This window comes from Scyliorhinus torazame, chromosome 9 (genome assembly GCF_047496885.1).
Source record: "Scyliorhinus torazame isolate Kashiwa2021f chromosome 9, sScyTor2.1, whole genome shotgun sequence".
Classification (NCBI taxonomy): Eukaryota; Metazoa; Chordata; class Chondrichthyes; order Carcharhiniformes; family Scyliorhinidae; genus Scyliorhinus; species Scyliorhinus torazame.
Window position 1 is genome coordinate 263,352,601 of NC_092715.1, and position 71,694 is coordinate 263,424,294.

The 71,694-nt window shown below is 50.7% G+C and overlaps 1 protein-coding gene across 1 annotated transcript; it reads right to left on the reverse strand.

Annotated features, from left to right (window-relative positions):
• Window positions 1–7,187: 7,187 nt before the first annotated feature.
• Window positions 7,188–58,609, reverse strand: gda (guanine deaminase). The gene is made up of 14 exons (XM_072517371.1): window positions 58,224–58,609; window positions 53,632–53,720; window positions 52,126–52,300; window positions 46,952–47,039; window positions 45,320–45,425; window positions 41,000–41,027; window positions 34,023–34,130; window positions 27,339–27,446; window positions 19,950–20,047; window positions 17,017–17,084; window positions 14,534–14,680; window positions 11,547–11,665; window positions 11,415–11,442; window positions 7,188–9,743 (listed from the first exon to the last, which is right to left on the reverse strand). The coding sequence occupies exons 1-14, from the start codon at window positions 58,353–58,355 to the stop codon at window positions 9,676–9,678; spliced, it is 1,362 nt and encodes a 453-aa protein (XP_072373472.1). The 5' UTR covers window positions 58,356–58,609; the 3' UTR covers window positions 7,188–9,675.
• Between the last annotated feature and the right edge of the window lie 13,085 nt (window positions 58,610–71,694).

Below are 71,694 nucleotides of genomic sequence, written 5' to 3' on the forward strand. Positions count from 1 at the left end.
TCAGAGACGGAGGGGTGTGTGTGTGACAGTGAGTGAGGGTCAGTGAGTGAGGGTCAGTGAGTGAGGGTCAGTGTGAGTGAGGGTCAGTCAGTGAGGGTCAGAGACGGAGGGGTGTGTGTGTGACAGTGAGTGAGGGTCAGTCAGTGAGGGTCAGAGACGGAGGGGTGTGCGTGTGACAGTGAGTGAGGGTCAGTGAGTGAGGGTCAGTGAGTGAGTGTCAGTGTGAGTGAGGGTCAGTGAGTGAGGTCAGTGTGAGTGAGGGTCAGTGAGTGAGGGTCAGTCAGTGAGGGTCAGTCAGTGATGGTCAGAGACGGAGGGGTGTGTGTGTGACAGTGAGTGAGGGTCAGTGAGTGAGGGTCAGAGACGGAGGGGTGTGCGTGTGACAGTGAGTGAGGGTCAGTCAGTGAGGGTCAGAGACGGAGGGGTGTGTGTGTGACAGTGAGTGAGGGTCAGTGAGTGAGGGACAGTCAGTGAGGGTCAGTCAGTGATGGTGAGAGACGGAGGGGTGTGTGTGTGACAGTGAGTGAGGGTCAGTGAGTGATGGTCAGTGACGGAGGGGTGTGCGTGTGACAGTGAGTGAGGGTCAGTCAGTGAGGGTCAGAGACGGAGGGGTGTGTGTGTGACAGTGAGTGAGGGTCAGTCAGTGATGGTCAGAGACGGAGGGGTGTGTGTGTGACAGTGAGTGAGGGTCAGTCAGTGATGGTCAGTTACGGAGGGGTGTGTGTGTGACAGTGAGTGAGGGTCAGTTAGTGAGGGACAGTCAGTGAGGGTCAGAGACGGAGGGGTGTGTGTGTGACAGTGAGTGAGGGTCAGTGAGTGAGGGTCAGTGAGTGAGGGTCAGTGAGTGAGGGTCAGTGTGAGTGAGGGGCAGTCAGTGAGGGTCAGTCCGTGAGGGTCAGTGAGTGTGAGATAGTGAGTGAGGGTCAGTGAGTGAGGGTCAGTGAGTGAGGGTCAGTGAGTGAGGGTCAGTGAGTGAGGGTCAGTCAGTGATGGTCAGTCAGTGAGGGTCAGTGAGTGATGGTCAGTGACGGAGGGGTGTGTGTGTGACAGTGAGTGAGGGTCAGTGAGTGAGGGTCAGTCATTGAGGGTCAGTGAGTGTGAGATAGTGAGTGAGGGTCAGTGAGTGAGGGTCAGTCAGTGAGGGTCAGAGACGGAGGGGTGTGTGTGTGACAGTGAGTGAGGGTCAGTGAGTGAGGGTCAGTGAGTGAGGGTCAGTCAGTGAGGGTCAGTGAGTGTGAGACAGTGAGTGAGGGTCAGTGAGTGAGGGTCAGTGAGTGAGGGTTAGTCAGTGATGGTCAGTCAGTGAGGGTCAGTCAGTGATGGTCAGTGACGGAGGGGTGTGTGTGTGACAGTGAGTGAGGGTCAGTCAGTGAGGGTCAGTCAGTGAGGGTCAGAGACGGAGGGGTGTGTGTGTGACAGTGAGTGATGGTCAGTGAGTGAGGGTCAGTCAGTGAGGGTCAGAGACGGAGGGGTGTGTGTGTGACAGTGAGTGAGGGTCAGTCAGTGAGGGTCAGTGTGAGTGAGGGTCAGTGTGAGTGAGGGTCAGTGAGTGAGGGTCAGTCAGTGATGGTCAGTGAGTGAGGGTCAGTCAGTGATGGTCAGTGACAGAGGGGTGTGTGTGGACAGTGAGTGAGGGTCAGTCAGTGAGGGTCAGAGACGGAGGGGTGTGTGTGTGACAGTGAGTGAGGGTCAGTCAGTGAGGGTCAGAGACAGAGGGGTGTGTTTGTGACAGTGAGTGAGGGTCAGTCAGTGATGGTCAGTGAGTGAGGGTCAGTCAGTGATGGTCAGTGACGGAGGGGTGTGTGTGTGACAGTGAGTGAGGGTCAGTCAGTGAGGGTCAGTGACGGAGGGGTGTGTGTGTGACAGTGAGTGAGGGTCAGTGAGTGAGGGTCAGAGACGGAGGGGTGTGTGTGTGACAGTGAGTGAGGGTCAGTGAGTGAGGGTCAGAGACGGACGGGTGTGTGTGTGACAGTGAGTGAGGGTCAGTCAGTGAGGGTCAGTCAGTGAGGGTCAGAGACGGAGGGGTGTGTGTGTGACAGTGAGTGAGGGTCAGTGAGTGAGGGTCAGTCAGTGATGGTCAGTGACGGAGGGGTGTGTGTGTGACAGTGAGTGAGGGTCAGTCAGTGAGTGTCAGTGAGTGAGGGTCAGTCAGTGAGGGTCAGAGACGGAGGGGTGTGTGTGTGACAGTGAGTGAGGGTCAGTCAGTGAGGGTCCGTCAGTGAGGGTCTGAGAGTGAGGGTCAGTGTGAGTGAGGGTCAGTCAGTGAGGGTCAGTCAGTGAGGGTCAGAGACGGAGGGGTGTGTGTGTGACAGTGAGTGAGGGTCAGTGAGTGAGGGTCAGTCAGTGATGGTCAGAGACGGAGGGGTGTGTGTGTGACAGTGAGTGAGGGTCAGTCAGTGAGGGTCCGTCAGTGAGGGTCTGAGAGTGAGGGTCAGTGTGAGTGAGGGTCAGTGAGTGAGGGTCAGTCAGTGATGGTCAGTCAGTGAGGGTCAGTCAGTGATGGTCAGTGACGGAGGGGTGTGTGTGTGACAGAGTGAGGGTCAGTCAGTGAGGGTCAGAGACGGAGGGGTGTGTGTGTGACAGTCAGTGAGGGTCAGTGAGTGAGGGTCAGTTAGTGAGGGACAGTCAGTGAGGGTCAGAGACGGAGGGGTGTGTGTGTGACAGTGAGTGAGGGTCAGTGAGTGAGGGTCAGTGAGTGAGGGTCAGTGAGTGAGGGTCAGTCAGTGAGGGTCAGTCAGTGAGGGTCAGTCAGTGAGGGTCAGTGAGTGTGAGATAGTGAGTGAGGGTCAGTGAGTGAGGGTCAGTGAGTGAGGGTCAGTGAGTGAGGGTCAGTCAGTGAGGGTCAGTGAGTGAGGGTCAGTGAGTGAGGGTCAGTGAGTGAGGGTCAGTGAGTGAGGGTCAGTGAGTGAGGGTCAGTCAGTGATGGTCAGTCAGTGAGGGTCAGTGAGTGATGGTCAGTGACGGAGGGGTGTGTGTGTGACAGTGAGTGAGGGTCAGTGAGTGAGGGTCAGTCAGTGATGGTCAGTGACGGAGGGGTGTGTGTGTGACAGTGAGTGAGGGTCAGTGAGTGAGGGTCAGTCATTGAGGGTCAGTGAGTGTGAGATAGTGAGTGAGGGTCAGTGAGTGAGGGTCAGTGAGTGAGGGCCAGTCAGTGAGGGTCAGTCAGTGAGGGTCAGAGACGGAGGGGTGTGTGTGTGACAGTGAGTGAGGGTCAGTGAGTGAGGGTCAGTCAGTGAGGGTCAGTGAGTGTGAGACAGTGAGTGAGGGTCAGTGAGTGAGGGTCAGTGAGTGAGGGTCAGTCAGTGAAGGTCAGTCAGTGATGGTCAGTGACGGAGGGGTGTGTGTGTGACAGTGAGTGAGGGTCAGTCAGTGAGGGTCAGTCAGTGAGGGTCAGAGACGGAGGGGTGTGTGTGTGACAGTGAGTGAGGGTCAGTGAGTGAGGGTCAGTGAGTGAGGGTCAGAGACGGAGGGGTGTGTGTGTGACAGTGAGTGAGGGTCAGTCAGTGAGGGTCAGTGAGTGAGGGTCAGTGTGAGTGAGGGTCAGTGAGTGAGGGTCAGTCAGTGATGGTCAGTGAGTGAGGGTCAGTCAGTGATGGTCAGTGACAGAGGGGTGTGTGTGTGACAGTGAGTGAGGGTCAGTCAGTGAGGGTCAGAGACGGAGGGGTGTGTGTGTGACAGTGAGTGAGGGTCAGTCAGTGAGGGTCAGAGACGGAGGGGTGTGCGTGTGACCGTGAGTGAAGGTCAGTCAGTGAGGGTCAGAGATGGAGGGGTGTGTGTGTGACAGTGAGTGAGGGTCAGAGACGGAGGGGTGTGTGTGTGACAGTGAGTGAGGTTCAGTGAGTGAGGGTCAGTCAGTGAGGGTCAGTGAGTGAGGGTCAGTGAGTGAGGGTCAGAGACGGAGGGGTGTGTGTGTGACAGTGAGTGAGGGTCAGTCAGTGAGGGTCAGTGAGTGAGGGTCAGTCAGTGAGGGTCAGAGACGGAGGGGTGTGTGTGTGACAGTGAGTGAGGGTCAGTCAGTGAGGGTCCGTCAGTGAGGGTCTGAGAGTGAGGGTCAGTGTGAGGGTCAGTGAGTGAGGTCAGTGTGAGTGAGGGTCAGTGAGTGAGGGTCAGTCAGTGATGGTCAGTCAGTGAGGGTCAGTCAGTGATGGTCAGTGACGGAGGGGTGTGTGTGTGACAGTGAGTGAGGGTCAGAGACGGAGGGGTGTGTGTGTGACAGAGTGAGGGTCAGTGAGTGAGGGTCAGTGAGTGAGGGTCAGTGAGTGAGGGTCAGTCAGTGATGGTCAGTCAGTGAGGGTCAGTCAGTGAGGGTTAGTCAGTGAGGGTCAGTCAGTGAGGGTCAGAGACGGAGGGGTGTGTGTGTGACAGTGAGTGAGGGTCAGTCAGTGAGGGTCAGTGAGTGAGGGTCAGTCAGTGAGGGTCAGAGACGGAGGGGTGTGTGTGTGACAGTGAGTGAGGGTCAGAGACGGAGGGGTGTGTGTGTGACAGTGAGTGAGGGTCAGTCAGTGAGGGTCAGAGACGGAGGGGTGTGTGTGTGACAGTCAGTGAGGGTCAGTGAGTGAGGGTCAGTGAGTGAGGGTCAGTGAGTGAGGGTCAGTGAGTGAGGGTCAGTCAGTGAGGGTCAGTGAGTGAGGGTCAGTCAGTGAGGGTCAGAGACGGAGGGGTGTGTGTGTGACAGTGAGTGAGGGTCAGAGACGGAGGGGTGTGTGTGTGACAGTGAGTGAGGGTCAGTGAGTGAGGGTCAGTGAGTGAGGGTCAGTGAGTGAGGGTCAGTGAGCGAGGGTCAGTGACGGAGGGGTGTGTGTGTGACAGTGAGTGAGGGTCAGTGAGTGAGGGTCAGTCAGTGAGGGTCAGTGTGAGTGAGGGTCAGTGAGTGAGGGTCAGTGACGGAGGGGTGTGTGTGTGACAGTGAGTGAGGGTCAGTCAGTGAGGGTCAGAGACGGAGGGGTGTGTGTGTGACAGTGAGTGAGGGTCAGTCAGTGAGGGTCAGTCAGTGAGGGTCAGTGAGTGAGGGTCAGTCAGTGAGGGTCAGAGACGGAGGGGTGTGTGTGTGACAGTGAGTGAGGGTCAGTGAGTGAGGGTCAGTGAGTGAGGGTCAGAGACGGAGGGGTGTGTGTGTGACAGTGAGTGAGGGTCAGTCAGTGAGGGTCCGAGACGGAGGGGTGTGTGTGTGACAGTGAGTGAGGGTCAGTGAGTGAGGGTCAGTCAGTGAGGGTCAGTCAGTGAGGGTCAGTGAGTGAGGGTCAGTCAGTGAGGGTCCGAGACGGAGGGGTGTGTGTGTGACATGGATGAAGGGGGAAAATTCGGAATGTGACGACTGGTTCTTCACCCGCAGCTTGGGTTTACCCAGGTGTTCTCCTCCACACCTCGTCCTCGCGCTCCTGCACCTCCGCTCTTTGCTGTATTATTGGTGGCAGGGCTGGACCCTGATCATGGCGAGATTGTTACCACCTTGAATTAAATACCCGCTCGGCAGGACTACTCCGGAGTGCCGTCGATAGCAGCAGTGTTGTAGCAGCACGCCAATGGTTTGCTCTATCACATTTCCTGCTGTGCAGATGTGGGTTGCACATGAAGGCATCAGTCATGTGATGATATCCACATCAGCATATCATGGTGCAAGCACACACACACTGATGGACAGGTAGTTGGACCAACCAACACACACACAACATCGCAGCCAATCACCAGTGAGAGCACACACACTATAAAACAGGGAACACCACAGTTCCCGCTCATTCTACCAGGAGATAGCTCAGACCACAGAGCTCACAGCGCGCCACTCAGACATAGACCATGTGCTGAGTGCCTCACTAAGATAGTGATAGGGCTGGGTCCACAGGTTAGCTGGTGAAGCACGTACCCAAGCCAGCAGTTAGTTGTAACCGTTGTTAAGATAATAAAACAGAGTTGTACCATCTACAGCCGTGTTGGATCATTTGTGCAGCAGAACACCCAACACAAGTCATATAGACACTGGATAGATAGCCATTGATGCCTTTAGTTTGCGATGATGCTGAAACGTAACTGGCACTGCGGACTACCACAGATTACCGCTGTGACTGCTGCCTACTACTGCATGTGGTAAAAAAAAATATCTGCTTCAACGATCAAAAGGTGCTAATAACACGGGTAATCACTAGATTCGTTTTTATACAAGGTGATCAAAGTGTAGAAAAAATAACAGACCGGTGCGGAGCGTTAGGCATTCTGGAATTAGACTTCATCAACGCAGGATGTCTAAACGGAATTAGAAAATCTCATTGGAATCATTCAAAAACTCTCCAAAAGGAGAGAGGTTGTTACTCCGTTTAAAGTTTTATCTTCACTGCCACGTTCTGTTTTGAAAATGTAGAACTAACTTATGAAAGTAAAAGTTGTCCTTCCAGCATTCCAGGATTTCACAATGTTTTGAATGCAAAGGTTAAATTCTGTTGTGCCTGGGTGTTGACTTTTCTTTGTTTACCTTTGCTGGATTTTTCCGGCAGAGACCAAGGGTACAAACGTGGCTCGCCTCCACCGATAGAAATGATCCACTGATTTTGGGATTGATGTCTGAAGATTTTAATTTGGGGGCCTAAGATCTCCCTTGGCAGCCCCCAGGAGTTTGCGTCAGTCAGTTTAGGGGATGGGAGGCGGGTTTGTGTGATGGACTGGGCGGTGTTCACGACTCTCCGAAGGTTCTTGCAGTCTTGGGCCAAGCAGTTGCCATACCAGGCTGTGATGCAGCCAGATAGGATGCTTTCTATGGTGCATCTGTGAAAGTTGGTAAGTCAGTGTGGGCATGCCGAGTTTCCTTAGTTTCCTGAGGTATAGGTGCTGTTGTGCTTTCTTGGTGGTAGTCAACGTGGGCCAACCAGGACAGATTTTTGGTGATGTGAACACCTAGGAATTTGAAGCTGTCAACCATCTCCACCCCCTTCTATTGTCCTTCTATTCCTTTGTCCCTCATGTTCTTACCCAATTTCACCTTCAATGCATCTGCACTATTCACCTGAGCCACCCACGTATGGCAGCGAGCTTGACTGGGTAGTCGCTACCAAGTTCCTTACTTGACTTCTCAATTACCATTTTGTATTTACGACCCCCTACATTTGGTATGGCACAAGTGGAAACACTCGGGTATCATTTCTGTATTTTTCAAGGACCACTGAAAGTCACCTGAGCAAATAATGCAAAATGAGTCTTCGTGTTGTACAATTAACTCTTTATTTATTATATTAGCGACACGCAGGGAACTGCGATTACAAAAAGATCTGCCTTAAAACAAGCTAGTTTTTGAAGCTCCAAAACCTCATGGCTTGAGGTCAAATATTTTGTTAAAGGGTTAACTATTTAGTGATCTATTGTAAGTTCAGATACCTTTGCGAGCAAAGTACAGCGACAACGCTGTTTATTAAGGGGCAATTTACACCAGTAAATTGTCATCAAATTACTGGCATATTTATTTGACACAGGGCAGCGCGCAAAGCATCTGAAGTCCCCTAATAAATAAAAATCGAACACTTAGCATTTAAACATGACCGATTTGGTGCAACCCAAAGTATTTAACAGACACAAGTGCATATAAACGACTTATCTATTCATTGACACCAAAACGTTACATCAGAGTTAGACTCAGATTTGATTTTACATGCTTTAAATAATGATGATATTGTTTTGAATGTAACTATTCACATTAGCAGCGTTTTCCTTTTATATTCTACATTTATGCTTCATTCGAAAGCTGTTTATTTTGCGTGTGTATATATTCCAGGTAGCTGAGCAGTTATTGAAGTGCATTGATAAAGTGTCTACGTAATTCACCACACTGCTTACTTCACCAAAGCAATGCAGTTAATATTTTAATCACAGAACTGATAGCGTAATCCAGACTTCCCCCTGTGCAGATTGCTGCTAAACTTGCTTTTTTTTTCCCTCGCCCTATTTTATCTGTAGACGGACCCAGAACCGGACAACAATTAGCAAAAGGAGCAATGGAGAGACGGGGAAAAATGTTGTGATCATAGTGAGTGTGTTCGGAAGTGGACTGTGCGGCCAGAGTGTGTGGTAGAGGCAGGTTCAATCGAGACTTTCGAGAGGGAGTTTGATTATCAGCTGAGAAGGAACAGTGTGCAGGGTCACAGAGGGAGGGCGTGGGTGAGTGACACTGGATAAATTGCTCCTACGGTGAGACGGTGCATACATGAGGAGCTGAAATGTAGCCACACAGTCTATTCACCCACTAAAAACCATCAGGGAACCATCACTATTTCCACTTTGCCTGTCATTTTCTCGTAGACTGTGTGGGGCGTAAACCAGAGCAATGGGGGTACCATTAGAACCTTTAAAATCACAGCTTAGGTCTCAGCTGGAGTGTTGTGTCTAATTCTGGGCCCCACACTTTGAAGAAGGGGGCCAAAGTATAGAGTGTATTCATCTGTGTGTGTGTGCGCGCGTGTATCTGTGTGTGTGTGTGTGTGTGTGTGCGCGCGTGTATCTGTGCGTGTGTGCGCGCGTGTATCTCTGTGTGTGTCATTGTCTATATGTGTATCTCTCTGTATATGCATGTGTCTGTATGTGTTCATGTGTCTGTAGTAAGGGGGTGGAGTGCCCTGCCTGCAACAGTAGTGGACTCGCCAACACTAAGGACATTCAAATGGCCATTGGATAGACATATGGACGATAAGGGAATAGTGTAGATGGGCTTTAGAGTGGTTTCACAGGTCGGCGCAACATCGACGGCCGAAGAGCCTGTACTGCGCTGTAATGTTCTATGTGTGCCTATGTCTGTGTGTGTGTCCGTCCATGTCTATGTGTGTGCCTGTGTGTCTCTGTGTAAATGTGTGCGTCTCTGTCTGTGTGCGTCTCTGTCTGTGTGCATCTGTGTTTATGTGTGTGTGTGTCTCTGTCTGCGTATGTCTCTGGCTCTATGTGTCTGTCTTTGCTTATGTGTCTGTCTGCATGTGTGCATCACGCTGTGCGTCTGTGTCTCTGTCTGTCTGTGTCACTGTGTGTGTCTCTATCTGTGTGTCTGTGTGTGTCTCTGTCTATGTATGTGGCTGTGTGTGTCTGCGTGTGCATCTCTGTGTGTGTGTCTCTCTGTCGTGTTTGTGTATGCGTGTTTCTGTGTGTGTGTCTCTGTGTGTTTGTGTCTCTGTGTATATGTGTATGTGTCTCTGTGTGTGTCTCTGTGGGTATGTGTGTGTCTCTGTGAGTCTCTGCGTCTGTGTGTTTTTGTGTGTGTCAATGTGTGGCTGTGTCTGAGTGTGTGTGCTTGTGTGGCGATTGGGCATCAGACTGGCTCACAAGTAATGTCTCTGAAATGCCATCTAATACTTGGTTTTGCAAAGCAATGCTGGTAGGTGCCTGGGAGGGCGAGGGGCCCCTGTAGCCTTGACACAGCCACAGGAACCCAACTGGAGTAGAAAACGAGAGAAAAATAACGAGCGAGAAATACGAGGGTAGAGTTTACAAGTAAATGGACAACATTTTCAATCTCGGTGACATTCAAGCACCAAATAGCAATTGTTGCGTGGAGCTCTGTGTTACAGCACAGGATTTACCATACGCACTCTTGTTGCATGAAAATCAGCTGAAGAAACTACAGGAGGTGAACAGTAACCAAAGCCGCAAGCAGAAATCAGAGAATTAATCTTTGCTATTATGTAATGGCCGTGTTTTGGTGCCTTTGTTAGCCTAGGGTGCCAGGAAAGGCACCACTTTCCTGCCGGCAACGTACACTTCAATCATGTTCCGGTCATCGCCTGGAATGGCATAAATATTAAATTAATTCAATGCAATAATAAACTTTAAAAAGAAATGCTCTTTCCTCAAGCCAGTTTTCAACCTATTGATGACTCCCCGGTTTCCATGGATTCCCCTCACGATGATTGTCCACACCTTCGGGCGATTTATATAGACGGCCGCCTTCTTCCCCTCTGTACGCTTAAGCCCTGCAAGAGAGCTGGCATAGACCAGATGGGCTGAACGGCCCCCATCTCTGTCGTAATGGCTCATCCAAACGCTGCTGCTGCCTCACATGCTAACTCGCACCAAGTCCCCGTCACCCTTCACCTCTGTGCCCTCTGATGTACGCTGGCTACACGTGGCCCAGCCGTGCCTCAATTTTGGCATTTTCATCGTCCTCCCTATTTCTGTAATCTGAAACCCTCCAATTCTGACCTCTGGCCAATGCCCCATTTTAATCACTCCACCAATTCATAGGATCATAGATTTTACAGTGCAGAAGGAGGCAATTCGGCCCATCAGGTCTGCACCGGCCCTTGGCACGAGCACCCAACCAAGCCAAAACCCACACCTCCACCCTATCCTTGTAACCCAGTAACCCCACCCCATCTTTTTGGACAATAAGGGCAATTTAGCATAGCCAATCCACCTATCTTTGGACTGTGGGAGGAAACCGGAGCACCCGGAGGAAACCCACGCACACACGGGGGAGAACGTGCAGACTCCACGCAGACAGTGACCCAAGCCGGGAATTGAACCTGGGACCCTGGAGCTGTGAAGCAACAGTGCTAACCACTGTGCTACTCTGGAAATTTCCGGAAATTCAAGCTGCTTCCCAGCAAGTGGCCTGTTGGTGTTGGAAATCTCTGGTATTTGTAGACCTTTGACATTCTGCATTTGCTACGGAGCTAAATCTAGACCTTAGTGGTTCAAATGAAATCATGTACTCATGAGAAACTGAAAACTAAGCTAACCAACGTGTACCAATGTGTCACACCTATACTGATGGAGCTCCCACTATCCGTTTGATCCTTGTCTATAAACTAGGTTCAGAACTTGGAAATTGTTAGAAAGTGATATGTTGCCGTTTTGTGAGCTCAAGTTTGTTACGTGCCTCATGTACGCTTGTTGAAGTAACATCCATTCACTCACAGGGATTAATTTTCTGCAAACAAAAGGAGTATGTCCAAGCCTTGCTCCTTTTTTTTTAATTACCCGGGATCTCGGGGAGCCTCTAATTCCCCATTGTTTTTTCCACGGCAACTCCTCAGCCAATCAAATGTGACGTGCCCACCAATCAGCACCCTTTTATCCTGTAGTACGAATTGTAATTGTTTGAAATTTGGGCATTCTGATGAGTGCAAAATGAAAAGCTTCAGCAACGTGTCTCTTTTCTCAAACAATATTCAAGGTTGGTGCTTCTTAAATCAAACAACTTCCGCCCGCAGAGGGATTGCTCAATGCTAAACATTATGGGTTGGCTAAATTGCCCCTTCGTGTCCAGGGATGTGAAGGCTAGGTTGTGGGGTTGCAAGGATAGGGTGGGACATGGATCGGTGCAGACTCAATGGGCCAAATGGCCTCCTTCTGCACTGTAGGGATGCTATGATTCTATGATTAACACCTGGTCAATGTCTTTGAAACTGCGGAGAATCTTTGTGAGAATTGCAATAAAATTCTGAACTCACCCAAGAATAAGAACTTCTGGAAGATATCCTTGAAAATGAGAAGGAATAATGTCAGTGGCTTTCCAGAACAATGGGGCTACAGAAAAGGTACTTTCTAATCTGTGTTTTGAAGTCAGGGCAGAGTGTAATTACCTTCTGAGGATCATCGGGGAATACGTCAAAAGGACTATCCGGGACGTTGGTTTTGACAAGGACGGCATCAAAGTCCTTCCCCACCTCAAAGTTTCCAATCAGTTTATCGAGGCCCAAAGCTGCAGAAGGCAAAACAATTCTTTACAAATGTTCACATAGAACACGCCAGGGGTTACAGTTACATGGGATGGGTGGGAGAATTTGGGATTGTTCTCCTTAGAGCTGAGCTGGTGATGGGGAGATTTGGTTGAGAGGTTTAAAATCAAAAGGATTCGATTGAGTAAATGAGGAGTAGCCATTGCCAACAGCTGAAGGATTGCTAAACAAAGGACGCGGCAAAACAGCCAGAGGGCAAATGAGAGAAAAAAAAACTTTATTCAATGAGTGGTTGAGATTTGGGGTGGTTGGGATTTGGGTCGTTGGGATTTGGGTCGTTGGGATTTGGGTCGTTGGGAATTGGGAACGGGCAGTGGAAGCAGAATCAATCGGAAATTTCAAAAGGGAACCAGAGAAATAGACGGAGAAGGAAAAATGACAGGAATGTGGGTAAATAGTGGGGGAGTGGAGCTAATTGGGTTGTTCTTTGAGACGGCCAGCATGGAGGGATGGGCCGGATGGCCTCTATAATTCTATAACCAGGAGCTGCAACGCTGAGAACACTGGACACGCTGACTGCTTCTCGAGGGCGATTAATTGCACAAAGTGGTCATTCACCGTTTTTATATTGGGGACGAGGCCAAAGGGGATGGAGGTGCAGGGATGTTATTGAGAGGAACTGGGGAGGACTGAGGAGGTGCGTGGGCAGTACGTGCTCTTATAGTAGGGAAAGTGCAATAATATTATGCAGAACGCAGCAATAATGTGCAAGAACACAATGGGCGGGATTCTCCGAGTTTGGTTCTCCGATTTTGGGACTATGTCCGGAGGACCCGTGGTGTTTTGCGTGGGAAAAATCGGCAAGGCCCCAGCACCGATCCTCTGACTGGTGAGGGACTAGCACCCCATGCCACGTAAAATGCATGGCCTTCCCGATATAAACGCTGGGTGAATTGCTGGGTCCATGGCTGCGTATGCACACGGCAGCACAAGTGGGTAGCACGGTGGCTTCACAGCTCCAGGGTCCCAGGTTTGATTCCCCGTGGGGTCACTGTCTAAGCGGACGTTCTCCCCGTGTCTGCGTGGGTTTCCTCCGGGTGCTCCGGTTTCCTCCCACAGCCCAAAGACGTGCAGGTTAGGTAGATTGGCCATGAAAATGAAAATGAAAATCGCTTATTGTCACAAGTAGGCTTCAAATGAAGTTACTGTGAAAAGCCCCTAGTCGCCACATTCCGGCGCCTGTTCGGGGAGGCTGGTACGGGATAAATTGCCCTTAGTGACCAAAAAGGTTAGGAGTTATTGGGTAACAGGGATAGGGTGGAAGTGAGGGCTTAAGTGGGTCGGTGCAGACTCGATGGGCCGAATGTCCTCCTTCTGCTCTGTATGTTTTATGTTCTATGTGATGACCTGCAGCAGTCATGCCATACAATACGGATCCGACTTGCCAGATAGTGCCACCCTGGATACCACCTCGCCAACCACGGGCCTCCCCCACCAGGCCCCACAGACCACCCCCGGCCAGCAGCAAAGCCCCTGCCCGGCTGTTGGTGGCGCTCGACGCAGTCCGCAGCCGCCACAGCGGGTGCCCGACCAGTGAGACCACACGTCAACAGCGCCGTCGGGAACACTGCCCCTCGGGAGGGGAGCATCAGGGGGGAGGGCCTTCAGGTAACGTCCTGGGGCCGTCACAACGGCGTGTGGCGTGCTCCCCAACGCTGCCGTTTTGGAATGGGCAGAACATCCGAAAACAGGCGCCGCTGCCGATTCGGCCGTAAAAAGGGATTCACCGCCCGATCGCCGATTCGGAAATTGCCGTCGGCAAGCGGAGAATCCCGCCCAAGATGTCCCTTTGTGCTGGTGGGACTGTGTGCGTGTGACTCCTGCGGTCGCTCTTACTCGCTCGGTTTGCTGAATGAGTCTCGGTTGTCGGTGCCCGGCACCAGAAGATTGACTCGACTGATCACTGGGACGAGGATAGGCTGAGCAGGTGGAGATTATCTCTCCTGGCGTTCAGAGGAATGAGAGGTGATCATCGCCAAATAGCAGAGGAAGCCCGAAGGGGTGCATGACTTGCTCTTGCCCCCTGTGTTCACAGGAGGTCACCCAATCCCGGAGTTCAAAGGAATCAGTATATTGGCAAAGAAAACCGCACTGACCCTGACATCAACCTCTGCACTCAGAAATTCACCATTCAATACATCTTGTGTTCAAATAGAAGAGGACAAGTGCTTTCTTTTTTTTCTTTCGCTCAAGAAAAGAGCAGGCTGAGGCGTGATCTGATTGGGGTCTTCCAAACGACAGCCGAGATCTCCCAGTGCTCCCCCTCCCCCCACGGCTTGTTTTCCGTCAGCGAAGGAGCTCTCCGTCGGCGTGATCTTCCAGTCCCAGAAAGGTCCACGCCGCTTAGTGCGGTGTGCCCGACCCGGCGTGTCGCCCTTGGCGAGACATAGCGGTCCCGCTGGCGGGCAGGGCCGGGTGATCCCGCCCAATGAGCGGGTTCGCCAGGATGGAGGTAGATGTTCTGACCTCTTGGGTCAGAACCACAATGAGGGGGGTCATCAATATGAAGTCGTCGCTGATAAATCCAACAGGGAGTTCGGGATTGTACCCAGAGAGTGGTGAGAATGCAGACGTTGCTCCCACGCAGGGTGATTGAGTTGGATGGCGTGGATACATTTAAGGAGAAGTTGTAAAAACACATGAGGGAGAAAGGAATAGAGGGATAGGTCGATAGGGTGGAATGAAATAGGGTGAGAGGTGGCTGGAACATCAGCACCAGTATAGCCAACGGGCTGAATGTCTAATAAATACTAATGTGTAATTCTATTATAATTTTTGTCCATTGTTAAATTGCAGAAAGAGCTTTATGATGCTAATCAGTAGTTTCCTACCTTTGCTGCCACCGAGAGTGGCAAGTCTAAATACCTCCTGGTACGAAAGCTTTTCATAATTAGAAGATCTGAGGCTCAGTATTTTGGTTACATCAATTGCACTTCGCACGGCATTCAGCATAGACGGAGAGTAACCACCTGAGACATCTGGAATAGAGGTTAACACTTGATGATCATATCCCTGCGAGAAAGCTGATCCTCTCTGGGAGCGAATACCTTCAATATTTTGACTAAAAGCAACTCAGTTCAAACTGGCAAGGCCAAGGGTGGACGAGCACGGTAAGGGCAGCACTGTAGCCTTGTGGATAGCACAATTGCTTCACAGCTCCAGGGTCCCAGGTTCGATTCCAGCTTGGGTCACTGTCTGTGCGGAGTCTGCACATCCTCCCCATGTGTGCGTGGGTTTCCTCCGGGTGCTCCGGTTTCCTCCCACAGTCCAAAGATGTGCAGGTTAGGTGGATTGGCCATGATAAATTGTCCTTAGTGTCCAAAATTGCCCTTAGTGTTGGGTGGGGTTACTGGGTTACGGGGATAGGGTGGCGGTGTTGACCTTGGGTAGGGTGCTCTTTCCAAGAGCCGGTGCAGACTCGATGGGCCGAATGGCCTCCTTCTGCACTGTAAATTCTATGATTCTATGAGGGGGTATGGGAGTTATTCTCGCTCCTTTGCCTTCTCTCTCCCCATCTCTGGTTGGCTATATTTCTGAAATCTCCACGTTCCAATTTCCAATTCACATTCCTGCCTGGAGACTCCCCTTGTTCGGTACACCAACACCCAACGATGTGTGGAGTTTCCTCAAACAAGGAAGAAGCAAGGTTTCCTGTCACATGGTGACTGACATTCTTTTTTTTTAAAATATGTTTATTAAGAATTTTTTTACAGAATTTTCAACCATATAAACAACCCCCCCCCCCCCCCCCCCCGCCCCCATAACAAAAAAGAAGAAAAAACTCACATAGCAAGACATGAACATGGCAAATCAATATGATACAGAACTTTGTACATTGGATTCCTCCCGTACAGATCAGTTTTCCGGATCGTTTATGTTTTTCTTGCTCAGATGCCCCCCCCGGAGAACCCCCCCTTCCCTATCCCTCCCTCTTCCCCTCCCCCCCCCCCCCCCAGAAAGAGATGTCACTGGTTACATTCTGACATGAACTGCACTCCCCAAGTTCTGCTGGCTGTAAAGCATTTTGGGCTATCCTGGGGTCAGGGAGGTGCTGTAGAAAGACAAGAGCTTCCGTCCTCCATCTTCCCTGCCCCTTCACTTCCATTCCATCAGTCTCTCCTTGCTTTCTTCCTTCTTTCCCATAGCCTTCGTACCTCGTCTTCCTTTCCCTCCTCCTCCCCCACCCCCCACCCCCCAGTTTTCATCTTCACTCTTCTAACAACCTCCTTCCCCTCCCTTCCTGTGCCTTTCCTTCCTTTCGTCCACTCCTCTTCTATCCTTCCCAGGGCCCTGATGGGTATTTGTACTAGTAGGGGAACATTTTGGGTATTAGTCATTCCCGAAGCCACAACATTATATGAAGTAAGAAGCTAAACATTTTTCTCCATCTCCGGGTGATAACCCCAACCTGTGAAGCACCTCAGGGTGTTTTACTCTGTTAAAGGTTCTACATAATGACAAGGTCTTATATCAGCTGTATGCTTACACCTAATAATAATCATCTTTATTAGTGTCACAAGTAGGCTTACATTAACACTGCAATGAGGTTACTGTGAAAAGCCCCTAGTCGCCACATTCCGGTGCCTGTTCGGGTACACGGAGAGAGAATTCAGAATGTCCAATTCACCCAACAAGCACGTCTTTCAGGACTTGTGGGGGGAAACCGGAGCACCCGGAGGAAACCCACGCAGACACGGGGAGAATGTGCAGACTCCGCACGTCACCCAAGCTGGGAATCGAACCTGGGACCCTGGTGCTGTGAAGCAACAGTGCTAACCACAGTGCTCCCAACAAAAGAAACCCATCTCCAACACTCTGCCCTCAATAGTGACGGAGACTGTTCAAACACCAGAGTTCCTTTGCCCTCCCTCAATGTCATCCTCTTCACTACCCAGCTTCTCAATCCTGCCCAAAGAGAGTCAATCACAGGAGATGGAGAGGGGGTGGCAGGGTAAGGGGGGGGGGGGAGGCAAGAAACAATGGCGAGGGTAGAGGGTCCCAAGACAAACCTGGGTTGTCTTTCTGGTGAGGACTGTGGGCAGCTGCCCAGAGTGCCTTTGCGGGTTACGGATGAGAACAAACTCTTCAATCCTGCTTCCTCGCTGGGGCGTGGCGTTCGGATGTTGGGTGGAAGCACCGACACTAAAACCCAGGATGGATGGACAGGCTTCCTGCTAAACCCTGCGCCAATGCCTGGGTAAGTATTTGGAACCCCAAGGCTGCCATGGGCTTGAGGGGGAAAGAAAATAAGAGAGTGACAAAGTACAGCACCTCAGTTTAATTTATTGAGAAGCAAAATAGAGCTTTTACCTACCAGTTCCTAGTCCTATGTTCACTTTATGGTTCAAAGCATTTCGGGCATCAAATAAGCCACTGCAAAGTCTAAAAGATAAAACGAAAGAGAGGTGATGTCTCCATGCCCCTGATGAATAAGTTCAACTTACATGCTGTTTTGTATGTTACATGGACTTGTCTGTAAGCTTCACCTCTGCACATAGGAACATAGGAATTCGGAGCAGCAGTAGGCGAAACTTCGCTAGTCAATCAGATCATGGCTGATATCTTCCTGGTCTCAAATCCACCTCCCCACCTGTTGTCCATATCCCTTTAACCCATTTTTTAATCAAAAATATATCTATCTCTTGAAACCATTTATCTAAGCACTACAAACCTTTGTTGGTCAATGCTAAAGTTGCAGCCACAGTTGTATCTAAGTATAGAAGGAAAGGAAAGAATTGGGGGAAGGGAGGTACTTGATCATCACTAACATAATCTGGACCTCATTCACCCAATATCTCAAATTAAATCATCCTTCTGAACGCAAATATCTCTTGTTTCGTGATTCTCCCGGGATTCTCAATTTTTACTCTGGATCCAAATTTCCAGCTGTACGAATGGGTTTCACTTTGGCCTGCCCAAAAGTTAGAGTGTGTTTAACCGCAATGCTAGTCTCAAATAAATCCAATCGAGAATTCAGGAGGAACCTCTTCACCCAGAGAGTGGTGAGAATGTGGAACTCGCTCACACAGGGAGTTGTTGGTGCGAACAGCTTAGATGCGTTCAGGGGGAAGTTAGGTAAAGACCTGAGGAAGAAGCGAATCGGAGTATTTGCTAATCAATCGAGGTGAAGAAGGTGTTGGAGGAGAGGGAGCGAGGAGACAAGCGCTGGCTATTGTTCAGGGTCCCAACACAATATTGGATCACCTTCCTTGACTTGTGCCATGGACAGCTGCCTAAAGAGCCTGGGTACGGACGATTAGGTCAGTGATGGGCAATCTGCAACCCAGGAGGCTCATGGGACCTTGCCTGGGTTCTGAGTGCAACCCACCTGACATTTTGTTGACCACACGCAGGGCCGCCACATTCCGCTGATTCCTGTCCATGTAGTCTTTGTCTTCCCGGTTTGACTGAAGTGATTCACACGTAAAAAGAGGGCGAGTGAAGTGAGGTGCGTGTTGATTGCTCACGACAAAGAATAAAGAGCAAAGAAAAGTACAGCACAGGAACAGGCCCTTCTGCTGTCCAAGCCCGTGCCGGCCATGCTGCCCGTCTAAACTACAATCTTCTACACTTCCTGGGTCCGTATCCCTCTATTCCCATCCTATTCATGTATTTGTCGAGATGCCCCTTAAATGTCACTATCATCCCTGCTTCCACCACCTCCTCCGGCAGCGAGTTCCAGGCACCCACTACCCTCTGTGTAAAAAACTTGCCTCGTACATCTCCTCTAAACCTTGCCCCTCGCACCTTAAACCTATGCCCCCTAGTAATTGACCCCTCTGCCTTGGGGAAAAGCCAACATTGACTGTGAGAGCCGTGCACCCCCTCTGCTTCTGAAGCGTAAATATTTCTTCTGTTTTTACCATTTGAAGTTGATGGCAGTTCTATTAATACGTGGAGCCTTGTCTAGAACTCATGACAAAATATTCGGCATGCATTAAGTGTATTTGGGTCTTATCCATGGGGAACAAGCCCCGATTGAAATCTTGCGGCCCACTGAGATGAAGGAGGGACACATCTGACCCACTCACTGGCTCAGGTTGCCCATCACAAGACTAGACCAAGCTCCAGAAAGGTGGAGCATAAACACTGGCTTAGACAGGTTGGACCAAATGGCCTGTTTCTTTGCTGAAACGTCTGACATAAGTCGACGTAGAAAGGTAGCCACAATTTGCCAAAATGTAAAAACATTTTAGGATCCGGGCCTACATTCCCAGTTGGGATACCCAATCATTGGGAGTGACGGTGAGGGAGAAGGTACAGCCCCAGAAAGGGGGTGGGCGGGGATTCCCGGTCTGGCAGTCCACCCTGCCAAACATCTCTGGCTCCAGCCAGCATGAGACTGCATTTCAAACCGGGGCCCACAGGGGGAGCGGACAGGGCAAACCGGGACCCAGTCTATCCACCTCCAATTCTCAGCTTGCCCCCCACTTGCATTGTCATAGCATCTTTCACAACCTCAGAATGCTCCAAAGCGCTTCACCGTCAATGGAGTACTTTTCAAAGTGTCGTCACTCTTGTAGTGTAGGAAAGGCAGCAGGAAATGTCCACACACAGCAATGTGATGGTGACCTGTTTTAGTGATGCTCGTTGAAGGATAAATATTGGCCAGCACATCAGGGAGAACCCCCATGCTCCTCTTTGGAATGAGGGCCACCAACTCTTTTAGGCCTATCTCCGAGAGCTAAAGGGGCTTTGTTTAACACCTCACCTGAGAGACCGCACCCCGAGCTCTGCTGCCTCCGCTCGGGGCTGAGTTGGAAATTTTGAGCTGGGTATTTTGTTCTAACCTCCAGAGGGGGATCACTGAGGTAAGACTAACACCGGGATCAGTGTGGGTATTTGGCCCAGATATACTGATTTCAGTGATGTGGTGTTCTCTGTGTTTCTTGTTCTCAGGATGGGTGTTGTTGTGCTCACATGGACCACAGAAGCTAAGTTCATTAACAAAGCTAACATTTATTACACTACTTATTAAAGTTTGACCATTTACTCCTATAGTAAACAATAATCTAGTAATCTACAATCTACACTCTATTGACACAAGTCTCTACACTCTATCTATAACTGTACTCTGATCTCTCTCACTGCTCCTATGTTCTCCTCTCCAGCCTTCTCCCAGAAGCCTGTGAGTCAGTGCTTTATATAGTTCCACATCTAGCTCCATCTAATGGTTAATTATGATAGGACATTAACCCTTTGTATTCTGAACATTTCCCATAATGTCACAAGTGATTGCATACTTACGAGAAGTTTGAGTTGGGGCAGTGTGAAATGGCCGCTCCTTTTTTGCGGAAGAGTTCCAGCTCCTGATCGGAGAGGTACACTCCGTGTGCCATGATGGTCTGTGTGAAAAGATTGTTTGCGACAGCCGGTTAATGACAGAAGGCCAATTTGGAATACAGTCAGAGGCAGTGGGAAATATCCAGATGAAAGGGTTAGTAAAGGAACAGAGAGGACGATGAAAAGGATTGAGACGGCGGGAGCGACAAGGATGAGAGGAATTGTGTAAAGAGAGAAAGAAAGAGAAAGGACAGAGAGAGCGAGCGCGAGAGACAGACAGACGGACAGACTGAGAGAGAGACAGAAAGAGACAAAGAGAGAGAGAGAATGTGATGATTGTCCCTTTAAGGGTAACACAGCAGAGTATGGGTCACCCGGCCTGGGTGACCAATGGGGACTCAGAGTAGGGAATCACCCCGCTGCATGTTTTTCAGCAGGGGATGCGGCCCGTCAGCGGAATCTACCGGTCCTGCCGTTGTCAAGGGGACTTCCTGCTGACAGCACCCCTCTCCACCGGGAAACCCGTGCGCCGGTGTGGGACCGGAATTTCCCGCCAGCGTGATCAGCCAGTAAATCCCGCCTCCCCATCCCTTGATCACCCCCTTCAAAGTGAACTTAACCTTCTCAAGATGCAGAAACTCCATCAGGTCCCCCAGCCACACTGAGGCACAGGGTGGAGAGATTGACCTCCACCCCAACAGGACCCGCCTGCGAGCGATCAACGAGGCAAAGGTTAAAACATCTGCCCCCACCCCCATCTGCAGCTCCGGCAGGTCCAACACCCCAAACATTGCCTCCAGGGGGCTGGGCTCCAAGTCCATGTGCAAGATCACCAACATGGGGCTGAATAACCACCTCCAAAACTTCTTCATCTTTGGACAGGGCCAGAACGTATGTACCTGATTGGCCAGACCTCTCCCACACCGCTCGCAAGTGTCCTCCACCCTCTCGAACAACCGGCTCATCCTCGACCTCGTCAGGTGCGCCCTGTGCGCCACCTTTAACTGTATCAACCCCAGCCTCGCGCACGAGGTGGAGGCATTCACCCTCCGCAGCACCTCACACCACAACCCCTCCTGAAATGCCACCCCCAGCTCCTCCTCCCACGTGGCCTTAACCCCCTCCAATGATGCCCTATCCTCCTGCAGAATCCCCCCATAAATCGCCGAGATGACCCCCCCCTCCGACAACACCCCCTCCAACAACGAGGAGGGTGGTGTGACAAGAAACATCGGGAAAACCTTCCTTGCAAAGTCCCGCATCTCTGTCAACTCCTCGAAACTCACAAACCTGAAATAAGTCCTTCCTTCATTTCCATCATCCTCCTTCGCTCCTCCCACCCCTGAAACCTAGCATCCAATCTCGCTGGCTCAAACACATGATTCTCTCAGACCGACATCAGATTCGACCCCGCCCCTAACTTTAAGTGTTGCTAAAAATTGCCTCCATATCTTCAGCGTGGCTACCACCTCCGGACTCCTGGAGTACTTCCCTGCGGCAAACGGGAGTGGCGCCGTTGCCAGCACCCGCAACCCGGACCCCCTACAAGAGCCTGACTCCACCCTCACCCCCATTGCCTCCGGCTCCCTACCCCAGCCCCGCACCTGCTTGGGGTTCGCCCAATAATAAAACAACCCCCCCCCCCCAAAAAAACTCTTTCAGCACGAAGACCGGTAAACACTGGAATAAAAATAAAAACCGCGGCAAAACGTCCATCTTTACCGCCTGTAACCAGCCTGCCAATGACAGGGGAAGGCGGTCGCCCTCAACAAATCCGCCTTGACCCTGCCCGCTAGGCTCGTAAAATTCTTTTTACAGAGCCGGGCCCAATCTCCAGCCACCTGCACCCCCAGAAACCCCCAGAGAAGTCGCCACACAAAACGGCAAACCCCCCCAAGCCAGCTCCCATCCCCGGCGGGGAGACCACAAAACACTCGCTCTTCTCCGAATTCAATTTGTATCCCGAAACCCCCCGAAATCACCTGAGCGGCCCCATTATATCCCCCACCTTGGGAACCGGGTTGGAAATATACAACAAAAGGTCATCGGCGTACAGGGGCACCCTATACCCCACCCCGCTTCCCTCACTATTCCCCTCCACTTATCCAAGCTCCTCAGCGCAGTGATCAAGGGCACTATCGCCAGCGTAAATAAAAGGGGGGACATGGGACACCCCTGTCTCGTTCCCCTATGCAGCTGAAAATATCCAGAGTTCACCTAATTCATACGAATACTTGCCTTCGGTTCCTTCAGTAACAATTTAACCCACGCCACAAACGTAGGCCCAATCCCAAACCGCTCCAATACCGCAAACAAATAACTTCACTCTACTCGGTCAAATGCCTTCTCCACATCCAGTGCCACCACCACCTCCTGCTTCCCCCCACTTCTCATGCGGAGAGCACCACGTTTAACAAGCATATTCGGGGACAACTGCCTGCCCTTTATAAACCCCGTCTGATCCTCCCCAATCACCTGCGGAAGGAACTCTTCCAGCCTAAGCACCAACCCTTTGGTCAGAATGTTGGAATCCACATTTAGCAAAGTTATTGGCCAATGGGTCCTTATCCTTTATCAACAAATAGATGCCTGTTCCATCGTCTCCAGAAGCGCCCCTCCTAACTACCGCAACCTCAAACATCTCCACCAACGGCGGCGCCAGCCTGTCCGTAAACATCTTATAAAATTCCACTGGGAGCCCATCCGGCCCCGGTGCTTTACCCATTTGCATTTTCACATTCACCGTCCAAACCTCCTCAATTGGCTCCTGCAACTCCGCCCTATCCTCTTCTTCCACTGTGGGACTCTGCAGCCCCTCCAAAAACTCACTCCTATCTGACTCATCCCCCGGGGGCTCCGACCTATACAACCTCTTATAAAACTCCTCAAATGCCCCATTCACCTGCTCCACGGACCACAGTCACCAGCTCCCTCACCCAGTCCCGAACCTGAACAATCTCCTGGGAGTGACTGGCCTTCTCCCCGTACTCGTACAACACATTGTAGACTAGGAGGCGGGCTGGGAGATTCAGCGGATTGGAGAGGCTGAGGGACGGACACAGAAAGAATCTGAATCGGCCGGCAGGGTCAAAAGTTTAGAATCAATTGTACAGAGACAAAAACAAGAGACAATAACCCTGTGAAGCAAGAGCTGTAGTTTTAAGCTTGAAAAAGTAAAACTTGAGCAAAAGAAAGAGTTGCTACAAAGTTTTTTTTAAAAAAGAGCAGGCAGAAAGCAGTGCTTTAAGTTCAACAAAAAGGCCAAAATGAGTTGAAGCATAGGAAGATCAAGAGGCCGAATCGGAGTGCCAGGCTCCTGATGGGTAGGGTCATGGGGTAAGCCTGCTGGGTCCCGTGGCAGTAACCCTTGCACCGAAGAACTTCAATCAAGTTGAGCAATTCTCAACCTTTTTTTAAAAAAGGAATTTGGATAAAAGACAAAGAATTGCTACAGTTAAAAAAGTTCAAAAGTTTTTAAAAAACAAAGTGGTACTACGAAGCAGCGCTGCACCTTTAAGAATACACAAATAAAAAGAAACAGCTCCGAATACTCTGTACCTGCATTGATACATTTCTTGCTAAATACACCTACAAAGGGTGTATCCAACTGTATCAAAGCAACTACAGCCTGTGATGGAAAAAAGATTACTACGCAGTCTTAAAGCGGCAATACCATTAAAGAGGTGATATATTTAAAGTGGCAATGCACTTAAAGCAACAACACAAGCAGGAACAAACAGCCATGAGCAGAAAAATTAGAGAAGACCACAGATAGAGGGCAACTCTCTAAATAGGTCCACAGGCAGCAAAGACCTCAAAGAGCAGGTAACAAAGGCCTCAGCAGGCAATAGAAGACCCCAGAAGAAGGGCAATGAAAGACCCTACAAGGAGGACAATGAGGGAATTACAGAATGGAAACAAGTCAACACTTCATCGGAGACCGACCTGATCAACAGTGAAACCAAACGGGCTTGGCTGAAGTTAAGACAATTAGAAATGAAGGCGAAATGTACAAGAACATGATGGAAGAAGACGCAGAAATTAAAGACTTCAAAAGAATCCAGGAAACATAAAGGGAAATCACCAAAAAGAATGCAAGTTCTAGGGAAGACATAAAAAACAAGACGAAGGGCGGAATCTAACTGAATGGGAACAGCGTTCCATAGAGAGCGTGTTTAGTCAGATGTTTCCCCGCGATCGGAGCACGGGAAACACCACGCTATTGAACGTCCACTCGGGAAGGTACGGGGCCTCAGCAGGGAATGCCCCAATGAGGCTGCACTTTGTCCCATTTTCCGTGCTGGGGAACTCTGCTCGGCGGAACTCAGTGCCAAAGGAGATCGGGACACCATTCCTCGACCCCCACCCCCGATGTGACGCCCAAACCTCCCCAGAGCCCCAACTCACCTATAAGGGGGTCCTCAGGGAAAATACCAGCCTGGCACCCTGGCAGTGCCCCTGCCAGTTCCACCTGGGCACCTTGGCAGTGCCACCCTGCACAGAGGGTAACCACCTGGGGGCCTCCGATCCCCTGGGAAAACCCCCACAAGTGCCTTTCCTCCTGATTCCCATTTGTGGAGACCAGCACTGAACGGCACTCGCCCAAGGTCTCCAAGACCTGGGATTAGAGCCCAACAGCTTGGGTAGATCGTGTGCACATTAGAGTGGGACTAGCTGTCTCACTTTAATATGCACATTTGCTAAAACGTGATCCTGCCCACAATGGGCGGGATTCACATCGCGGCGTCTCTGAGATTGGGTGAGACCTTGCGAGTTATGGTGAGCCGGGTAGATCCCAGGAAAGGGATCACTTAGCATCTACCTGCGCTGCCTCTCGGGCACAATGTGGTCAGTAGATGGTGCCCGAAATGACTTTTGTTTAAAAAAAGTATTTTATTCCAAACATGTTCAACATAGAAACATAACCTTAACTTCCAACAGAGTTTCCAGTTTGTACATTTTTCCCCATTAACCCCCCCCCCCCCCCCCCCCCCCCCCCCGCTGTGACAAACAGCTCCTCCAATATTTTTATGAACAGCCTCCGCTGCACCTCGAATCCCTCCTCTGACCGCCTTAGGGTAAATTTGATTTTCTCCAGCCTGAGAAACCTGTTCAAATCCTCCAGCCAGGCCGCGACCCCCGGTGGTGTGGCCGACCTCCGATTCAAACGTATCTGTCGTCGGGTAATCAGAGAGGCCAAGGCCACGGCATCGGCCTCCTTCCCCTGCAGCAGCTCCGGCACCTCCGACACCCCAAAGATCGCCACCATGGGGTCCGGCTTCACCTCAAACCCTCTAATCCTCGATCGGTTCCCAAACACCGCCTCCCAGAAGTTCTCCAACTCCCCACACCCCCAGCACATATGGGCATGGTTCGCCGGCCCCCTCCCACACCTCTCGCACCCGTCCGCCACCTCTGGGAAAATCCCACTCATCCAGGCCCGAGTCATGTGGACTCTGTGCACCACCTCGAACTGTATCAGACTCATTCTCCTACAGGAGGAGGTTGAGTTCACGCGATGCATTACTTCGCACCAAAGCCCCCGTCCTATCTCCCTCCGCACCTTCTCCTCCCACTCCCACTTGATCCTTTTCACTAAGGCCGTACCCTACTCTCTCAACCACCCATATATGTCCCCTGTCGTGTTGGGTGTTCTGATGTACAAACGATCCAACACGGCTGGAGATGGTGTAACTCAATTTTATTAACTACTTAACTGTAACAGCACACTGCTAACTTGGGTACGTGCATTACCAGCTAATCTGTGGACCCTGTCCTATCACTATCTGGGTGAGGCACTCACACATGGTGAATGTCTGAGTGGCAGGCTGTGAGCTCTGTGCTCTGAGCTGGCTGCTGCTGGAATGAGCGGGAACTGTAGTGTTCCCTGTTTTATAGTGCGTGTGCTCTCACTGGTGATTGGCTGCGATGTTGTGTGTGTGTTGGTTGGTCCTACTGTATGTCCATCAGTGTGTGTGTGATTACACCATGATATGCTGATCTAAATATCATGACATCCCCAATCCTACCATCCTCACCCCCTTCATCCGGAAGCAACGTTTTCTCCGGTACCTGAAGGAATGAAGGTGGCTCCCTGGACACAACGTCCCGCACCTGCTAATATCTGAACTCACCCCCCCCCCCCCCCACCCCCCATGTTAGCTTGAGCATCTCCCGCTCCTCTAGCCCAGCAAACCTGCCCTCCACAAACATGTCCCTGACCCGCGCTAGCTATTCCTCCCTCCGTCTCCCTTACATCCCATCCATCCCCTCCCCGGCGCAAACCTACGATTCCCACACAGTGGAGTCATCACCCACCTGTGCCCCAGTTGAAAGTGCCTCCTCAGCTGGTTCCAAAATAAAGAAATTGCAAAAATAAAAGTTACAAAGTGAACTTAAGAAGGAGGAGAAGTTAATGAGACAATGAAGAATAAGCTGAACTCCATGAAAAAGCGACTAGAAAATAAGAAGAGGTCCAGTGAAGAATTGAATCGGGAGACTAAGAGCTTGACGGAGGGAAGCTCGGCACTGACGCGGTAAAGACCGTGCAATTGACAGTGTGAACCAGCAATTCAGATCCAGAAAGAAGCTGAGATTTTGCGGGGGCGGGGGGGGGGGGGGGGGGGGGGCTGGTGGAGTGTAATATACCCACACGAGAGGTCATTCACTCCTTGGGTGTGCCCCACACGGAGTTCTATCCTCCTCCACTCGAGGCCGGTGCTCCAGTGATAGAAAGTAAATAAAGACTTGTGTTTCCATAGCGCCTTTCACAACTGCAGGACATCCCGAAACACTTTGCAGCCAATAAAATACTCTTAAACTATAGTCACTGTTAAGGTGTAGGAAATGTGGTAGCCAATGTGCGCACAGCAAGATGCCAAAAACATCAGTCTGCTCTTCCATGGTGTTGGCTGAGGGATAAATGTTTGAGGACAACTCCCTTGATCTTCTCCATTGCCGCGGCCACAGGATTATTGAAACCCACCTGCGGTGGCGGGGAAGAGACAGGACTTTGTTTCAATGTCTTATCCACAAACTGTGACAGTGCAGCACTCCTTCAGTCCTGCACTGGGAGGGGGGGATCAACCCAGAACTTTGGTACTTGAGTGTTTGGAGATGGAGTTGAACCACTTTGAGTCAGAGGTACAAGTACCATCCACTGAGGTAAGACTGACACCCAAGCAGTAGAAATAACTGGGAGCAGTCGCGTCAGGCCTAATTCATTATTGGGGCCTGTTGTCAGGCTCCTATCCAATGTGTGGGCTGGGACTGTGCACGCTGTGAGGATCATGGATTTCAGGAACCGTTTTTTTTCGGCAGCATTTTGACAGAAGAGCAGTGTTGATCACTAACCTTATCAGTCAGGAGGCCGTGTCTATTGTAAATGTCGGAATAATTCTTGCAGGTCGGAAAGGTTTTCTTCACAACCTCCACCTCTTTGCGAGACTCACTTATGTGACTCTGTTTAGAAAAATAACAGGATTCATTTGCATTGCAACAAAAAGAAAGAGGAAAGGGGGGCGGAGAGGTTTAGGGCACGAATTCCAGGGCCCAGGCAACTGAAGACACGGCCGCCAATGGTGGAGGGATTAAAATCGGAGATGCACAAGAGGCCAGAATTGGAAGCACGGAGATCTCGAAGGGCTGTGGGGCTGGTGGAGGTTACGGAGACAGGCAGGGCATGAGGCCATTCAGAGGTGATAGAATCCCTACGTTGCAGAAGGAGGCCATTCGGCCATCGAGTTTACACCGACCCTCTGAAAGAGCACCCTACGTAGGCCCTTTCCCCCGCCCTATCCCCGCAACCCCATCTAACCTGCACAACCTTTGGACACTAAGGGGCAATTTAGCCTGGCCAATCCACCTAACCTGCACATCTTTGGACTGTGGGAGGAAACCGGAGCACCCGGAGGAAACCCACGCAGACAGGGGGAGAACGTGCAGACTCCGCACAGATAGTGACCCAGCGGGGAATCGAACCTGGGACCCCGGAGCTGTGAGGCAGCAGTGCTAACCACTGTGCCCCCGTGCCACCCATTTTTTAATTCCACCAGCTGCTGTGGTGGGATTCGAACCCTTAACGCCAGAGCAGCACCTTACGTCTCTGGGTCACCAGTCCAGTGGCCAACACCACTCCACTCCTGTCGCCATCTGTAAGAGGCATTTGTGAATCAGACGAACATTTGTTTTTGATTCCGTCACTAATATATTCCAAATTTATTCAAATTTTGCCTTCTGCAGTTGTGGGATTTGAGCCTCAGTATTGTTAGCCCAGTGACATTACCACCATGCCACCTGCTCCGCCGGAGAGAGGGACCTGCGCACGAGGAGGAGTATCTTACAATTAAGGTGTCGGCGAACAAATGTAGGTCAGCAAACGGAGGGATGGCGGGCGAACGGGGCTGGGCGCAAATTCGAATGCAGGCCCCAGGCGTTTTGGACAAGCTCGTGTTTAGGAAGGGTGGGAAGAGGAAGGTCAGGAGAGCATTGGAATAGTGAAGTGCAGAGGTAACAAAGGATTTGGCTGAGGGTTCAGCAGCAAGTGCGACGCGGCAGCGCAGAAACAGGCGATGTTATGGAGGGAGAAGTCAGCAGGCTCTCCCACTTGCGTGTGATCGATGCTGAACACAGCTATTGAGTTTGCCGAGAACGAGACCCAATTTCCTGGAGGCCAGTGGCTTTCTCTGACTGAAATTTACACAGCGTTTAGGAAGCTGTTGGCAGCAACTCTGAAACTGACACGAACGCAAGTGGTTGGCCACCTTTGTGTTTTGGCGGGTGTAAAATTCTGAGGTGTGTAGGTAGCGTCACTGAAGAGAAAGAGTTTCCAAGGGCTGATGGATGGGTGCCATTGGAGACAGATTCAACACGATTGACTAAAGGACCAGGTGTAACATGAAGAAGAACTTTTTACCGTAACATAGTGGGCTGGATTCTGCGCACCCCGACGTCGAAATCGCACCCGGTGCCGGGGCGGAGGATCCATTTCCACGCATGGAATGGGGACCGGCACCGGTTCCTCTATTCTCCGGCCCCCGAAAAGTGGCGTACCTGGGAAGTGCGCCACGCATCGCCTACCTGCGACCATTGCTGGAGGCCCGTTCTGCCAGTCTCTGTCCCCGACCGGCCCAAGTCCCGACGGCGTGGGTCTAATCTGGTCCCGGCCGTTCGAGGTACTCACGTGGCGGCTGCAGACTTCGTCCGCGGCCGCCATGGTCGGGGGCGGGCCGAACGGAGGGCAGGGGGGTCTCATATGGGACCGGGGTAGTTTTGGGCGGGCGGTCCTATCGGGGGCGCCATTTCCGCGGTCCAGCTCCGCGGTCTGAATCCGCCAGGGAACGCAGTGCGGCCGCTGGAGCCAGCCGGCGTGCGCATGTGCGGCGCCTGACCCGGAAGTGATGCAGGGGGGCCGTATCTGCAGCTGGAGCTGTGAGCTCCACGCCAGCTGCCTGCTAGCCCCCTGCAAGAAGGTGAATCAGTGGCAGTTTTCACGACGGCGTGGGGACATAGTCCCTGAAACGGAGAATCCAGCCCCGGGTTAGGATCTGTCTATGGGGTGGTAGGCACAAAGGCCTGATTTTCACACACGATGTGCACGCATGGTGGGCGTGACTTTAGTGGCCGCGTTTCCCGGTCCTGCCCGAGATCTCATGATTGTGATTTAACGTTGCCTGGCACCAGCAAGAAACACATCTGGATAGGGTCAGAGGGGCCAGCGAGGGTGGGAGCCCGGCGGGCATCGGGTACAATGGCAGTGAGCTCTGCCATCGGCCATGGTGAGTTCTGAATTGGCACTGTCCAGTGCGGGGTCCATAGTCGTACTCATAGGTACAGAGGAATGGGGGAGTCTCAGAAGACACTTCTGCCCAGGCGTGTGATGGCTGGAGAGAAGACTGGAAGCGCTGGGCCCATCAAAGGGTCAGGTGTGCAAAGGGGTTGGCAACGTTCACATACTTCAGAGGGAGGGAAGTGGGATGAGGGACAGGAATGGTGTGGTGCTGGAGGTGGAGGGCTGAGGATTCAATGGAACTCTGCACTTAGTTACAGGGGAAATGTAGCCATGACAACGTGGAGGGAACTGCCACTGGTGGTGGGGTTGCTAACCTGGCAATCTTCACCAGCCATGAGGGCACATCATGCTCGCTTGGTGGAGGCGGGGATTGTCCAGGGTGCCAGCACCCGGTGGACTGTTGGTGACGAGGACCCTGCTGAGCATCTGGAGTGGGCGATTAGGCGGCCAATGATGGATGTGCCGCGGAATGCACCGGGAGATCCGGCAGTGATCCCTGAGATTCTGCGAGTCCCGGGGCGGGATTCTCCCCTACCCGGCGGGGCGGGGGGCCCCGGCGGGATGGAGAGGCGGGAACCACTCCGGTGTCGGGCCGCCCCAAAGGTGCGGACGTCTCCGCACCTTTAGGGGCCAAGCCCTCACCTTGAGGGGCTAGGCCCGCGCCGGAGCGGTTTCCGCTCCACCGGCTGGCGGGAAAGGCCTTTGGTGCCACGCCAGCCGGGGCCCAAAGGTCTTCACCGGACGACGCATGCGCGGGAGCGTCAGCGGATGCTGACGTCATCCCCGCGCATGCGCAGGAGAGGGGGTGTCTTCCGCCTCTGCCGTAGTGAAGACCATGGTGAAGGCGGAAGAAGAAGAGTGCCCCCACGGCACAGGCCCGCCCGCGGATCGGTGGGCCCCGATCGCGGGCCAGGCCACCGTGGGGGCACCCCCCGGGGCCAGATCGCTCGGCGCGCCCCCCCCCGCAGGACCCCGGAGCCTGCCCGTGCCGCCTTGTCCCACCGTTCAAAAGGTGGTTTAATCCACGTTGGCGAGGCAGGCATTCCAGCAGCGGGACTTCGGACCATCGCGGGGGTGGGCCCACTGACCGGCGCGATTCCCGCCCCCGCCGACCCGCGGCGCGATTCCCGCCCCCGCCGAATCTCTGGTGGCGGAGACTTCGGGACACGGCGGGGGCGGGATTCACGCCAGCCCTCGGCGATTCTCCGACCCGGTGTGGGGCCGGAGAATCCCGCTGCAGGTCTCTGTCATGGAGGAGTCCTTGTGCAGCATAAACACTGCGTTGACCCTGAGCTATGAGTGCACAGCCTCATCCGTTGAGTAGCAAGTCTCGTGGAGAGGCAGCTCCAGGGACAGAATGAGGAGTTCCTGGAATTGCCTTGGGACCTCGCAGGCCCTCACACAGGGTCTGGCCTCAGCAGGTCACTGCCAGTGCGGGAGAAAGATGTGGAACCGGGTCTCTCCATCAACGGTGACCAGCAAGGTCCAGGCTCACCTCACGATTTCTTTAAGACGCCACAGCCAGCAACCTGCCTCTCATACTGCTGCCAGCGAGGGGGGCGCGGGGGCACCTGGGCTGAGCAGCCGGAAACGTGAGCGTAAGACGCGGTGAGCACAGGAATGGGTTTGCACTGGTGGCTTATGTTTCTTGATCGCGGGTTTAAACCAGGTCAAAATGGAAGGTTTTGGTTTCTTTCAAACATCATAAAGGGAACCGACTGCCTTGCTCACCAGCACTGTTATTATTTTAAAAGTTATTCCTTTCTCAGAGTTACAGATAAATGTGCAGAGTGGGCCAGGCCCTGCCTGCTTGCTCCATGAACCAATTCAAATTGAACACAGTCCAAGGTCCCCGCAGGAGAGACAAACCCGATCCAAGCTGGCAAGAACATGCATCGCACCTGATCTCGGGACTGATCCCATTCTTGACCTGAGCCAAAAGGCCGAGGCCTCATCAATGCCTGATGAAGGACATTGGAGGCAGAAAACCCTATTACCGGGGAAATGTTGCAATGTTGGGTTAATGGCAGGGGTTTGGGTGAGATGTTCGGAAATGAGGTGATTGGAAAGGAGGTTCTGCACCTGAGCCTTCGTTAGATTCTTCCTCTGAGGCTGGTGCACCTGCCTGAGGGTCCTCCCGGTCCAGTGGACCCCCGCCCCCCGGAGAGAGAGCCAGATTATACAGAGCACAGTACACAATGACAGTGAGCGACAGTGACTCTGGCGGATATTGCAGACGCCACCAGAGTGATCCGGGCATCGGGACCTCACTTTCAGCAGGCCCGTTGTGCTCTCCACCACCGCTCTTGTGGATACCTGGCAGAGATGGGATCTCTCCTCTGCCTGGGGTGCCTGAGAGATGACATCAGCCACCATTGTCACCAAGCAACCGCCTGTCAAAGTGAACTGGGGCAGTGTACAATGACTGAGAGACTCCGCAGAGATCACCCACTGGCCCCCTCGGAAAGATCCTGAGGCAGAACGGTGAAATGCCACAGTGACCTTGACAGCAATGGGTATTGGGTGTCCACCCACACAACTGGAGGCTCCCTCCAGCCCAATCACCTGACAAATGGTCGTCACGGTTTCCCTAGGAAACCGGAGCCTCCTGCGGCGCTGGGGATTCAGTCATGTTGAGGTGGCCGGATCACTGCCTGTACAGCCCGGCCCAGGCCCAAGGGTATTGCCTGCGACCACCTGGCCTCCTCTCTCTCTGTCCCTTGTCTTCCCCCTCAGAGGAGGTGCTCCCTGCTGAGTAGACTACACCCATCTGCAGAGATGCAAATCACAGATGTCACAAGGCTGAAGTGTCCTGAAAGCTCCAAGTTGGATGCGCGAACTGCCAGAGAAATGTTCACAATACTCCAAACCAAACCCTCGCTAAACTCCCCCAAAACTCCTTCCACTCCCCTTTTAGGAACATAGGAACATAGAACATACAGTGCAGAAGGAGGCCATTCAACCCATCAAGTCTGCACCAACCCACTTAAGCCCTCACTTCCACCCTATCCCCATAACCCAATTACCCCTCCTTTGGTCACTAAGGGCAATTTATCGTGGCCAATCCACCTAACCTGCACGTCTTTGGACTGTGGGAGGAAACCGGAGCACCCGGAGGAAACCCACGCAGACACGGGGAGAACGTGTAGATTCCGCACAGGCAGTGACCCAGTGGGGAATCGAACCTGGGACCCTGGCGCTGTGAAGCCACAGTGCTATCCCCTTGTGCGACCGTGCTGCCCACAATTTTATCTCGCCCTTGTACACGGAAAAGGCAAAAGCGGGACTGGCCGCCTATCCACGTTGCCTGTGCGCTGACCGGAAAATCACACAGGCGATGTGATATGGGCGGCTCGATAGCACAGTGGTTATAACCGCTGCTTCACAGTGCCAGGGTCCCAGGTTCGATTCCCGGCTTGGGTCACTGTCTGTGCGCAGTCTGCACGTTCTCCCCGTGTGTGCGTGGGTTTCCTCCGGGTGCTCCGGTTTCCTCCCACAAGTCCCAAAAGACGTGCTTGTCAGGTCATTTGGACATTCTGAATTCTCCCTCGGTGTACCCGAACAGGTGCCGGAATGTGGCGACTAGGGGATTTTCACAGTAACTTCATTGCAGGGTTAACGTAACCCTACTTGTGCCACTAATAAAGATTATTATAAATTATTATTATATTCGGTCAATAGCATTGTTAATCATTTAAATGAGCTTCCTAATTGTTGGTGAGCGCGCCTCCGATCCACGTGTGAGTGCGCCGTCAGGACCCGTGAAATCGTGTGAGAATACGTCGGCCGTGCGCCTGCCCGGGCAAAGTAAAATTCTGCCCAAAGTCAAGAACAGCTTTCAATAAGGAATTGGATACATTTGTGAAGGAGAAAGATTGCGAAGTTATGGGGCAAGAAGAGGGGAGCGGGATGAACTGGATCACACTTTGAAAGAGGCGACGCATATTCGATGGGCCGAATGGCCTCCTTCAGTACTGTAATAATCTGTGATTCTGCAGGTTTAAGGTGCGGGAGGTGTGCAGTGTCATTGCTATTAATGCCGCCTGTTTTTTCTTTAAAAACACTTTACATTTGAACATGTCTCAGTGACAGATTGTGGTTCGAACCAGAAAATCCGGTTTGTTCATTTTATTCTCACAGATACGGGAATTGATTGTGGTAACTATTCACGCGGGTTGCAATAAAGAGCGATGCCGATCACGTATCAGAGCAGTTTAAATTCTGGCTGTAACTACTGGACGTGGTACCTGAATATGTAAGTTGTTGTGGGTGACGAATGTCCCCAGTCGTTGCATTAATTCTGCAGAGCAGCTGAGCACAAAACGAGGAGTCACAATGGGTTTTACCAGAGGGTACTGCAAACAAAACAGCAAACATTGGGAAATACGACCATTTCAACACCTCTGACCCGCTCGCTGAGGAATTCGGCCCTCGTACATTTGAAGCACATTTTTCCATTATAATTAAGACCAGGAATGCTGGAAATACTCGGGCAGAATCTGTGGAGAGAGATACGGAGTTCATGTCCCACACCCGCCATCAGAATTGGTGTCATGGGTTTTCCCGGTAAGGGCAGTAACGCAAACATAACAAGACATAGTTGGGTGCGACCTGCCCAGCAACAAATGGAAATTGGCTGAGCAGGTACAATGTTCAGGCCGGATGAGATGCGTCTCTCCCAGTAACGCAATTACAAGGCATCTAGATCGAATCAGATGTGAATAACTTATTAGTCGAAACAGCTTACCGGGAGATTGGGAGATCAATGAGGTATACACATGCTAATATTAGAGTCAAGGAATTTGCTGTGGGCAGACAGCCAAATGCACAGAAGGCAGAATCAAAGTGGAACAAAGGTATAATTGCCAGGACCCTCAGAAGCAAGGCAGGTCAGTTGACACCGAACAGCCTCAGAAGCAGACATGCCAGTTTCTGACCAGCACCTCAGAGGCCAGGCAGTGAAGAAACCTTCGTAACGGTAGCTTAAATATATTTGCAGGACCAGGAAAGGACGTTTCTCAGACTTGATCATCACCCTTGCATTGTGTGGTAATTACAAGCTGGATATAAATTATAGATCTATTTAAGTTGCGTGTTGGTTGGGGAACAGGGAACGTCTTAAGTAGTTCAGGGATCGTAGATATATTTTGGAACAAGCAGTATGTTCTACATAAACAGTACGTGTGTTTAGTGGTTCATATGCTTAGTTGTCTTAAAGTGTAGTCCTGCTCGTATATATTTGTCTTTTCTTCAACTTTACAAATAATATTTAATAATTGTTACATGACAACGGGACTACTTACTCTCACCAGACACCCCCATGAACCAGTGTTCCAAATTGGGTTACCCTCACAGGTAACATCAGCCATGCTTTGTCACAGAAAATAAAAATGAGACATTTACCAGGGTTTGGATGAGGTGTGAATGGGAATAACAGAACCACTTACATAGCAACATCAGAACATTGGAACATAGGAATTGGGAGGAAACGGAGGCAAATCAGCCCTTTGAGCCTTCTCCGCTATTCAATCAGATCCTGGCAAATCTCGTCCTGGTCTCAAAGCCACCTCCCTACCTGTTCCCCATATCCCTTTAACCTGTTTTTTTAATATCAGAAATATATCTAACGCCCTCTTGAAACTATTTAATGATGCGAACTCCACCGCGCTAAGGGGCAGCGAGTTCCCCAAATTCACCACCCTCTGTGAGAAGTAGTTCCTCCTCATCTCAAGACAAACATGTGTAAAATATAACAAAACATTGGTAACCATAGTGCAAACAGTTTTTTTTTGAAAAGGTAGAACCCCCAAAAGTGGTCAACGTGTAGAAATAGAAGGAGAATTTGGTTGATACAAATATTTCAAAAAGATCCCAAACAACATTCCCCAATCAAACCTCCTCTAACCCGTGCTCCTTAATGAAATCATGTGCCTCTACAGGCGACGTAAAACAATGATCTTTCCCTTTAAATGTCACCCACAGATTGGCCGGATACAATACACCAAACCGAACCTCGTCACGCCTTGCCCTGATTAAAGCCATCTCGTCTCTTGGCCAGTTCGGCTCCGATCTCCTGGTATATCCTGGTCCACCGGCCTTCCCCCATGCCATCTTTCATCGTCCTCGCTCTCCTCGGGATCTGTTCCGTCTCCTGGGAATGGTGAATCCTCACTATAACTGCTCTTGGTGGTACCCCCATTCTGGGCCTCTGCTGTATATATCTAATCCGCTGGCGGGTATGGATACGATTATGAGTATATTCGAGAAATTTGGCACTTTCCCAGGCTATAAACTGAATATAGCTATAAGTGAAGTGTTTCCAGTAAATGCCCTTGGCGGGGGGGCAGATTTGAGTGCCTTTCCAATCACACTGGGCAGACGTAGGTTCAGGTATTGATTCAGGAGTCGAGTACAGGACTCATGATTCATAACTGGGCCACGATGTATCAATCCGAATGGACTGTACAGCGGCCTCAGGTAAGGCTAGGAGAGGTGGGGTCTGCCTCCTAATCAACACCTCCTGGTGCCTAGATGTAGCAACTCTGGCGAGTTTCTGCTCCCCTGAACTAGAATACCTGACGCTAAAATGCCGCCCCTACTACCTTCCGCGGGAGTTCAGCTCCGTTATCCTGACGGCAGTTTACATCCCACCCCATGCGAACGTGAAAATCGCACTGGACGAAATATATGCCACCACAAATAGCCTTGAAACGAAACATCCCGAGGCCTTGTTCATCGTGGCCGGAAACCTCAATCAGGCCAAGCTCAAGAACGTACTACCAAGTTACCACCAACACGTCACCTGTTCCACCAGAGGCCCAAACATCCTGGACCACTGCTACAAAATATCAAACATGCCTACCGCTCTATCGCCCGCCACACTTTGGTACATCTGACCACAAGGCTGTGCTCCTGCTCCCGGCTTATAAGCAAAAACAGAAGCGGGAGAATCCGTCAAAGAAAGTTGTGCATTGTTGGTCTGAGGAATCGAGGATGATCTCCTACGGGACTGCTTAGAGTCAGTGGACTGGTCAGTATTTAAAAACTCTGCGACCAGTCTGAACGGGTACACCACTACAGTAACTGACTTCATTAGTAAGTGTGTAGAAGACTGTGCGCCAAAGAAGCAAATCCGCGTGTTCCTCAACCAGAAACCCTGGATGAACAGGGATATCCACTGTTGCTGAAGTCTAGGTCTGAGGCGTTCAAGTCAGGCGACCCTGACCTATACAAGAAAGCCAGATATGATCGAAGGAGATCCATCAAAGATGCCAAAAGACAGTACCGAACCAAGCTCGGGTCCCAGGCTAGCCACACGGACCCCCGCCAACAATGGCAAGGTCTGCAAGGCATAACGGGCATGAAAGCATGTAAAATCGGCGGCTCCAATGCACCTCTCCCTGTTGAGCTCCAAGCATTCCATGCCCGCTTTGAGCAAGAGGTCAGCAAGAGCGAGCCCTCCACCCCAGAAGCCTCGGATGAGCTTGTATCTGAGATCACCACTGCAGACGTCAGAGCAGCCTTCTCGAAGCTCAACCCTCGGAAAGCCACTGGCTCGGATGGGGTACCCAGACAAGCACTCAGGTCTTGTGCGGATCAGCTGGCGATGGTATTCGCAGACATCTTCAACCTCTCTTTACAACAATCTGAGGTCCCTATCTGCTTCAAGAAGACGGGCATCATCCCTGTACCAAAATAAAGCCAAGTGGCCTGAATGACTATCGTCCACTGGCTCTGACATCCATCATCATGAAGTGCTTTGAAAGGTTAGTCATGGCACGAATCAACTCCAGCCTCCCGGATTGCCTTGATCCACTACAGTTCGCCTACAGCTGCAACAGGTCCTCAGCAGACACCACCTCCATGGCCCTGCACTCTACCTGGAACACCTAGATAACAAAGACACCTATGTCAGACTCCTATTTATCGACTCCAGCTCAACCTTCAACACCATCATTCCTACAAAACTCATCTCCAAACTCCGTGGCCGTGGCCTCGGCTCCTCCCTCTGCGACTTGATCCTGAACTTTATAAACCACAGACCACAATCAGTAAGGATAGGCAACAACACCCCCTCCATGATCATCCTCAACACCGGTGCCCCACAAGGCTGTGTCCTCAGCCCCCTACTAAACTCCTTATATACCTATGACTGTGTGGCTAAATTCCCCTCCAACTCGATTTTCAAATTTGCTGATGACACCACCGTAGTGGGTCGGATTTCAAACAATGACGAGACAGAGAACAGGAATGAGATAGAGAATCTGGTGAACTGGTGCGATGACAATAATCTCTCCCTCAATGTCAACAAAACGAAGGAGATTGTCATCGACTTCAGGAAGCGTAGTGGAGAACATGCCCCTGTCTACATCAATGGGAACGAAGTAGAAAGGGTCGAGAGCTTCAAGTTTTTAGGTGTCTAGATTACCAACAGCTTGTCCTGGTCCCCCCCGTGCCGACACTATAGTTAAGAAAGCCCACCAACGACTCTACGTTCTCAGAAGACTAAGGAAATTTGGCATGTCAGCTACGACCCTCACCAACATTTACAGATGCACCATAGAAAGCATTCTTTCTGGTTGTATCACAGCTTGGTATGGAGCCTGCTCTGCCCAAGACCGCAGGAAACTACAAAAGGTCGTGAATGTAGCCCAGTCCATCACGCAAACCAGCCTCCCATCCATTGATTCTATCTATAATTCCCGCTGCCTCAGAAAGGCAACCAGCATAATTAAGGACCCCACGCACCCCGGACATACTCTCTTCCACCTTCTTCCGTCAGGAAATAGATACCAAAGTTTGAGGACATGTATCAACCGATTCAAGAACAGCTTCATCCTTGCTGCCATCAGACATTTGAATGGACCTACCTCGTGTTAAGTTGATCTTTTCTCTACACCTTGCTATAACTGTACCATTACATTCTGCAGTCTCTCCTTCCTTCCCTATGTACGGGATGCATTGTTTGTACAGCATACAAGAAACAATGTATACTAATACATGCGACAATAATAAATCAAATCAGAAATGGAATCTGGCGGCCCTGGAGGAGGGGGTGAAGAGGATTTTAAAAGGTGGAATACCCTTCCACTTTCATTAGCTGGCCGGGTGCAGACAGTCAAGATGAATGTCCTGCCAAGGTTTTTGTTTGTATATCAGTCCCTCCCGATATTCTTGCCGAAGGCATTCTTCTGTAAGATGGATAGAATTATTTAGGATTTCACATGGGCTGGTAAGATGCACGGATTCGGCGGGTGTTTTTACAAAGGAAGCGTTGGGTGGGGTGATGGGGGGGCGCTCCCTAATCTTTTATATTATTATTGGGCGGGAACACAGAGACGGTTCGGCAGTGGTGCGGAGAGGGAGAGGCAGAGGCTGGAGGAAGCATTGTGTAGGGGGACTAGCTTGAGGGCGTTCCCATTTTCCCCACGGGAGTATGCAGGAGGTCCGGTGGTGGCATCTTCCTTACAATCTGGAGCCCAGTTGAGGCAACATTGTGGTTTGGAGGGACATGTCGGTGCTGGCCCCGAGTTGTGGAAATCACCAATCCGTCCCGGTAGAAATCTCCAGGTGCGCGATATCGTGCGGAAGGAGTTGCCCTCGTTCCCCCGACTGCCAGATGCCAACTTGCTCGGCAGGTTGCTCTTGCCAGATCAGTTGGGAGATGGGAGAATTGCGGACATCTAGGGATGGCTGATGGACTCAGAGAAAGTACTGATTGAGGAGAAGTGTGAGGAGGAGTTGGGGATGGAGTTGGAGTGTGGGGGGGGGGGGGGGGGGGTTGTAATTAGGCGCTGGGTCAATGCTACATCTTCATGTGCTCGGATGAACAAGTTCAAGGTGGTGCATGGGGCCCATATGACATTGACGCGAATGAGTGGGTTCTTTGCAGAGGTAGAGGATAGGTGTGAGAGGTGTAGTGGACGGACCAGCTAAGCATGTCCACATGTCCTGGTCATGTATACTGTTAGTGGGGTTCTGGGGCTCGGTATTTGAGACACCAGCAAAAATTGTGGGGGGGGGTGGGGGGGATAGAATCCCTACAGAGCAGATTGGGGCCATTTGACCCATTGAGTCTGCATCAACCCTCTGACACCCTACCCAGGTCCATTGCCCACCCTATCCCTGTAAACTAACCTTTTGGACACTAAGGGGCAATCTAGCATGGCCAATCCACCTAACCTGAACATCTTTGGACTGCAGGAGGAAACCGGAGCACCCGGAGGAAACCCACGCTGACAAGGGGAGAACGTGCAAACTCCACATAGACAAGGCCGGAATTGAACCTGGGTCCCTGAGGCTGTGAGACAGCAGTGCTAACCACTGTGCCACCGTGCCGCCCTATGTTTATGGCAAATACATGGCAGATGCAGTATATTGCAGATAAATGTGAAGTTACCCACTTTGGACGGAGAAACAGAGTATTATTTAAATGGGATTAGATTGGGAAATGTTGACGTACAAAGGGACCTGGGTGTCCTAGTACACACTGAAAGCAGGTACGCAGATACAGAATTTTAGGAAGGCAAATGGTTTGTTGGCCGTCTTTGCAAGAGGACTTGAGTACAGGAGGATGTCTTACTGCAGCTGTACAGGGCCTCGGTGAGATCGCTCCCGGAGTATTGTGAGCAGTTTTGGTCTCCTTATCAAAGAACGGATATTCTTGCCATCGAGGGAGTGCAGCGGAGGTTCACCAGACTGATGGGATGGCAGGCATGTCGTATGAGGAGAGATTGGGTCGACTGGGCCTGTAGTCACTGGAGTTTAGAAGGATGAGAGAGGATCTAATTGAAATATAAAATTCTGATCAGGCCGGACAGACTGGATGCAGGGAATGTTGTTGCCTCTTCCTGGAGGATCTAGAACAAGGGGTCACGGACAGTGACCCAAGCCGGGAATCGAACCCGGGTCCCTGGCGCTGTGAGGGAACAGTGATGACCACTGTGCTATCTCGACGCACCATCACCCCTTTTGTCATTTAATCACTCCTGTCTTCCAGCCTATCACGGGCCTTCTGCACTTCAAAAACTCTTACACCCTAAAAAAGCTTAGTCTAGGGATTCTGCAGAAGAGTGACGCGGACTCGCCATGTTAACCCTGATTCTCTCTCCACAGACGCTGCCGGACCTGCTGTGTTTTCCCAGCACTTTCGGTTTTCAGGAAAGATTTTCAGTGTCCCCGGGGTTTTGCTTTTGTAATATCAGTCTAGGAGTGTCTGTCTTACCTCCCGCCCGGCCAGTTCAGCGATAAATCTGTGAACAGCAACAACAATTCAAGGTCAGCGTCTTGTGTTGCTGTGTTTTTCGTCAGATATACTTTCGGCATCCAATACCAATCACAACATGTGAAGCATTTCTAAATGCACAAGATAATACCCCATAAGAGGCCAGTGATAGCTGAATTTTAGCGCATAGATAATAGTCAGCAATAAATTCAAGTTCTGCTCACTTGGAGTTGGTGCATTGTGAATGGTTAACGTCTGTCATGATATACAGACACACACATAATGATATACAGACAAACAGCTAATGGACACAGAGAACAGGACATGACCAATAAGCAGGCAGGACACTCAGGGGTGGGATCTGACTATAAAAGACACAAGGCACTCACACTCCGCCTCTTTCCACGGACGAACATCTAGAGAGTCAGTCAAGGGTGTTGTTACAATCTCACACCTCCACCACGTGGCTAAGAGCTAGTCTGGTTCAGTCAGACAGAGTAACCACACTTAAGTTAGCAGAGTCAAACTCACAGAGAACTGTGCTAACTGTGCTATTAGTTCAATAAACCTGATTGAACTAACTTCAAGGTCTGGAGTATCTGATCTAAAGCGCATCCAGTTGCAACCAGTGTTAGACCAGTGTACCTAACACGACATGGTACCAGGTGACTGCGATCATGCTTGGAGTGAATGTGTCATACAAACACCCTCATTATTTATATATTATGAATGGATGATCTATGATCTGTCTAGGCCCCAAACTCTTGAATCCCACCCCCCCCCCCCCCCCAAAAAATCTCTCTGTCTCTCTTTTTTTCATTTCCCACACTCCTTGAAATCTACCTCAATGAAACCTTTCCTCACCCGTCTTGACATCTCACTATGTGTCGAATTTTAAAGTGCCTGTGAAGAATCCTGGGATATTTTCCTATGTTAAAGGCGCTACATAAATGTAAGTTGTTGCCATTGAATTACCTGGAGGTTATTTTTTTAAAAATTCATTTCGGGGACGTGGGCGACGCTGGTTAGGGAAGCGCTTATATCAAACATTGTCAGCTACAATGTGCTGCATGTTTGAATCCAAATCTGGATTTGTGTCTGTTTGGCTCTCCGTGTCCTCTGATTCCCAGAGTGTTCCAGAAAGCACAAATGGAGACGATATTGATAATCCCAATAATCCTGAGTTGGCATTGAAGATTTAAGGTCTTCAGGCATCTTTATATTAAGCAGCAACTCTACAAATCTTTTTGTTAGATTGATAGGTGCCTAAAACTATCTCCTAAAGGTTCCTTCATCATAACACTACATTGGAAAAAGAACTATCATTAGCCAAGAACACCAATACTGTACGGTACATATGCTGATTATTTCTAAGAACATTTCCCAATATCAAGCCCCCTCAAGTCTTACAGTTCTGTGGCGCAGTGGTTAGCACTGCTGCCTCACGCCGCCGAGGACCCGGGTTCGATCCCGTCCCGGGTCACTGTCCGTGCGGAGTGTGTACATTCTCCCCGTGTCTGCGTGGGTGTCACCCCCACAACCCAAAGTTGTGCAGGGTAGGTGGATTGGCCACGCTAAATTGCCCCTTAATTGGAACAAAAATGAATTGGGTACTCTAAATTTCTAATATTTGTCCAAAGGATGTCTGTTTCTATTGGTGACCGAAGAAACTGTAAGACTTAAAAAAAGGCCACCTGCCGTAGTTGCAAACCTCGTTCTGATCCTGTGGGGAAGCAAGGGAATGGGAGAGGGGACCTGGCATCAGGCAGCTTCACTCCCTTCTTTGGTTGTCCTTTATCCAGGGGGGAGAGGGATTCATTGACTCGGTCCTGATTCCAGGAAAGTTGGCCCCCGGAATCCTTGTTGGTCAGTAACAACTGGAAAGTGAATGAACTGTTGACACCCAGAACTCTGAACAGAGGACCTGTGGTGACTACAACACTGAAATGGATCTTGCCTGGTAACGGTATGTTAATTCCGCATGCTATTATTAATGAGGCAATCATGTGGCGATTGACGGGGATGATGAGAAATACCTTGGGTTGTGAGTTACTGGTTGATTTACTCGGCCTCTGATAGTTTCACACAAACACGAGGCGCAATCTAACCAATCTAACAGTCCCATGACGAGCACAGTTAGCTGGGTTACTCCTGGCGCTCGCAGCTATCTATCGGACTCTGTTTCAATTCGGGGCCTCACCGGGGAATGCCCTGCCGAGGCTGCACTTATTCCTCTTTCCTGCGCTAAGTATCTCCGCTCGTCGGACCTCCTTAGCGCAGGAAGAGATTGGGACGGCATTTTAAAATGGTGTCCTGATCTCTCGACCCTCCAACACGTTCCCCCCCAAGCTCCAGCTCACCTCTAAGGGGGTTCTTGGGTGCCCCTGCGCCCCTGCTCACAGGCACACAGCACCCCCGGGCACGATCCTCGCCGTGGGGGAAATGCCAACCTGGCACACTGGCACTGTCAGCCTGGCAGGGCCCTTGTCAATGCCACCTGGGCACCTTGGAAGTGCCAGGCTGGCACACAGGTGACACTGTCAGGGTGCCTCAGTGCCACTAGCAGGGCCAGGGTGCCACCCTGCCCAGAGGGCAAGCACCTGGGGGCCTCTGATCCTCTGGGAGACCCCACAAGTGCCGTTCCGCTTGGTCCCCGTTTCTGGGAACCAGTACTGAACGGCGCTCACCCGAGGTCTCTGAGGTGAAGGGTGTTAGATCAAAACATCTCAGGTATAACCGGGGAGAGTGGTTTAGAGTGAGACTAGCTGTTTATACTTCAACAGTGGTTAGTTGACTATAAACTGTTTTGGAATGTCCTCTGGTTGGGAAAGATGTTCCAAAAAAGCAAAGCTCTATTTCTTTTCTTTCAATATGATATGATATCTATCATTGAAATGACAATCAACCTCTCTAGCCCAGAAAGGGAACAATTAAAAAGTCCAATCTATTTGCTACATGTAATGAATTGTTTTTCGAGATTATAACAAAGGACAAAGAAAAGTACAGCACAGGAACAGGCCCTTCGGCCCTCCAAGCCCGTGCCGACCATACTGCCCGCCTAAACTACAATCTTCTACACTTCCTGGGTCCGTATCCCTCTATTCCCATCCTATTCATGTATTTGTCAAGATGCCCCTTAAATGTCACTATCGTCCCTGCTTCCACCACCTCCTCCGGCAGCGAGTTCCAGGCACCCACTACCCTCTGTGTAAAAAACTTGCCTCGTACATCTCCTCTAAACCTTGCCCCTCGCACCTTACACCTATGCCCCCTAGTAATTGACCCCTCTACCCTGGGAAAAAGCCTCTGACTATCCACTCTGTCTATGCCCCTCATAATTTTGTAGACCTCTATCAGGTCGCCCCTCAACCTCCATCGTTCCAGTGAGAACAAACTGAGTTTATTCAACCGCTCCTCATAGCTAATGCCCTCCATACCAGGCACCATCCTGGTAAATCTCTTCTGCATCCTCTCTAAAGCCTCCACATCCTTCTGGTAGTGTGGTGACCAGAATTGAACACTATCCTCCAAGTGTGGCCTAACTAAGGTTCTATACAGCTGCAATATAAGACATCAAGTTTTAATTTAAAAAAAATATATTCTTGCTTTCTCTTGCGTCTCTTTTTCATCTTTCTTAATCCTTTCCTAGTTTTTTCCCTCTCTTTATTTCTCTTTCTGTACCCGATTTTTTTTCAGAATCCTTACAGTGCAGCTGGAGGCCATCCTGCCCATCGGGTCTACACTGTCCCTCTGAAAGAGTACCCTACCAAAGCCCACTCCCTTTCCCTATCCCCGCAATCCCACCTAACCTGCACATCTTTGGACTGTGGGAGGAAACCGGAGCACCCGGAGGAAACCCACGCAGACACGGGGAGAACGTGCAGACTCTGCACAGACAGTGACCCGAGGTCGGGATTGAACTCGGGTCCCTGGCACTTGTGAGGCAGCAGTGCTAACCACCTTCCCGCCCCAGTTCCTTTTCTATTGTTCATCTTTATCAATTTCATTGGCGGAGGAATAAGACAGTTGGTCTCATTGTTCAGTGTGTTCTTGGATTCCAGTCACCCTCACTGCGTCCACATCAGCTCGCTTTCCCAGCTACATTGCAGGGGGGTGGGGGCGGGGGGGGGGAGGCATCTGCTGTGCTACATTCCACTCCAACAAATCTTGGCCCATGGCAAGGCAAACAAGCAAGTACAATTTGGAACAGTCTTTAAATTAATTATCATGGGTACATCATTTAGTCAATGGAAGCATAAACAAATGACCACTTGTTTGAAAGCTGAAGTACTTGACAATGCAGAGCAATTTGAGTTTTACCTTTCAGTTTCATTCACAGATTCGCTCAACAATTCCTTATACTCGGGAAACAGCTCATTAAGGTCCATGCAAACTTTACCCACGAACGCACGCTGGCCCAATCTATCTGCACAAAAGAAAAGGGAATACACATAGTTTTGTTCACAGCTTTGTAACAAGCAGAAATGTCTCTCAATTTGTTCCAACTTAATGCAGTCACTATTGTTACACCCGGGTTAACGAGAGCATTGTTGGCTTTTGTGCAGGTCGGTAACCTGGACGGACACATGCCAGGTGGCACTCCCAGCCAATCCAGTTTACCTCCTCCAATTAGCCCCACCTAATCCCATCTCTCCTGAAGGGGTCGAGTGACGCGCCCTGCCGGAGAACACGGCTGGCGGACCGGAGAATCCCGCCCAGAACGTTCAGACCCGATCAACACCAACAACTTGTATTTCTATAATGCACTTAATGTAGTTAAAGGTCCCTCGGTGCTTCACTGGAGTGATTGCCAAACAAAACGTGACACCGGGCTACGTAACGAGTTTTTATTTTGCTATTCGTTCATGGGGTGGCAATTAATGCCCACCCCTAATTACCCAATGAGAGGGAGGTGATGAGTTGCTTTCATGAACCGCTTTGGTCCCTGTGGCGTAGGTACACCCACAGTGCTGTTAGGAAGGGAGGACGGAATTCCCAAAACTCACCCGCAGCAGGTTTGATGGCGGGTGGGGGGCTCGGAGAATCTGGCGGGTCGCTCTTCCTCACGGCAAGTCGTGCAAATGTCATTCGCATTAGTTTGCATCTTATCAAAACAGCTGCCAGTATTGGTACCTGGTTCCAGGGGATCAAAGGGAAACTATCTCATTCACTGGACGGGATAGATGAACACCCCAGACGTGGGCATCTCGCAGGCGATGGGCTTGGAGGGTGGTGGTGGAGGGGGGGGTGGGAGGGAGGGGGGGGCGTAGTTGAATTTGGGGCCGAAGGCATGTGAAGGAGCCAAAGCCGCCAGTGCGGCAGTGATGAAAGTTGCTGGAGGTTTGTCAGGTTGGAAGGATTCGCAGAAACCCGACTGTGCAGAAGGAGGCCATTCAGCCCATCGATCTGCACCGACCCTCTGAGAGAGTACCCTAGCTAGGCCCACTCCCCTGCCCTGTCTCAGTAACCCCACCTAATCTGCACATCTCTGGACACTAAAGGGCATGGCCAATCCACCTAACCTGCACATCTTTGGACCGTGGGAGGAAACTGGAGCACCCGGAGGAAACCCACGCAGACACGGGGAGAACGTGCAGACTCCGCACAGACAGTGACCTAGCTGGGAATCGGACCTGGGACCCTGGAGATGTGAAGCAACTGTGCTAACCACTATGCTACCGTGCTATCATTATACAAATAATGATTTGTATAAATTCATAAAATCGGTGCCAGTCACACCCAGTGTGTACTCCCCAGGCCTGATCTTCACGCTGGCTCCGACCTTGGAAAATCGAATTGGGGCAAATGTCGGAATGCCAAATTTTCCATTTTAGCTGCTTACCAGGGTACTGGACAAACGGAAATCACTCCAAATCTCATCCCTGATCCCTACGCCCCCCCCCCCCCACCCCAAACTGATATCTACCGTGAACGCTTACGTTAACGACTTACCTACGACTTCGCAAAGCTTCAACGATGAGTCTGTGTGGATGGTTGCAAAATAACATGCGGTGGTGGTACCATTTCTCAGAGTTCTTCTCTGTCAAATAAGGAACGCATCGTTAGTGAGAAGCTTCTAATCTCTCCTTTGTTAAAAAAAATAACATTCATTTCTGTCCTCTAGGATTTCCTTTGTCCATGCAGTAAAATCTCATTAAAAGAGGGAGAACCTCTTCCTACAAAGAATTTACATCTCAGAAAAAGGCCATTCTCTCCAATTTTCCGAGATTGGTATTTACGCTCCTTCCAAAACTCTCTTTCTGCAGGTCACTCTATCAACTTAACCTTCGATTCCACTCTCCCTCGTGTGTTTATCGAGTTTCCCCTTAAATACATCCGTGATATTTGCCTCAACCATTCCCTGTTCTCAATTCGTTGTTGGAATTGTTTTTGACTCGGTTACATTGATGGTTCCAGGTTTGGACTGTATCGCTGGTGGCATTTACCTACGTTTACCCTATCAACCTCCATTATTATTTTAAAAATCTCTACCACATCGTCCCTCAGTCTTGTCTTCTTCTAGAGAAAGGGATCCCAGTCTATTCGGTCTTCCCTGATACAACCTCACTCAGATTTTTTTTCATCCTTTCTTTGCAGGTCCACCAGTGCCTCTCTATTGTTTTTATAATATGGAGGCCAGAACTGTCTACAGGAGTTCTAGCGTGGTCTAACCAGTGTTCAATACAAGTTTAGCATAACTTCTCAATACTATTCTGCTAAAAATGTATCCCAATGTTTTTTGTTTTGTTGTGTCATGCCAAGCAGGCATTTTTTTGTTGTTGTTTTTTTTAAATTTAGAGTACCCTATTCATTTATTTCCAATTTAAGGGGCAATTTAGCATGTTCAATCCACCTACCCTGCACATCTTTGTGTTGTGGGGATGAAACCCACGCAAACACAGGGAGAATGTGCAAACTCCACACGGACAGTGACCCAGAGCCAGGATCGAACCTGGGACCTCGGCGCCGCGAGACTGCAATGCTAACCACTGCGCCACCGTGCTGCCCTATGCCAAGCAGACATGGCGGCATTACAAAATTGAAATGAAAATTCTCTTTAAAAATGATACTTTAAGATGGCTGTCACAGGTCACCTGACTTTTGGAACTGCAAGTTGGCTTCTAGAAGCTTCCAAAAGTTGGACTATTGTGAACGCGTCGAGACCATGGCCATGTGAAATTTTGCCCCTGCCTTTGTCACACTTAACCCAAAGCAATAAGAACAATAAGGTCTCAAAATTTCTGTCTCCAGAGCTATCAGGTAATACAGGAGAACTCCCGATCTTCCGAGTGAATGTCAATGGTTTTGACCATGCGGGTTGAAAGCTACTTTAGTGATATGAACAGATTAGCAGTTGCTTTCCTTCATGAATCAGCCACCAGTTGTCACATGGAGCAAGCTCTTCGCATTTGGAAAGCTTTTAGTTGAAGCTCTGCTTGCTTTTGCAGCCAACAGCAGATTGGAGAATACAAAAGTAACGTCAGCAGGGACATCTTTGCTGAAAGCACCCTATAGCGTTTGGCCTTCTACTGAACCACAAGGCTCAACGTTTGAACGCCCCCTTGAAAGTCTGTTTACGAAAGATGCTGAGTTTACTTGGAAAAGGGAAATAGGTTAGCTGCAAGGACTATCAAGGCTGCTCACTCTCCTCGTTCTGCATCTCTTATTCCACAATATCCCGGGCGGGATTCTCTGTCCCAACGCACTCCGTTTTCTGGTGCGGTGCGCCTCCGCCCGCAGCGGGATCCCCCATCCCGGCAGCCGACCAATGGAGTTTCCTGCATCCAGGATTGAATCCATTTCAAATGAGTCAAATTTGATCTAACTGCGCTATTAATAAGCCAGATTTCACACTAAAGGAATCAATTGGAAGTGTTACGGGCGAGGCTTTTCAGAACCCCAAAATGTATCATGGAGTTCAACCAACCTCTCCCTTTAATGGATTTGTTGCTTTTCCTAGCACACAGCTTGTTCTCTAGGTGTGGGATTACAATTATGGACACGTGGGTTTTTAAACACTGTTTATTCCATGAACTCAACTTAACATCTTAAATAAACATTAGATCTCTTAACACCCCTTACTTCAAAGATAACTCAGAAAATATTGCAACAGTAAATAATTCCTTAAAATGTTCCTTCAAACTTCCAAGAGACTTAACACCTTCAAACAGTATCACATCAGGTTAAAGGATATATATTTTTTCTGTAGAATGGCAGAGACTGTCGCAAACTGGCTTTCTACTTTTAAACTGCTCTCAGCAAAACCAAACTGCAAAACTTGCAGCTCTCTGGAAACACACAGACACTGCTTTTAAAACTGAAACTAAAAACCTGCAAAATGGCTGACCTAAAGCCCAGCCCCACCCACTCTCTGACATCACTGTTTTCTTAAAGGTACATTGTTTACACATCCATTTTTTAAAGGCACTCTTGCATGACAGAAGCAAAAACAAAATGGGATGTTCAGACACTGAACCTGTCTTTAAAAGAAACTTTTTTTCCAGGGACCCATTTTTACCAACTGGCCAACCTTCGGGACCCAAACTGGCCGACCTTCGCAACCCTACCCGGCCGACCTTCGCAACCCTACCCGGCCGACCTTCGCAACCCTACCCGGCCGACCTTCGCAACCCTACCCGGCCGACCTTCGTGACCCACGCCGGCCGACCTGCGCGACCCACCATTTTCTCTTACCTTGTTTGTTGCTGACAAAAATGGAGGAAATGGTTTTGGGTCCCTTTGGCCCCAATGGTCCCTTTGGCCCCCCCGAACTTGTAAAATAAAAAGGCTGCGACCGTATAAAAAAAAATGTGGCTGCACTGCCCATGCGTGCCCGATCATCGGTGCGCATGAGCAGTGCGGGCAATTTTTTTTTACCTGTTCCTGGCCATTTTGAAGGCCGCTCGCAGCCGGCTGCTGTGCACGGATTTGCGCGATCGGGAGCGCCGCGACGGACGGCTCCGCGACCCTCCCGACACCCGCCCGCGGGTCGCGCCCCCGAGTTTGACAATGCCTGGTTTAAGGGACCTGTTTTGGGTTGAACTGCGCCCCCCTTGGGAGGAGAGGGGTGTTTTCTCTCTCTCTCTCTCTCACACACCGTGTCCTGCACCGCGGTGTGTGTCCTTTCCCCGTGGTCTGTGCTGCTCGTCTGGGTACCAAACCACTGATGTGGGGCTACTATTGGGGCTGGGGTGGGGTGGGGGGGGGGGGGTGCTGTCTTGAGAGCTGGTGATTTTGTTTTTTTGGTGTGTTTTGTAAATGCTTTTAGCATATTACTGATTTTCCAGACTGTTTTTAGCACATTGATGATTCTTTTGTCTTCTTGGGTTGTCAATAACCTTAAAATATCTGTAGGAGAGGAAGCGGTTGCTGTGTCCCTGTAGGGGATTGTAACACATTCCATCCAAAATAATGAAACATTTTTCAATGAATTGATGCGAAGCAACATGTGCGGGAAAACATGGGCATCATTTAATCTAGGAGTAGGCACCAAACTGAGTGCCTTGCTGAGGACTTAAGGTGGAGAATAAAGATTCATTTGGTCCTTTGATAAATATTTATCGGAAAATTGCTCAGTGTTTTTTGCATTTATTAGGGACTTGGCCAGGATATGAATCACCAACATAACGTGGTAGTAATAGTGAGATTAGATATGTATTCGATAGGTCGAACTGGATTGATACTTCACAAGCATTTTCTAAACACAGTAAACACAACTGACTGAATTAATTACAGTCGGACAGTGCGAGATCGGAATACTAATCCAATTTTAAGTTGGGTTTGCTGAATAATTGGTGTGTTACGAAAATCGCTGCCAAGGTGGGTGATGGAAGCGGAGAGAATCAACAATTGTGCGCTTGAGGGAACTTTTTATAAAATAAATTTAGAGTACCTAATTATTTTTTTCCAATGAAGTGGCCAGTGCACCTACCCTGCACATCTTTGGGATGTGGGGGGGCGTCACCCACGCAGACACAGGGAGAATGTGCAAACTCTACACGGGCAGTGACCCGGAGCCGGAATCGAACCCGGGTCCTCGGCGGCGTGAGGCAGAAGTGGTAACCACTGCGCCACCCTGCCACCCGCCCTTGAAGGATCTCAAGTTGCAGGGGTACAACTGGGGAATGGGACTGACTGGATTGGTCTACAGAGGGATAGCACGGACTTGATGGGCCGAGTGGCCTCTTTCTGTGCCATATTACAGCATTAATGACTGACAGAATTCCAGTGAGGAAGGTGGCGAAGGCAGTCACGTGACAAACATATGGCTTCAAACAGTGTTTGCTGCATGTAAGGTCGAGCAGCATTTTATTCACGGACGCCTCCTACCATAAAAATGCGAGGAATAGGGCAACAAAGTAATTGGGGTGCATTATTACGTTGGATTGAGGTCTTGTGGCGCAGTGGTTTGCATTCCTGTCTCTGAGCCAGAAGCTGTGAGTTCAGGTCCCACCCCAGGACTGAACGGCCGAGTAACGTGCATTCAAAATCATGCAAATCCCTCCAGTACATCCCCGTGGCTGGCAGATCGGGAGAGATTCCTGGTCAGCTGTGTGATGGGATTAAACTGGAGCCTCCACCATAACACCAGGCTATAACATGCATGGACTGGTGAATTTTGGAACTCTCTTCCCCCAGGGAGATTTGGGAGCAGGGCCATTGGGCAATTTTAAGGCAGTGGTAGGTAGATTCTTGACTATCAAGGGAGTCAAAGATTATCGGGGCGGGGAGGGGGGTGGAAGGAATGTGGAGTTGAGGCCACAATCAGATCAGCCACCATCCTATTGAATGGCGGAGCAAGCTCGAGGGGCCGAATGGCCTCCTCCTGCTCCTAGTTCACAGAAATCCATAGAATCCCTACAGTGCAGAAGGAGGCCATTCAGCCCATCGAGTCTGCACTGGCCCCCTGAAGGAGCACCCTAGCTAGGCTCGCTCCCCCACCCAATCTCCGTAACCCCACCTAACCGGCGCACCTTTGTGATGCTAAGGGGTAATTTATGGTCCCCCCATTTAAGCTGGCGTGGATTTGGGGGCCGCCTCCTTGCCCTAACCATGATGGAGATCGCAGCATTGTGCGTCGGACCTGCCTTCGACCAGAGAACCGAAAAAGATCACGTTGCACATACCACCACTTTGGAGTAGGTGTCCTCTGCAAACTTCAGGTCTTTGAATTTGGCTTCAACAGGAAAGGTATATTTGACCAACCATTCAAGAAGTGGTAGATCCATGCAAGCTCCCATGTTGGGATATTGGGATGCATGGATATGCGTGTCAATCAATCCTGGAATAAAGAATTCCGCCCTGAATTGAAAAGAAAATGGATTGTTAATGCTGAGTCTCCACCCTTTAACATTTAACCCGATTCGATGCAAAACATGACAGCGACAGCAAAACAATTAACACTTTCACACAGTAGAAATAATTGCTAACTTGTTATCGGTTGAAAAATAATCAACTGGAGATTAGCGGAATGAGAGGGCATCATATTGAAAAAAAACTGCAGGGTCCAAACTTCCTGGATTCAGGCAGGGCACAGGTCAACAATGACACCTCCAATTCCAAGGTGTAAAGGAATGAGAGAGAATTTACAGCACAAAAACAGGCCATTCGGCCCAGCTAGTTTGTGCCGGTCTCGTATGTTCCACACAGGCCTCCTCCCAGCCCCTCTTCACTTCACCCTATCAGCCTATCCTTTCATTTCTTTCTCCCTTGTTGTTTATCGACTGTCCACACCACATTCTCACCACTCTCCGGGTAACGAGGGTTCGCTGGAAGTCTCGAATGGATTTAATCGTGACTATCTTATATCGATGGCTCTTGTTCTGGGCTTGGAGAACTGGAGAAGTCGCTGGTATAGTTTCAGAGTGCGATGATAGAAGCAACCTCGCCCCCGCACCATTCCGTCCGGGGCTCTAACCTCCCCAACACCCATTCGGCAGCACCCCTCCCCACCCCCGATCTCTCACCCCCTCATTCCGTTACTCCGCCACACCGCCTCTGCACTACCCCTCCTCCTCCTCCTCCTCCGCACCACACCTCCTCCTCCTCCGCACCACACCTCCTCCTCACTACCCCTCCTCCTCCTCACCCCTCCTCCTCCTCCTCCTCACCCCCCCTCCTCACCTCCTCAATTCCAACCTGCGTCGGCCTTTCGTTCGCCCTCCTCAGTCACGTCTGAGGGCTGTATTGCACGGAATTGGGAATTCTGGGCCAGGGTCTTCCGGCTGTTGGGATTTTCTTTTCCCGCCGGCAGCGCACCCTCACCGGCGGCGTTCCCGGCGGCATGGGGCGGCCTCAATGGGAAATCCCACTGGCAATTGAGGAGAGAACCCGCCGCCGGGTAACGGCGCCACGACCAAGAGACAGGCGGCTGGGGGAGCCGGAAATTCCCCGACGCGGACAGGCTCAGGCGTCAATAAAAAAAACCCAGACACAAAATGAGGAAGTTGGAATTGGAAAACAAGAAACACTTTAAAATAGGAACATTTGAATGCAAATGCAAAACGCCACCAGCCATTACGCATATTGCAAATTCATGAGGGCGCTGCAGATGTGTCTAACTACAAATGATTTCCTGAGATACATATCCAATGAGTGAGGATCTTGCTCAGTGATACTCAGCGCTCACCAACCTCGGTTGAAGCTCTCTGATGTTCTCTCTCTTGAAATGCCATTTTTCGGACAACTCCTGTTCTTTATCAACAGTCTCGATGAAAACGATCTGCAAGGAAACAAGAAATACGGTTTATTCTGTACAACCAATTGAGAAGCAAGAATGGCGCAGTGGGACGGGAGCCTATATTTTCTGATGAGAGACATGTATAATTGGAAGCTAGGGCGTGACGTCAGGAGTTCAATCCACTCAATAGCTGCCCTCGAGCCTGCCTGTATTCTAAGGGTCCACCTCATTACCGTCACCTGAGCAAATAGCAACTGACATCAAGACCAGGTGCTGGTCTGGGAAACTTCGTTAGAAAAATTATAGAGTTCTCAGGAAGGAAGGACCATCACAAGCCGAAACATTAACTGTTTCACAACCACGCCCACACGTTCTGGTCTTGCCCCAGACTTGCCGGGTTCTGGACAGCCTTCTTCGAGGCAATGTCCAAGGTGGTGGGAGAAGAGGGTGGAGCCATGCCCGAGAGTGGCGGTCTTTGGGGTACGAGACCAGCCGAATATCTTCATGGGGAGGAGGGCGGACGCCCTTGCCTTTGCCTCCCTGATCGCCCGCCGGAGAATCCTGCTCGGCTGGCGGTCAGCAGCACCACCCAAAGCTGCAGACTGGCTGTCCGACCTCTCGGAGTTTCTCCGAATCGAGAAAATTAAATTCGCCATCCATGGGCCGGAAGATGGCTTCCACAGAACATGGGAGCCCCCCACCCCCCCACCCGCACCCGATTGCGTGCGTAACAAATGCCAGCTTGGCACCTTGGCAGAGCCAGGCTGAAATTCAGGTGGCAGTGCCAAGGTGCCAGGCTGGCACTACCAGGGTGCCCACGTGGCACCAGCAGTGCCAGGGAACCACCCAGCCCAAAGGGCATACACCTGGGGGCCTCCGATCCTCTGAGAGACCCCTGCAAATGCTGTTCCACCTGTTCCCCATTTGTGGGGGACAAGTGCTGAACGGCGCTCGCCCGAGATCCCTGAGGCGAAGGGGATGAACCTCAAAGCCTCAGGTACCTCGATAATCTGCACATTAGAGTGAGATTAATTGCCCCGCAGTAATGTGCAGAATTGCCAAAAAGTAATGTGGGCGAGATTCACATTGCAACATCTCGCGAGATCATGTTGGATCTCAGGATGCGCGGCGAGCTGGTAGATGCTGGGAGCTGGTTCTCCTGGCTGTTATCGGCCATGCTGCACACAGCGAGCTGACGTTCTGGTGCAGCGTGGCTTTTGGATGATGCCGAACTTGCCAATCAGCAACCTTCTCTGCCACACACATATTGCTGGGATTGTTTTAAATTTGGGGCAGGATTCTCGGTTTGGGAGACATTGGGCGGGTTCTCTGATTTTGAGGCTGTGTGCGGAGGAAGTGTCTAGTGCTATGACGAAAAAGCCGGCACCGCCCCCGCACCGATGCTCCGCCCGGTGGGGGGGGGGCTAGCAGCCACGCCACGTTAAACCCTCAGCGTCTCCGACAGAAACGGCCGGAGAGTTGCTGAGTCCTTGGCCGCGCATCTGCACAGCGGCGACCTTCAGCGGTCACGCCATGCAACATGGCACCAATCGCGCGCACACCCGGCCTGCCAGATAGTGTCCCCCCTGTAATCTCCCTCGCCACCGTGGACCACCCCTCCAATAGTCCCCCCAGTCCCCGCCACATCCCCCCGGCCAGCGGAACGGCTCCCCCACCCCCTGACTGTGGCGGTGCTGGGCACAGTACGCAGCCGCCACGCGAGGTCCACAAAAACTCTGAACCCACGCGCCCCACGCCGTTGGGAAGTTGGCCATTGGGGGCGGAGCATCGGGGGAGGGCCTCAGGTGACGTCCTGAGGCCACCCCAACAGCGTGCGCCGTTCTCAGCGATGATGCTGTTTCTGAGAGGGCGGAGCGTACGAAAAACGGCACCGACCCTGATTTCGGCCTCAAAACGGATTCTCCACATAATCGCCGAAATTGGCGTCGGCAATCGGAGAATCCAGCTCTAAGTTCTTTCGCCTGATATGAATTTTTCCTGGTCTGAGCGGGCGGCCCGATACCACAGTCCTGCAGCTGGCCCCCATCCCACCCACAATGAAAATCCTGCCGCCACCCCCCCCCGCCCCCCGCACAACTGACAAGTAGGGGCATCCTCCTCAAGGTTTATAAACATCTAAATGTGATTCACAGGACGTCACCAATGAAAAGCAGTTAAGTGCTTTCTGCTGAGAAAACGAATACCGGTTGAGAGGGCGGGAGCATCATGGAGGGCATGGAGAATTAGGCACACAGCTCATTATCCGTTAACCGGATGCAAATGGTGGTCAAATGACCCATCTGTATCCTCCCACTGGCCGGGGGGGGGTGGAGCTCGCTGCCGCCCCAAGGAGGGGGAGGACCGCAGCAGTGGAGAACGCCAATCCTGCTTCATGCCCACACACAATGCTCTGCCGCAGGCGGAGCATTCACCTCTTGGTCTCCTTGCCTTTGCCCTGATGAGTGCAAGATGTAAAGCTTCAGCAACGTGTCCCTTTTTTCAGCAATATTCAGGTTTGGTGCTACCGAGGAATTGCTACTTTCTTCAAATATGTCCCATATGTCCCTCCCCGTTCAGAGTTTGCATTCCAAATTCCATCACCCCAACCTCAACACAATCCTTCCACAAGTGGCTCTCTGATTGTTTATATCATCCCTTCAGCAGGTGAACAGGCTCACCTGTCACCCTGTGGAACGTTCCAAAATCTATAGACACCACCTAAAAGAAGAGTTTTGGCTTGTGTCTCATTTGCTCACTCACGTCAATTGCTGTAAACAATCACTGGAATGAGTAAATATTCTCTTTGATCATTTGAAAACATGCCTCACTCTTTCACTCAGCCGACTGTGGTTATTTAGCCATTGCGGCAAACTAACTCCCCGTTTAAAATCGTCAGGGAGTTTGCGAGGGTGAAAAGGCAGATTCTGCTTCAGGTGGCAGAAGGGTGGGTAATCAGAGGGCAGAGATTTAAGGCGATTGACAAAAGGACAGGAGGCAACAGGAAGAAAGTAAACATTTGGCAGTGAGTCGAAGTGATCTGCAATCTGCTGCCTGAAAGGGTGACGGAAGCAGTTTCCAAGCCAGATACCGCAGAGTGCAGCACATCTGAAATTATAGCAGAAAGTGCTGGATAAACGCAGCTGGTCTGCCAGCAGCTGTGGAGAGAGAAACAGAGTTCGCGGTTCGGGCGCCATTCGGCCCATCATGTCTGTGTGTCAAACATTTATCTGTCAGGGCGGCAGGGTGGCGCAGTGGTTAGCACTGCTGCCTACGGCGCTGAGATCCCAGGTTCGAATCCCCGCTCTGGGTCACTGTCCGTGTGGAGTTTGCCCATTCTCCCCGTGTCTGTGTGGGTCTCACCCCCACAACCCAAAGATGTGCAGGGTAGGTGGATTGGCCACGCTAAATTGCCCCTTAATTGGAAAAAAAAATTGGGTACTCTAAATTAGCGGGACGGCAAATGCCTGAGTTCAATTCCCTGTACCGGTTGAGGTTATCCCACCTTCTCAACCTTGCCCCTCGCCTGAGGTGTGGTGACCCTCGGGTTAAATCACCACCCGGCCAGCTCTCCCCCCTCAAAGGGGAAAGCAGCCTATGGCCATCTGGGACTGTTGCGACTTGACTTTTACTATCACTCTGTTAGAACTTGCTCGGGGATTTGCAACAAGAGCTTTGAACATTTAATTGACAAATATTTGCCAGGATATTGCTCACCGGATTACTAGAAGTACAAAAAAAAAAGGAAAACAACCCTTTAAGCTAGAATAGCATGGCAGGGAAGACCCGAAGGTATAATAATAATCTTTATTGTTGCAAGTAGGCTTACATTAACACTGCAATGAAGTTACTGTGACAAGCCCCTAGTCGCCACACTCCGGCGCCTGTTCGGGTACACTGAGGGAGAATTCAGAATGTCCGATTCACCTAACAAGCACGTGTTGCGGGACTTGTGGGAGGAAACCGGAGCACCCGGAGGAAACCCACGCAGACACGGGGAGAAGGCGCAGACTCCGCACAGACAGTGACCCAAGCCTGGAATCGAACCCGGGACCCTGGCGCTGTGAAGTCGAGAGTGCCGCCCGGGATGAGTTCGCTTGCCGTAATGACTAAATGAAGGGTATCGAGCTGTTTATGTGCTGAACTATGGACCCTAGTTTCTCATTGGTGGGGGGGGGGAGAAAGAAAAGATAAGAGTGTAAAATCCATACTGTGTACTCGATGGAGTACAGCTTCCCGACAGGAGAGGGAGGGGTTTAAAAAACATCCCGATTGCCTCCCAGGCAGGGTGTGGGGTGGAATTGGCAGGCAGGATGGCAGTCTGAGGGCAACCTGCAGGGTATGTTCTGAGCAAGGTGAGGATTTGCATTGCAGCAATCAGCTGGAGTTGACACTTGGAGCTGGGAATATGTCCCTGTTACAAATATCCCTCGGCGCTTTTATTTGCAAATTTGGGAGCAGCAGCGAACGCCGGAGATAAAATCCCCCCCCTCCACCCACAACATTTATCCATTTGGAAAAAGGAAATACGTTTGAAACAATCCTCACCTTTCCCAGGCCGTTCACTCCCAGGATACAGGGCTCCAGTATTTCCAATGGGGAGGTGTCAGTGGAATGGATGAATGTCCCCTTGAAGACTCGCAGGCTGCCGCCCAGCGCAGCGGGAACCCCGCCGGCCATGCCCCGTGGAATTGCGCAGCGCTCGGGACTGGGCGAGTTGAGCTCCTGGACTGGGCGCGCCAGGGAGCCGCCGCTGTGTTGCAAGCTCCTTCGCACTGTTGCTGGCTGGCAGCGTGAGATTCGAGGGCGGTATTTATCCCCTTGGAGGGCGTGTTCCTTCTCCACACACACACAAACCAATAAGGACCCACTGGATTGTCCCTGGAAGGAGGATGATCATTGAGAAATAGCACACGTTGAGGAAACAGACAAGGGAAAGTTCAGAGTGCTGGATAAACTCGACAGGTCTGGCAGCATCTGTGGAGAGAGACAGAGTGAATATCTAAGTGACCCACCTATAGACAATGGTGTTAGAATTTGCAGTGCTATTTAGGCCATGGAGTTGGCACCGACCCTTGGAAAGAGCACCCCGCAACTCCACCCTATCCCCGTAACCCCACCTAACCTTTTTGGACACTAAGGGGGCAATTTATCACGGCCAATCCCCTCATCTGCACATCCTTGGACTGTGGGAGGAAACCGGAGCACCCGGAGGAAACCCACGCAGACACGTGGAGGATGTGCAGACTCCGCACAGCCAGTGTCCCAAGCCGGGAATCGAACCCTGGACCCTGGAGCTGTGAAGCAACTGTGCTAACCAATGTGCCGTCGCGCTGCCCGGTGATACACGATCAATTACACAAAGACGAGAGTTGGATGCAATCGAGGCTTTATTACACTGAGATGTGTGGCCTCCTACAGCAGCTGACGAAATTGCTGCGGTACGGGGAGCACACATATTTATACTCCGCCTACTGGGCGGAGCCAGCCGGCAGGGAACTACCCCCGTACCTGTAGTACAGGGCCTTACCACAAAGCACCTAATATATACATCAGTGGTGACTCCTACACCCGGCAAGTGTTTATAATGATTTTTATTAGTCTGGCTTGAAGTTACTGCAGAGAGTTGCTGCTGCCTTCCACCCAGCCACCACCCCACGGTTAACAGTTCAACATTGATATATATATATTTTTTTCTTTTCTGCCAGTCTTGGAGCCTCTTGTTAAGACACCGCCCACTTCCTCCTTGGCCAAGTCATCAGAGGTGTTGGTAGTGACAATACAGATTACTCAACTCAAGTGTTTATGCCACAGGGCCATATCCACCTCTCAATGTCACTCCATTAACATACCTTCCAGCCCTCATCTGGGTACCCAGCTTCCTTCTGAAAAGCATCCCTGCACCCACCCCCTCGAGCACTCCGGAAAGAAGGGAATCCCACTCTCTGGGTACGCAATTCACTGCTGAACTCACCCATCGGATTTATTAGTCATTATTTTATATTAAATCCAAGCGCCGAAAGCATATTCTGTGTTTAACGAACAAAAGAAGCTAAAGATGGCATCAAACGGAAATAAAAAGCACAGGATGGTTCAGAATATCAAAAAAACAGGAAATAAAGGCTAAAAAAATTTTTAAATAACTTTTATTGTCACAAGTAGGATTACATTAACACTGTGAAAATCCCCTAGTCGCCACATTCCGGCACCTGTTCGGGTACACTGAGGGAGAATTCAGAATGCCCAATTCACCTAACAAACACATCTTTGGACTGTGGGAGGAAACCGGAGCACCCGGAGGAAACCCACGCAGACCCGCGGAGAACGTGCAGACTCCGCACAGACAGTGACCCAAGTGGGAATCGAACCTGGGACCCCGGAGCTGTGAAGCAACAGAGCTAACCACGATGCTTTGCGATGCTCCACCCCCTCCAAAGCGTAGGCTGCGCCACGTATCCACGGCCTCAGGACATTGCCTGAGGCCCGCCCCCCCCGATGCTCCGCCCCCGACCGGCCGAGTTCCCGACGGCTTGGGTCTCTCATGGTCTCGGCCATCGGGAACTCGGCATGGTGGCTGCGGACTCAGTCCAGCACTACCACAATCGGGGGAGGGCCGATCTGCGGGTAGGGGGGGGGGCATTATTCGGGGCTGGAGGCACCGTGGTGGGGTGGTCCGGGGCGCGCGAGCTGGCTGAAGGGGTGTACTGGTTCGCGGGCTGGGTCTGCGGTCGGTATCCGCCATGAAGCACGCCGTGGCCGCTGCTGCCTGCCGCCGTGCGCATGCACGGCCACAGATCCGGCAATTCTCCCGGGCATATCGGTAGGTAGAGCAGGGGGCTCAACGCTGCCTTCCTTCTAGCCTCCAGCAAAACGGGGAATCGTTGGCCGTTTTGCGCAGTTTTCCCCACCGTTCCCACGCCGGTATGGGGACACAGTATGGGGACACTGGCCCGTTATGTTTCAGTTCTACAGGACACAGGTGGTACCTTATCTGGAGTACTGTGTACAGTATTGGTCTCCTTATTTATGGAAAGATGTAAATGCATTCATATTTCAGAGAAGGTTTTCTGGACTAATACCGGGAATTGGCGGGGTTATCTTATGAGGAAAGGTTGCACAGGCTGTGCTTGTACCCGCTGGAGTTTAGAAGAATGAGATTTGATTGAAACATATAAGATATTGATACCGTGCTCGTGCAGAGAATGTTTCCTCTTCTGGGAGAATCTAGAACTAGGGGTCAAAAAGGCGGTGGAAGCAGTCTTTGTAAAGTTTTACGGCAGTGACAGATGGATTCTTGGTAAACAAGGGAGTGGTAGGTTATCTGGGATAGCCGGGAATGTGGGGTTAAGGTTACAATCATATCAGCCAGGATCTTATATTACAATCTGGATCAAAACCCCAATAGTTTAGTTTATTTTAACATTGTGCGGAAAGAATGATTCGCTCCAGGTGTGATTGCATGAAGAAAATAGGGATTTCATATTTCTGTAACAAAACTTTAATATGAATACAATATTAAACTTTTAACTTCACACCATAAAAACAGCTTACAATTACCCCTTAACACAACTATACAACTTCCTATTAGACAACAAGAAAAGAAACATTCAGCTCTTAATCAAACGTACAGTTAGCAGGGATTAGAGTAATACTTGCTTTATAAAACAGATTTTCCTTCGGTTGGAACAGCTTCAGACTCTGGCTGAATATCTTCACATAGCTGCTCCAACTGGGTTGTTTCAGCCTCTTCCTTGTCTTCAGACAAGACTGCTCTGCTTTGAAATATTATAAATTTAACTATCCTACTTGGAAAGAAATGTGGACTCAGAGTCAGGCAGATCAGAATTCAGCTCCCTTCTTTCGCAAAGCTCCTCGAAACTCACTGCCTCTTTGAGCTCCACCCAGAAATCACCTAATTTCCGCCAAGCTGAAAACAAGTTGGGGGCGATCTAATTGAAAAGTTTCTAAGTGTGGTAGCGAACGGGAACAGCTGGGTGTTATCTGAAGGCCAATCCAGAGAGGCCGTCACCAGTTTCTAACATTAATTAGGTCACTTAATGATACCCCACTGTCCCGCCAGCTGATTCGCCAGGACTGTGCATGGCAGCGCCCCGCTAATGAGGGGGAACAGCTCTTAAACCGATACCGCAAAGTAAACCCGAGGCAGCACGCAGCCATATCACCGCACAGACCAGCTCCGGGATTCGGGGATGCCAATCTGGCCTGATTGATGGACGCAGTGGGGTCCAGACGGGATACCCTGCTCCCCCGAGGGGATCGGAGGGTCAGCCACAGGGCAGCCAGTGCTGCCTGGGAGGCAGTGGCAGCGGCCGTCAGCGCAGCGAGTGTCACCAGGAGGATCGCCACCCAGTACCGCAAGAATCTCAACCACCTCCACCGGGCCACACGGGTAAGTTGGCATCGGTCCCAACCCGCCACCCGCCGATGACCCTGCGCTTGGCACTTCCCCCAGAGCACAATACCACACCCCATGCCCCAACACACCCTGGCACCCACCGGCACACCCCATCCATGCCCAGGGGTGGTGCCCATGCCTGTTGCCCACCATGCCCCCCGCCGTGAAGCATGCAGTGTATGGCTCACAATGCCCCCTCTGTGCTCCCGCAGGAGAGGTTGGCCCACAACAGATGGCAGTGGGCCCAGACGGGTGACGGGGTACTGGACATTTCACCCTGTACGAGGAACGGGCCCTGGTGGTTGCACGGGTGGCCGAGGACAGATCAGTCACTGACATCGAGATTGCCCTGCGTTGCAGGGGTGAGTATCCACTGGCCCCCACCCAGATGACCTGTCACACATGTGTTGTTCACGCCAGCATGATGATCCCAACCTCCCACTGACCATCTCCATTCTTCTGCAGGATCTTCAGCCGGCACTGCCGCCCCCATCCAGGGTGCCTGGGAGATCTGCTACATCCCAGGACCCAGCTGGGTCCCAGTTAGGTGTTGAGTCTCTGGACCAAGCTATCCCAGCACTGATACAGTCGCTAGGGTGCGGCCGTGAGATTCAGCGACACTCCAGCGGTTCCATAGCCGATTGGAGGAGTCCCAGAGGCTGTGGGCGCAGGAGATTGTGTCGGCAATGTGTGGCACTGAGGCCAACACTGCTAGGGTGGCGACCACAGTGGAGAGCCTGGTGCATAACATCAGCAGCATGAGTGGCGGTGTCCAAGGCATCGTGCAGTCAGTGGATGAGGGCCTCGTCAGCATGTCCAAGTTATTGGGGGACGTGTCCCAGTCTCAGGTGGGCATTGCTGAAGCGCTCCAGAACAGTTTAAAACAACAAGAGGAGAGCCGGGTGTTTCACAGTTTGAAACAGCGACAGGAGAGCCAGGGGTTTCAGTGTTTAAAACAGCGCGAAGAACCGGGAGCAGAGAGGAGCGGACCTGCGCGGGACACTGCGCGAGACACTGCGCGGGACACTGCGCGGGACACTGCGCGGTACACTGTGCGGTACACTGCGCGGGACACTGCGCGGGACACTGCGCGGGACACTGCGCGGGACACAGCGCGGGACACTGCGCGGGACACTGCGTGGTACACTGCGCGGGACACTGTGCGGGACACTGCGTGGTACACTGCGCGGGACACTGCGCGGGACACTGCGCGGGACACAGCGCGGTACACTGCGCGGGACACTGCGCGGGACACTGCGCGGGACACTGCGCGGGACACTGCGCGGTACACTGCGCGGGACACTGCGCGGGACACTGCGCGGGACACTGCGCGGTACACTGCGCGGGACACTGCGCGGGACACTGCGCGGGACACTGCGCGGGACAGTGCGCGGGACACTGCGCGGTACACTGCGCGGTACACTGCGCGGGACACTGCGCGGGACACTGCGCGGTACACTGCGCGGGACACTGCGCGGTACACTGCGCGGGACACTGCGCGGTACACTGCGCGGTACACTGCGCGGTACACTGCGCGGGACACTGCGCGGGACACTGCGCGGGACACTGCGGGACACTGCGCGGGACACTGCGGGACACTGCGCGGGACTGTGCGGGACACTGCGCGGGACACTGCGCGGTACACTGCGCGGGACACTGCGCGGGACACTGCGCGGGACACTGCGCGGGACTGCGCGGGACACTGCGCGGTACACTGCGCGAGACACTGCGCGGGACACTGCGGGACACTGCGCGGGACACTGCGCGGGACACTGCGCGGGACACTGCGCGGGACACTGCGCGGGACACTGCGCGGTACACTGCGCGGGACACTGCGCGGGACACTGCGCGGGACACTGCGCGGGACACTGCGCGGGACACTGCGCGGGACACTGCGCGGGACACTGCGCGGGACACTGCGCGGGACACTGCACGGGACACTGCGCGGGACACTGCGCGGGACACTGCGCGGGACACTGCGCGGGACACTGCGCGGTACACTGCGCGGGACACTGCACGGGACACTGCACGGGACTGCGCGGTACACTGCGCGGGACACTGCGCGGGACACTGCGCGGGACACTGCGCGGTACACTGCGCGGGACACTGCGCGGGACACTGCGCGGGACACTGCGCGGGACACTGCGCGGGACACTGTGCGGGACACTGCACGGGACTGCGCGGTACACTGCGCGGGACACTGCGCGGGACACTGCGCGGGACACTGCGCGGTACACTGCGCGGGACACTGCGCGGGACACTGCGCGGGACACTGCGCGGGACACTGCGCGGGACACTGCGCTGTCGGTAGGACAGCTGCTTGTCTGTTTGTTTATTTCAAATTGAACAAAACCGGGTAAAGTGACGTCACAGGAGACTGTGACCTGATTGGCTGAAAGACAGACTGGGCTAAATTTGAATATTTGTGGAGTTACTATTTTGAATTTGATTTAAATTACTATTTTAAAGCTGATTGAATTACTATTTTTTCATTTTTAAATCTCACTTAAATAACTATTTTGGGTTGATTTAAATTACTATTTTTAAGTTGATTTAAATAACTTTTGTAATTTTAATTAAATAACTTTTAATTTCAGTTAAATAACTATTTAATTTGTTGTCAGATCAAGAAAGATATATATTCAGGGATAAAGCTAATTAAATAGTATACAGGAGATTGGATATAATCCGACACAAAAACATCTTTCTATAGGGCAGCACGGTAGCATTGTGGATAGCACAATTGCTTCACAGCTCCAGGGTCCCAGGTTCGATTCCGGCTTGGGTCACTGTCTGTGCGGAGTCTGCACGTCCTCCCCGTGTCTGCATGGGTTTCCTCCGGGTGCTCCGGTTTCCTACCACAGTCCAAAGATGTGCAGGTTAGGTGGATTGGCCGTGCTAAATTGCCCTCAGTGTCCAAAAGTGCCCTTTGAGTTGGGTGGGGTTATGGGGATTGGGAGGAGGTGTTGACCTTGGGGTAGGGTGCTCTTTCCAAGAGCTGGTGCAGACTCGATGGGCCGAATGGCCTCCTTCTGCACTGTAAATTCTATGATGATAAAGTTTAATTTAAAAGAATAAATCATGGCAGGACAGCTCCAAAATGTGGTCTGCTCCTCTTGCTCCATGTGGCAGGCTGGGGACAGTTCCAGTCCCCAGGGTCAGCATGTGTGCAGGAAGGGTCTCTGGTTACAGCTCCTGGAAGCTCGAGTTTCAGAGCTGGAGCAGCGGCAGGAGACACTGTGGAGCATCCGCGAGTCGGAGAGCATCGTGGATAGCTCGTATAGCGAGGTGGTCACACCGCAGGCTCAGACTCCGCAGGCAGGAAGGAAATGGGTGACCACCAGACAGAGCAAGAGAGTGAGGCAGGTAGTGCAGGAATCTCCTGTGGCCATTCCCCTGCAGAACAGATATACCGCTTTGGATACTGTTGAGGGGAATGGCCTGTCAGGGGAAAGCAGCAACAGCCAAACTCGTGGCACCGCGGTTGGTTCTGCTGCAGAGGGGAGGGGTGATAAGTGTAACAGTGCAATAGTTATAGGGGATTCAATTGTAAGGGGAATAGACAGGCGTTTCTGTGGCCGCAAAAGGTTGGTGGAATTGCGGATAGCGATGAGGACTGTCTGAGGATACAGCAGGATTTAGATTGTCTGGAGACTTGGGCGGAGAGATGGCAGATGGAGTTTAACCTGGACAAATGTGAGGTAATGCATTTTGGAAGGGCTAATGCAGGTAGGGAATATACAGTGAATGGTAGAACCCTCAAGAGTATTGAAAGTCAAAGAGATCTAGGAGTACAGGTCCACAGGTCATTGAAAGGGGCAACACAGGTGGAGAAGGTAGTCAAGAAGGCATACGGCATGCTTGCCTTCATTGGCCGGGGCATTGAGTATAAGAATTGGCAAGTCATGTTGCAGCTGTATAGAACCTTAGTTAGGCCACACTTGGAGTATAGTGTTCAATTCTGGTCGCCACACTACCAGAAGGATGTGGAGGCTTTAGAGAGGGTGCAGAAGAGATTTACCAGAATGTTGCCTGGTATGGAGGGCATAAGCTATGAGGAGCGATTGAATAAACTCGGTTTGTTCTCACTGGAACGAAGGAGGTTGAGGGGCGACCTGATAGAGGTATACAAAATTATGAGGGGCATAGACAGAGTGGATAGTCAGAGGCTTTTCCCCAGGGTAGAGGGGTCAATTACTAGGGGGCATAGGTTTAAGGTGAGAGGGGCAAAGTTTAGAGTAGATGTACGAGGCAAGTTTTTTACGCAGAGGGTAGTGGGTGCCTGGAACTCACTACCGGAGGAGGTAGTGGAGGCAGGGATGATAGGGACATTTAAGGGGCATCTTGACAAATATATGAATAGGATGGGAATAGAAGGATACGGACCCAGGAAGTGTAGAAGATTGTAGTTTAGTCGGGCAGTATGGTCGGCACGGGCTTGGAGGGCCGAAGGGCCTGTTCCTGTGCTGTACATTTCTTTGTTCTTTGTTCAAACGAGACTCCAGGATGGTATGTTGCCTCCCTGGTTCTAGGGTCAAGGATGTCTCGGCACGGGTACAGGACATTCTGGAGGGGGAGGGTGAACAGCCAGTGGTCGTGGTACACATCGGTACAAACGACATCAGTAAAAAAAGGGATGAGGTCCTAAAAGCAGGATACAGGGAGCTAGGAAGGAAGTTAAGAAATCGGACTTCGAAGGTAGTGATCTCAGGATTACTACCAGTGCCACAAGCTAGTCAGAGTAGAAATAACAGGATCTATAGGATGAATACGTGGCTGCAGGGATGGTGTCAAGGGGAGGGTTTCAGATTCCTGGGGCATTGGGACCGGTTCTGGGGGAGGTGGGACCTGTACAAACTGAACGGGTTACACCTGGGCAGGACTGGAACCGATGTCCTGGGAGGGACATTTGCTAGAGCGGTTGGGGAATGTTTAAACTAATGTGGCAGGGGGATGGGAACCAATGCAAGACGTCGGGAGGTAGTATAAAACAGGGACAGAAACAAAAGGCAGTAAGGGGGAAAGTGTAAGACAGAGGAGCATTAGTCAAAAATCAAAATGGGTGACAGTACAAGGTACAGTGACTGAGGGGAGCTCAGTGAATAGGCCCAGTAATACTAAAAGGAATAAAACGGGAAGTAAAAACATAAATGGAAAGCGATGTGGCAAGTTGTTCCATGAAGATATGGGTTCAACGACAAGGAAAATTAGGAGAAAAGTTAAGAGAAAAAATAACTTAGGAGAGGTTACTGATCAAGGTGTTAAGATTCAAAACAGTGGTAAAAAAGCCAACATAAGTGTATTTTACCTGAATGCTCGTAGTATTCGGAATGAGGTAAATGAGTTGATGGCGCAAATCATCGTGAATGACTATGATTTAGTGGCCATTACTGAAACATGGTTAAAGGATGGTCACGACTGGGAGTTAAATATCCAAGGCTATCAAACTATTTGGAAGGACAGAGTGGATGGTAAGGGAGGTGGTGTAGCTCTGTTAATTAAGGATGACATCCGGGTAATAGTAAGGAATGACATCAGTGCTATGGAGGATAAGGTTGAATCCATTTGGGTGAAATCAGGAATAGTAAGGCGAAAAGGTCACTGATAGGAGTAGTCCAAAGGCCACCAAATAGTAACATTATGGTAAACCAGGTAGAAAACACAAAGTACACCCCTCCCCCTCCTCCGCACCCCCCTCCCCCCCTCCCCGGCTGACGCCCCTGGTGCTGAGGCACGGTTCTTGGGTGTTTTAATGGTGGCTCCTCACTCTGTGCAGTGGGAGCCTCTGGAGTTCAGGCACAGTGTCCAGGCCACACAGTCTGATTGCGACATGACACATCTCCCCACAGGAATCCACTTGGGAGCTGTGAAGTGCTCACATTACTCGAATTGCCCATTCTCTATTAGCAATAGCCAGCAGATGTGTGGCCAGTGGCCACCACGGTCATCGGGGGTTAATGTGAATTTACGATACTACACAGTCAAGGCTCTGACCTGGAGGTGTTTGGTGGGACGGACAGGCAGCAGTTGAAGCTGTCCCCGTTATGGGTATACACGATCCAGGGGGGTGGCATGCTGGACCCGTGGGCCCTGGAGCACTCGACCCCCAACCCAGGGGTGAACCCCCAATGATGATGGCCAATCCTCCCCCCCTCCCATGATCATGAAAGATTTCCAAAGACTCGGGCTGCCTCCAAGATTGCATCCACATTGGTACACAATAAAAGCTTCATCTATGATTCAGTTACAAGTAGATGCCTGGTCCTGACAGCAGAATTCTTCAACTTGATAGTAAGAAAGGTTTTTGATCAATGTTGCAGCATTCATCATCAGTTCTTCAGATTTATCGACTGCTTTGTATTCTGCTCCCTTTGGCGTCTGTTGAGGATAGCCAAAAATAATTGGTAACAACTGGTGCATTCGGTCAGTGCAAGACAACAGTTATTATGCTGAATGTTGCTGAATATTCTGGCTACATTTGTACCAGCTCTTCAGCGTCCGGATTCAATATTTCACCACTGAAGATGCTCTCTGTGAAACGGTGAGACACTTCCAGTCCTTCATCTGTGCCTCCTGTCCAGATCCGAGTAGCATCACCTCCTGTGTCTCTGTCATGACAGGACTTTGATTGCTCTTGGAGCTCCACAGTTCCTGCATTTTCTTTCATTGCAACCTATTGTCTTGTGATTAATTCCATCTCTTGTTGAAGTTGTTGTTGCTCCTTTTCTAGTTCATGCAGATGACTGCTGGTATGCTGGTGTTCCTGTGCAATTTCACACTGGATCTTAGTTTTCGCCCAAATATGCCTTTTCAAGCTAACTTTCTCTTTTGTGTAACCATCACTGATACCTTCTGCTTAGTGAGGCTCCAATTCCAGCTTCTCTCTTGTCTTCAGCTCCTCATTAACGTTGTCAAGGAGCCAATGCATGTTATTTAATAGGATTAGCATTTCTTATATCTAATTACATATCTAATGCATAATTACGTTTGTACTTCCCAATTTATTCCCACATACAGCTTCATGTGATTGTGATAACACCTTTACGTCAATTTGATTTTCCTCCAGAAGGTAACTCAATAATTTATCCCAATTTTTTAATACTTCCTCATTATTCAATTCAATTTGAGGAATGTCCAATTCAGAATCATCTGGATTTATCTCTTCTACCTCAGTTACAATGATTAACGCCTCTCCTTCTTGCCTTCTCTATCAAAATATCTTTTGGGCATATTGACATAATACTCTATGAGTTTTCCTTCTGCCTGGCGCTCTTATAAAATAATTCATCTCACTCAATTTCCTTTCGATTTGATAAGGCCCACTAAATCTTGCTTTTAATGGTTCACCTACCATTGGTAACAATAGTCGTACTTTCTCCCCACTAACAAAACTGCAAATTTTTGATTTCTTAACTGCCTCTTTTTTCATTACCTGTTGTGACAATTTGAAACGTTTCCTAGCCAACTCACCAGCCCTAGTTAATCTCTCCCTGTAATGTAGTCTCTGAACACTGACTCACCGACTTCACTTTGATCAACTTAAGTGGTCCACTCACTTCATGACCAAATATCAATTCGAATGGACTGAATTTAGTCAATTCATTAGATGCTTCCCTACTTGCAAATAGTAAAAATGGAATTCATTTATCCCAATCCTCTGTTTAGTCCTGACCATAGGCCCTCAACATGGTCTTTCGAGTTCGATGCCATCTTTCTAATGCCTCTTGTGATTAAGAGGTTAGTGACTACTCAACTAGGTCTTCCAAATGGACACTTTTGGTCTTCAACAGCGTTCCACTTCTCAACTTAGTATCTGAAAAATGGTTCAAAAAGCCAATTCCACAGCATCTTAGGCACGGCGGCACAGTGGTTAGCACTGCTGCCTCACCACGCCAGGGGCCCGGGTTCAATTCCGACCTCGGGTAACTGTCTGTGCGGAGTTTGCACGTTCTCCCCGTGTCTGCGTGGGTTTCCTCCGGGTGCTCCGGTTTCCTCCCACAGTCCAAAGATGTGCAGGTTAGGTGGATTGGCCGTGATAAATTGCCCCTAGGTGGGGTTACGGGGATAGGGTGGGGAATTGGGCCTGGTAGAGTCGGTGCAGACTCGATGGGCTGACTGGCCTCCTTCTGCACTGACAGGATTTTATGATTGCGGATGTTGAGTTAAATTGCTTTATTCCTTAGCTATCTATGACTTCTTTGAATAACTTTGACATAAAATTGGATCCCTGATCTGATTGAATTTCTTTTGTTGTCCATATCGAATACAATATATGGTTAACTCCTCCACAACCCACTTAGATGTAATGTTTCTTCATGGAATTGCCTCCAGAAATCTAGTGGACACATCCATTATGGCAAACAGATTCTGATTCCCACTTATGGTTTTAGGAAAGGATCCCACACAAACAATTAGGACCTTAATAAAAGGTTAATCAAATGCTGGAATGGGTATTAAAGGTGCTGGTTTGATTACCACCCAAAGTTTCCCTATTACCTGACACGTGTGACATGTACAGCAAAATCCAACTCCATCCTTATGCAGTCCAGGCCAATAAAAATATTTTTGTATTTTTTCTTGAGTTTTCCTTTACTCCCGAATGACCCCCGACTGGAAATTCAGTCGCTACCAGCAAAACCTCTTTCTATAACCCACCGGTAATATCACTTGATGAACTTCTGCCTATTTCTCACCTGCTTGAATATGCAAAGGTCTCCATTTTCTCATGAGTACGTTAATACAAACCCCAACAGTGGCTACGATACTGGACCAAAACCCCAGTATTTTAGTTTATTTTAAGATTGTGCGGAAAGAATGATTTGCTCGAGGAGTGAATGAATGAAAAAAATAGGAATTTAATATTTCTAAAACAAAACTTTATTATGAATACAATCATAACATTTTAACTTCACGCCAGAAAAGAACAACTTACAATTGCCCCTTAACACTACTACTCACTTTCTCATTAAACAAGAAAAGAAACATACAGCTCTTAATCAAACTTAAAATTAGGAAGGCATAGAGTAATACTCACTTTGTAAAACAGATTTGTGTTCGGTTGGAACAGTTTCAGACTCTGGCTGAATATCTTCACATAGCTGCTTCAACTGGGTTGTTTCAGCCTCTTCCTTGTCTTCAGACAAGACTTCTCTGCCTTAAAATATTATTGATGTGGGGATGCCGGCGTTGGACTGGGGTGAGCACAGTAAGAAGTCTTACAACACCAGGTTTAAGTCCAACAGGTTTGTTTCCAATCACTAGCTTTCGGAGCACAGCTCCTTCCTCAGGTGAATGAAGAGGTATGTTCTGGAAAGTACATTCCATAGAATTCCCCCCGTCCCCTCTCTGGCCATCCCAGGCCAGCCCACCCCTCACACCCTTCTGTCAGAGCACCGAGGCAGGTTGTAATTTTGTGCACAGGTGTTTAATGTGAACAAATATATACAGGTCTGTGCCCGCGCCCCTAACGCTATATTGTGCCCTGCGCCCATGCCAACTTAACTTGTGTCTACCTTTCTGGCCTTATGGGCCCCAGCACTACACCTAGGTGGATCCACAGGTGGTACACCAGGAATGGAGGCGGCCTGCTGTGATCCCCACCCT

Coding starts and splice junctions, on each gene's coding strand:
- gda (XM_072517371.1), bottom strand. CDS start 58,355: ATGGCCGGCGGGGTTCCCGCTGCGCTGGGCGGCAGCCTGCGAGTCTTC. Junction 47,040..52,125: donor ACACCTACTCCAAAGTGGTG/GTATGTGCAACG, acceptor CTTATTTGACAG/AGAAGAACTCTGAGAAATGG. Junction 9,744..11,414: donor CCAGAAGTTCTTATTCTTGG/GTGAGTTCAGAA, acceptor ATGCCATTCCAG/GCGATGACCGGAACATGATT.